At 39.4% G+C, this 60,948-nt stretch overlaps 1 protein-coding gene across 1 annotated transcript; it reads left to right on the top strand.

The window, feature by feature from the left end:
• Positions 1 to 13,968: 13,968 nt before the first annotated feature.
• LOC123785356 (membrane-spanning 4-domains subfamily A member 4A-like) lies at positions 13,969 to 37,546 on the top strand. Its single transcript, XM_045787100.2, has 7 exons — positions 13,969 to 14,170; positions 25,091 to 25,247; positions 26,296 to 26,424; positions 29,709 to 29,765; positions 30,916 to 31,074; positions 34,504 to 34,605; positions 37,263 to 37,546. Exons 2-7 carry the CDS (start codon positions 25,107 to 25,109, stop codon positions 37,380 to 37,382), a joined length of 708 nt encoding a protein of 235 aa, XP_045643056.2. The 5' UTR covers positions 13,969 to 14,170; positions 25,091 to 25,106; the 3' UTR covers positions 37,383 to 37,546.
• The last annotated feature ends 23,402 nt before the right edge of the window (positions 37,547 to 60,948 follow it).

Genomic DNA, 60,948 nt, shown 5'->3' with positions numbered 1-60,948 from the left:
TTGCTCCAAATTCAGATTATCTTCCCTGTCACTTCATTACTCTCTTAATATGATGGCATTTTGTTCCATGAGTGAAGATGTGCCTGAAAACAGGTTTGTCAAAGCTCCTCTCCCCTGCTTCACACAGGATAGATATTCGGCATTTGACAGATGGTCACACCATTGTCCATCCATTGAACATTCATCCAGCAAATATTAATTGAGGGAGTCCTCAGTGCCAGTGGCAGTCTTTGTGAGCAGATCATACCTGTTTGCCCTACCATGCTGCATCTATCCTAGGTTACCATTCTACATCAGCTGCCCTTCACAATTATCGTATTCAGCCACTATTTATGGGGTGCCAGCCACATGTCAGCTGTGCTGGAGACTAGCAACACACGATGAATAAGATACTGTCCTTACCCGTAAGCATTGTGTGGACACCATTGTGGGAGCACACAGGTGAGAGAAGCCAGTTAAACAAGGGGAAGAACAGGCCTTTCCAGGTGACATGTAGATGGTGCTTTCAAAGAAGAGCAGATACTTGTGGCCATATGGATTCTAGGTGGGCAGATCCGTGCAGGCAGAGGTCAGGGCCCTGAAACAAGAAGCAATGTGTTACAATTCTATCAGAGTGAGAAGGGAGAGATCCGACTGGGCGGGAGGCAAGGTCCTGGATGCCCAGAGCATTGAATGCCTCCTGGAGGCACCGAGCTTTGTCCCAGAGGCAATAAGCAGCCATAGGAGACTATAACCAGTGTGGTGACAAAATTGCATTTGTATTTCCAGAGGTCCCTAGTACAGTAGTGTTTGCAAGGGTAAGGAAAGGAAAAGATAGGTCAGAAAATGCAAAATAAAAGGTTAAAGGATGCCATATTAATATTAGACAACAAAAAGTCCTTATGACTAAATCACATAATATGCAAATAATAAAAAATAATTAAAAGATTTGCCTAGAGAAATGAGAAACTAACAAAAACACAATAGTCATGAGAATTTTTAACATGCAAGTTTTGAGAAATATAAGCAAAAAACATTATTTGAGTACTAAAGTGCTTGACTAAACCAATATAAAAGAAACATGCTTTTAAAGCTCACTGTACATTGATGACAATTCACCATAAATTCATCCCAAAGAAAACGTCATTAAATTAAAAAAAAAATCCTGATCACATTCACTAATCACGTTGCAATAAAAGGGGAAATCAATAACACAAACATTTGTTACCACTATAAAAAGATTCAAGCCCAATGAAGCTTTATAGTTTCTCAAACTTTTAGTAACCAGATTTAAAAAATATGAAGTGAATATATTTTGTTCATATTCCAACAAAAGTGTAAAATAATCAGGAATTCACTGAAATGTGAAGGACTTACCTGAGGAAAGATACACATATTTGATAATGAAACATAAAACAAGCCTTGGCTACATTAATGTATTTCTGGATGTCAGTTATTCCCAAATTTATTTCAAATGTAATATACTTGCCAAAAAAAAGTTTCTTGTAGAACTTGACAATGATTTGAAGTTCATATGGAATGAGTTTATCTAGCCAGAAGCATTTTAAAAAGAGAAATGCTGCAGGAAGGATCGTATTACCAGAAATTAAAGTAGAATATATGTTAAAAGATAGAAATTGTGTGTTGCTGGTGCTGAAGTAAACTGAATGGTAAGACAGTGAGAGTAGAAATCCCAGACAGCAGCCTGTCTCTATATGAAGATAGTGTATAAAAAATGTTAGTAAATGTCTATTGAATGTACTCAATAAATTACTTTGAAACCATGGGGAAAAAATACAGCTAGGCCTCAGGAAGCCTGGCCCAGTTCTAGAAACCAGCCCAGCTGCCATATAAAGAAAGCCCTATAGAAATCGCCTACTAGAGGACTGTATCCAAACTTAAAGTTATAGACCTTCCTGGGGCTGGTCGTTTCAGGAACGTGAGCCAGGATGCACTTTTCACTCTTTCTCCATCAGAAGGAAAAGGGTGTCATGGTTTGGGGGATGAATTAGGATGGAGGAGCAAGAGAAGCCTCAAGCACTGGCATCAGGCACGGCTGCTCCCTGTTGACTTCAGACATGTGTGGAAAACAGCGCACCATCTTAGGGTGTCCAGAAATACAAAGACACATGGTCCTGCGGGTACCTGCCCTGTAGTGATGACTGTTGTCATCTCCCTGCCTCTCCTCATCACCCTCCGTCCCTGAATATCTCCTCACAAAACTCTGCTGTTGGCTTAGCCTGTTCCTATACCTCAGGGCCGCTACACCCAGTTCTCTTCTCTTGAATTCTATTTCATTTTTTTTTCTTCCTACACGTGGGACTTCCTAGTCAGTTTCCTTTGGGTAGCTTTTCTCTAAGCTTAGAAAAACACTCATCTTTATTGCCACTTGCCAAGCACCTTCTTATGACATGCTTCAACCCTTAAACAATTCTGCAGTTTAGTGATTGTTAAGTCAACTTTGCATATGTGAAGAACAGTGTATGAGACTCACCTCTAGGGAGTGTTTGATGCGATGGAGGACACCAGGACAGGATTCATGTAAATGCTCGTGTTTTAAACTAGAGTTCACCTGCCTTCACCTTGCTGGCGAGATGTGTCAGCACACTGTTGTAGTTCCTTTTTTTTTTTAAGATTTTTTTTTTTTAATTTTTATTTATTTGACAGAGATAGAGACAGCCAGCGAGAGAGGGAACACAAGCAGGGGGAGTGGGAGAGGAAGAAGCAGGCTCATAGAGGAAGAGCCTGATGTGGGGCTCGATCCCAGAACGCCGGGATCACGCCCTGAGCCGAAGGCAGACGCTTAACCGCTGTGCCACCCAGGCGCCCCACTGTTGTAGTTCCTTTAGTGCCATCTTCCTGTCTGCGGCCTCTTCATTACTAAGTTTAAAATCAGTCTGGTATGGATATGTGTGGAGGGAATAAACTTGAGTGTGGAGCCCGAAAACCTAGGTTCTAATCCTGGATCTTGCACTTACCAGCCATTTTGACCAAGTTCCCTGAGGTTAGGCAGTGCCCTGAATGGCCCTGGGTTGCCCCCTTGTGAACGCGCGATAAACTGAATGCACTGAGAGTCCTGCACGTTCCAGTTCCTTTTCTGTGTTAGAGCAGTGCTAATGTCATGGAGACCCTTGCTGAGGAGTCACTTAAATAAAACACACACACACACACAGTTCTTATAATGTAAAGGTGCTGCAGTGGGCTCTACCTGAGAAACCAATATGCATCTTAGAAATACAGAAATGAGAGCTACAAGGGACTTGGAGATCTCCCTACACTGAAATAGGAGAAAACTGTGACCCCGGGGAAAAAAGTGACTTGTATCATGAGGGTAATGGATTTACAACCAGTTTCCCCAACTCTCCTCAATAACTTGACTCATTTCCTTAACATTGAGTTGACATACTTAATGGAGCCGCAAGAGGGAGACAGTGGGCAAGGAAATGTGCTTGGAAGTCCCACCAAACCCCAGTGTTTTGGGGAGGCTCCAGGGAGGGCCTCTGGGAAGGCAGACCTACAGCTGTAGTGCGTGTACTAGATCTGGATGGATTGGATTGGATCCCATTTCTATCCCATATTACCTGAGGGCTTAGTGGATAAATTAATTCATCCCTCTGAGACTCTGTTTTCTCATCTGCTAAAAGGAGGTACTATTCTTTTTTTTTTTTTTAAGATTTTATTTATTTATTCGACAGAGATAGAGACAGCCAGCGAGAGAGGGAACACAAGCAGGGGGAGTGGGAGAGGAAGAAGCAGGCTCATAGCAGAGGAGCCTGATGTGGGGCTCGATCCCATAACGCAGGGATAACGCCCTGAGCCGAAGGCAGACGCTTAACCACTCTGCCACCCAGGCGCCCCAGGAGGTTCTATTCTATAGAAAGATGTTTGTAAGGATAATTTAGATTGAAGATAAAAAGCATAGCACAAAGTTGAATCTCAAGATGGGTGTTAATGATGCTGACAGGTATAGCGATAATGCTTTCATTTCAAAGTGTGCTTTTTGTGCCCTCCGTCCCATCTCATCCCCTACACTGTGGGTAAGGTGAAAGCAATCATTCGGACTTGGTCTAATTGTTATGTACTCTGGTCTCCTCTTTTCTCCATCTTCACATTCTGGAAAGTCTGAGCACCTGCCAGGTAGAGGAGGGCATGGATTAAGGTAGAAGGAGAGACAGATGAAAATCTCACCTGATCTCCTATTCTGTATGATTTGGGCTGTGGGTGGGACACCAGAGACTTTGCCATGTCCTATTTTCCGTTTTGTGGAAAGTGGACCTTGCCGTAGAAGGTGAGGGTTGGGGAAGGCCCCAGGATGAGTGACCGGGTGGCACCCCCAACACCTGGCTTCCTTCCATCTCAGTGGAGGCCACTGGCCTCTGATGCAGGAAACAGCCTGACCCATACCCGGAGGCTCCTGCATTCCAGGACTTGGGCATCTGGAACACATTTCATGGAAATATGTCAAGGAAAGACCTTGGAATAACTCAGGATCTTTGGGCTGGGAATGTCTTTGGAGGGGATTGAGCCAACCTGGTCATTTCCAGTGAAGCCAACAGATGAGAACAGATGCTCGATGCCAGGGAGTGGATCAGTGGAAGAGCTGGGAGGAACATTAAAAAGGTGTAATGAAATCAGGACTTTGAATGTTTCTGTAATACCCAATTCTCTCATGGCTGGGCCATTACCACTACTGGAGATTTTGGTTTGGTTTTGACTCTATCTCTATTTCACACAGTACAGAACTTCACTGGTTTATTCTGACTCTTCTCCAGCCCTGTCTCCCCCACAGGAATTTTAAATTACACCCCATCCTAGGCCAGCAATTAAATAACCACCTTGTGTTCCTTGAGTACCCCCTAGGGTTCTCACACTCTATCCAAAATAGCTAATAAAGAAATGTGTTTCAGAAGGAATTGAGGTGAATACAATTTAATCTAACTTATTACCTGGTACTATTATTTTTCTGACTAATAATGTTGAACATGGTGAGTGGATTCAAGCAATTTTCTGGAACCTGATCATACAATCCCTAGAGCTCACCAACAATTCCTTGGGCAGAAGAAACGGAAAGAGCAAAGCTCTTGAGGCAAGTATGTGCCTGGTGTTTCTGAGGAGGTGGTGTGTCTGAAGCGGAGAGCCGGGGGCAGGAGAGGACCAGGCAATGCTGTCTGCCCTGCCCAGGGACTGGGTCACAAAAGGGCCTGAGGCCACACTGAGGACTTGAGTTTTTACTCTTAGTGAGGTGGGACACATTGGGAGATTCTGAGCAAAGGAGAGACAGGATCTGACTTGTGTTTTCTCAGGATCACTCTGAAAACAGACCACAGGCGGGCAAGGGAAGAAGTGGGGAGAATGGTGAGAAGCCATGCCCAGGACAGAGGATGGTGGTGCAGATCACTGCGAGGCAACAGCACTGCTGGCTCACAAACCCCCAGAAGTGGGGTAGGCACTTCCCTGTCCTTCAGCCCATCACGTTCAGTCTTGTTGAATCCCCAGTTATCAGCCAGGGTCTCCCCAGGAAACATAATTCCCCTGACAGGATTCATTTGAAGGGACTTTAATGAAGGCCTAAGAAGGGATGGAAGGCAGCAAAGATGAGAAACGGCCGAAGCCTGTGTCCCCTGTAGGGCTAAAGGCATGAGAAGAAGAAAGCGTTTGTTACTGGAGTCGACGAGCAGGAGTGGGGTCTAGGAGCTGCGTTGCTGGCTGACCTTGGAAGAAGTAGCCCAGCAGAGGCTGTGCCCCCACAGGGAGAGCATCGGGGAAGCAGTGCTTTGCTCTTAAACCTCCAAATAACCCACGCGGTTTGCTTTCTTATTCCAAATTTACAGGAGATTTTCCCAGAGGCACAGTTGGTGAGTGGCCAGATTACGTCTAGAGCTCATGTCTGCTGCCCTGAGATCTTTCCACTGTGCCACATGGGCCCCCATCCTGGGGGAAACGATGAAGTGAAACTTGGCTTTGGCTCACAGGGATAATAAACGTGGAAACTGGAAGTACAGGTGGGTGAGAAGACAAAGAGGTGACAGTGAGTCTAAATCCCAACTTTGGATCAAGCAGTTTTCTGGGTCTGCTGGTGTCTCCGTTGCCCTCCCTGATGTTTTACGTAGCTTTTATATATAGAATCACCTTCTAATAGAGGATAAAGGCTGCAGCTATCTTAGAGTGGGGGAGGGGGCACACTTTCCTGACCTTTACCTCCTGGAGTCCCACCAGGTTCTCAGGGTAAAGACCAGAAAAAATGTCCTTGGGCTTCTGTCTTATCTCAGGCAGCATCTGCTCTTTGTTACAGGACACACTGCGACTGAATAAGATGTTGACCTTGCGGCGTGGAGTCCTGCCTGTGTGTGCTGCTGTGTCCCAGACAGCTCAGATGAAGAGTGAGGAGCGTGTTCAGTCGGCCCCAGCATGTATCAAGGCCTGGGCTTTAGGGATCAAGGTGCTCAGGTTTGCAGAAATAGCAGGCACGAGATACACGTGGAAGGTGGCATTGCTGGCAGGGGAAGAGGTGTTCTGATCAGCTGGTCCATACTGACAAGGCGACAGTCAGATGGGAAGAGCTAGAAGCTATGGTTGCAGCTAACCAGATGTGGAATCACTGGGGTTCAGGTCGGCTGGTCATTAGAATATGTCTCTTTCAGTTCCTCTCTTGGAGGATAAAGAAACAAAACCTCACTGGCGTCGCTTTGAGTTTAGCAGCTGAGCAGAAATGAAAATTTGGGCTATTTCCCTGGGAAGTCCTGTAGCTTCTCATCTTTGGCCCCTTTGCTTCTCAGTCTTCACAGCAACAAGCTCTGAGATAGAGTCCAGCAGGTGCCCTGTGTTCTGGTTTTCCCTTGCTACCACTGGCCATCTCTGCTCCCTGTTAGCTCCTGCTTATAGGGTTTTCATACCCTTTTCCTAAAACTCATAGCAAGAGCTCAAATCTTACTGCATCAGGCTTCATTGGCCTATCAAAATGTTTCTATATAGAGTGGATCCTAGAAGTTTCCATCATAAGAAAAAACAAATATTTGTCACTATGTGTGGTGACAGATGTTAACCAGGCATTGTGGTGATCATCAGCAGAAACTGATACAATGTCATATAGAAGTATTAAACGTAGAAATCCAACGTCATAATTCATTGGGAGAGCTCTTGTGCTGGGGGGACAAGTTGCAATCAACTTGTATTTGATAGTACTGAACAGTTTACAAAACACTTTCACATCCTTTGTCTCACTTTATCACAGACCCCAGAGCCCAGGAAGGCAGATAGATTCCTGTGTGCTGGGGCTGTGAAGAACTCTTAGGTTTCGTCCTGTGAGCTTGGCATAGAGGCAGAGATCCTTACGGATGAAGAGTGGGGGCCCTTCAAAGACCCATCTCTCTAGTTTCAAATCTGGACTTAGCCCTTCTGTGCTGTGTGACCCTCGCTTTGTGTCCCAATTTCTCTGAGCTCTCAGCTATAACATGGTGCCAATGATACCTTCCTTGTAGAGTTATTGTGAGAATTAAATGAGATAAGTATAAAGCATCTTGTCCAGCACCCTACTCAGAATACACAGCAGCTAGTCCCAGATTCAGATACCCCCAGAGTCAGCTTCTCTGGTACCGCAATGGCACATGCAGCCCGCAGCCCCAGTCCCCTTGGCCTAAAGAAAAAAAAATTTGTATATAGTTTTAAGTCATCTACTGTTTTATTTATTAAAACAAGTTATAATGAATGGTTGCTGGAAAATAGCATTTGTCTGGATTAATGAATATATTGGAGGAAGCTTGAGATAACTGATCATTTTGGGTTCAGAATTTAGAGGAAATGACACTGTGAGAAATATCGTTATCAAGCCACTGAAGTTGGATTTGGAGAAATGCTAAGATCTTTTACTTAGCTTTTTGTGGAATTTATTTTTTCCTGCTCCACGGTCACAAGGTAAAATCCAGCGTACCAAAAATATGTTTTTGTAACTCTTGATAAAACGGAAGTGTTGGGGGAATTACTTGCCGTAGATTGTTGGTGTTTATTATTTGCTGTGAAACTTGTTCAAAAAAAGTGAGATTAGATTTCCCTGAAATTGTAGGCCTTTAGAATTCACCTTTTGAAAAAAATAAGAAGCAGTGCTTTTGTTTCCTTCTAAAACGTGTGTGTGTGTGTATGTGTGTGTGTGTGTGTGTGTGTGTGTATATTTTTTCGATTTGAGTGGTTTGATTGGTCTGAAAGACATTCTCTAAGAAGTTTAGGTAAAAACCTAATTTACTTAATTGCCAAAATGATTGCAGAGCAGTAAATGAGCAGAGTTGAGTGAGCCGACAGTGGTAAAGAAGAGACGACTGTAATGTGTGTACCTTGCTTTGATGCTGGCATGGGTTAGTTGGGCTACTGTTACTAAACAGACCCTGTCCATATGGGTCTCTAACAGTTATGTATTAGTCATGTATAGGCACAAGTGTCTGAGGTTATTTATTAGGCATTTTCAGAGTGATTTCTCAAGAATAATACTTTACTTTCCTGCATATCTGCTATTTGCAGAACCATTTTGTTCATAATCATAGAGGAAGCCCACACAGAAAAATACGCTACATTTGTGCTTTTAATTTGGAATTATACAAACGCTAGAAAAAAATCTTTTATTAAGAAACAGCAAAGCAACATCCTTCCTAGATTCAACATAATGAAGAGCAGTTCGTAAGTATAGCACCTCAACTTTACATGACCCCCAGTTTCTAATATATTTGTCCTCACATTTTTCCTCTGCTCTAATCTTTAATACCAGATGTCTGAGGCTTTTCCTTTGTCTTTTGCTGAGGCTGGAATTTAATTTCCTCTGATGATATATCTCAACTCCCTCCTAATGCATCACCTACGGCCACTCCCTCCTTTGACCCAATAGCATTCAATAGAAATGTCCCCATGTGGTATCAGATACCATTAAGTGAAATCAGAAAAATAAATAAGATACATTCCCATCTTCAGAGGTATAATAGACTGGCAAGAAAACATAATTTTTAACTGAGGGCTAATCTTGTTGGATTAAACACATCTAATTCTGTTGCCTCATGAAACCTAACAAAAATGACAGTAAGAGGTAGGAAGAAAGTTATAAATCTACAAATCCAAAAAATACAAGAGAAAATGGTGTCACATTTTTTCAAATGTTAGTAAGCAAACGATGAGTAGTAAATAACTTAGCAGCCCACAGAAAGTGTAAATCTGACTGATAGAGCTAGAAGTCTGGAAAAAGGCTGATCCTCGCTGGTAGAAGTCAGTAAGTCTCAAGAATTGGAAGTGCCTCCAGTTGAATGTATCGCTGGATGTAGTGAAGTGCCAGTTCTAACCAAAAAGTTAGTGAATTAGTAAATCAAGTAAATTCGCTAAGAAGAATGAAATAAATCTTAGAAGACCTAGAGGGTAATCATTTCTAACTGAAACAACAGAATACAGGGTTCCAGAAGGAATGTCTCCAGAAAAATTGGGTGAAACTGATGTATTGTCCTATGAGTCCACAGACATTGAGAGATTTGCATTCATCGTGGGGTATTTGGGACTTAATTGCTTGTAGGTATATGAAAAACTAAGCATGTGAAATGTGAGGCAGTTTTAACTCCAGGAAAAGAAATGGTCGAAAGAAGATACAATTATAACATGCATAGTAATTTAGCTATTAATGACTAAAACACCGTATATTGATCCAACTAAAAATTACAATAAAACTCTATTGGGAGAATGAGGGAAAAGAAAATGTTACTGCAGGGAGGGGGATCCAGAGTAAGGGAGGAGGACGTAGGGGTTAGTCCGTTGTCTTCGATAATGGGGAGTTAGTTATAAAAGCCCAAAATTTAAAAAAAGTATTAAATACGTTGTCTTAGGGGCACCTGGGTGGCTCAGTCAGTTAGGCATCTGACTTTGGCCCAGGTCATGATCTCAGGGTCCTGGGATCCAGCCCCCTGTCAGGCTCCAAGCCCAGCGGGGAGCCTGCTTCTCCCTCTCCCTCTGCCTCCCCCATCCTGCTTGTGCTCTCTCTTTCTCTCTCTCTCTCTTTCAAATAAATAAAATCTTTTAAAAGTAAGTAAATAAATACATTGGCTTAGAAATATGGAAGTAAACACAAAATGAAACAACTAGAAATTTAAATGCTTGCCTCTAGAGAAAGGAAATTAGTTGAGACCAGGGTAAGGGGAAACTAATGACCTCCTTCAGGCTAAATCCAATGAACATTTTGTTGTTATTGTCTTGCTTCTCTGAATTCTTTAGTGTTACTGGGACTATTTCTTCCTGTTTTGAAGTATTTCTATGTTAACAGTGTTAAACAGTTTTCGTATATTATCCTCTCAATAATCATATGACATGTTATCTTCATTTTACAGGTGAATAAACTGAAGCTCAGGGAGCTTATTGGTCTCAGCTCACACAAGGAATGGGACTCAAACCTAGCCCTGTCTGATACCGGAGTCTACAGTCAAGATTACTGGTACTGTGACCCTTTCTCTTTTTGTGAAATGCTTGAACAAGTCTCCTGAACAATTTTCTGCGGAGTTGTCTCTTTTTTAGCTAATACTTGTAAGAGTTCTTTATGTGTTCTGGTATATATCCTTTCTTGATTATATATACTTAAAATGCCATCTAAAATTCAGTGGATTTTCAATATTCGCTTTCTATTTTTAGAGGTTCTGTTTGGCATTAAGGAGGGTACATGATGTGATGAGCACTGGGTATTATATGCAACTGATGAATTACTGAACTCTATATCCGAAACGAATGATGTACTATATATTGGCTAATTAAATTTAAATTAAAGAAGAAATAGTAAGTAATTTTAAATAGTAAGTAACCTCTTTTAAATAGTAAGTAATTAAGTTTTGGCTTCTTAAAATCTAGTCTGAAATCTTTGTCACTTATTACACATAATATATTTACCTGTATATTTGGAATTAAATCTACCATCTTAAGATTGGCTTTCCTGGAAGAAATTAAAGTTCTAATTCTCATTAGAGTTTGATAAATCAGTTATACATGCTGTGATTTTTAGAGTTACAAGTAAACACATAGGAAAACACTATATAATTAGACTAATTGAAGGGAGAAATATTATAATAAAAAGTACTCATTGAAAAAGTACTCATATTGAAAATGAAGCAATAAAGGGGGAGACAAGAGAATATAGAGCAGTTGCCAAAAAATAGAAAACATTTTTCGTTTGTTCATTTGTGTAATCTGGTTACTCTATTTTATGGTATTGGTTTCCTTAAGTGCTCTGTTTCCATTCACAGTTTTACTTGGTAATAGCTTTCTTCATGTCAGTGAATATACATTCTGCTCACCACAGCCTACATCTGATGATCGTGAGGGAGAAGCAGGCACGAAGCCAGGTCATATGCGCAGGTAGATCATGACTTAGGTGGGAGAGAGCACCCTGCTTCTCTAGACCAAGGTGCCCTCTGAGTCTCCATCATCAGAAACCTAGCTCTCGAGGGTACATTCAGGACTTTCATTTGAGTACCAATTCCATAGTACCCTTCTTCCTACTTTTTCTTCTTCTCCTGTTATTTTGAATGTTTGAAATTATTCCTGCCTCTGTTCTGCTTTTTACTGATATCTGGTCACATCCTGTGTATTTACCTAAAGCAGAACTGTAATTTTGCTCAGAAAACAGTTCCCAAACCTTGGCTTGGGGCTACACCACATTGGTGTGTGGTGCCTGGGTGAGGGAGAAAAGGACGACTGACCCAGCTGTTCCCAAAGTAATTTTAAAAATGAATTAGCTAAATAACTGCCCCAGGCTCTGCCCCACTCATCTGTTATTTACAGTTTCTGACACTGGACCTGAACTCTCTGTGTTTGCTCTTATCCCTATGGTGGTTTTATTTGCTTACTTTGGGGGTAGAGAGGTTCTATTCATGCTTCTCTGTCAAGTCTTATTTCTGCTCTTCACTGTGTTTCCATAATTTTTCAATATCACTTGCCAGCTACTGCTGTGTCTAACTTTTTTGTCATTCCATACAATCTGGAGTGGGAGAGGAGATTGACATTTGTTCTTAGTCCAGCTTCTTAGCCCCTCCTGTGAAGTTGTGAAACTCTCTGTAGTCTTTGGCATCTGTGATGGCACATTTTCCTAATACCTTCCATAGCTCTCTTTTTATATCCTTCTGGGAACTCCTTCTCCAGCTAATACTGGTTTTATCTTCTCTCAAAGGGTTTGGTCTTCTCTGCCTTCACCCCCAACCCTGGGTGATCTCATCCTTCTGCTTGCAACAGCTGCCTGCTCTCACTCCATGGCTCCTGACAGGTATTCAATTACTAACTGCCAATCCTATTTGAAGGTCTTGACACAATCCAAACTAAACATGCTCAAAATTTTACTATTTGTACCTGTAATTCTGTCCCTGGCCATGTCTGTTGCCTTGGAGAATGGTCCTATCACTCATTCAGCTCCCTAAAACAGAATCTGAGTGTCCTCCTTTTGTGTTCTTGCTCTTTACCGCACACATCCATTCTACCACCAAGTATGACTATTTCTACGTCCTAAGCATCTTTCAAATGCATTCACTTCTTTCCGCCTTCATTAGCTCCAGTGGCGGGTCAAGTAACCCTCATCTGTTCCATGTATAACCGTAGCTTCCATGAGCCTAACTTCGTGACTTTTCTTCTTCCTGTTGTTTCTTTACATGGTGCCCAGGACAATATTTCTGAAAAACTTTTCTTTTTAATTTTGAGAATGATTCTCAGAGGATTCCAAACAGCACAATCTTTTGAATTAGGCAAAAGTGGATTTCAGTCTTACCTACATCAACTCTGTGCACGTGTCTGAACTTCAATTTCAGCTTCTGTGAAAACCAAAGTAGACATACATCTGAAGTATATGGCCTGACACATAGGAAACAGCTAATCAGTTTTAAATATAGATACAATTACATTCATTAACATGAAGACTTTATAAATTCTCATTACTAAAGTAAATTCCAAAGTGCTGAAGCTGATTGATGCAAAGCCCTGAATTGTCTGGCTATTCTTATGGTCTGCTCTGGTTCCCTTCTTCAGTGATTATGAAGCACTCGCAGTTTCTTGAATGCACCCTGATATCTCTTGCCCTTTGTTTCTTCTTCATTTTGTTGATTCTGTGGGAACACCCTCCATCCCCCAACTCTCCTTTCATTGTCCTGACCAGTCATTAGGTCCCCAGTTAGATGCAGCTTCGGGAAGTCTCCTCTGCATATCCAGAGTTGGATTAACTAATCCTTCTGTTAGCCCTCTTAGACTACTCTACTTGGCAGGGAACTGATTATCCCAGATTATGGTGGTACTTGTTTGTATGCCTGGTAGTCTGTAAGCTCCTCAGGGACAGGACCCTGTATCATTTTCCACCATTTTATCTGCAGCACATAGCACACTGATGGCTCAAAGTAATTTTTCTTTAAGAAAATGTTTACTGAATGAGAACTGAACACTACTTGCTTTATCCTCCATATAAAGCATTGATTTCATATTACAAATGAGGAATCTTATGTTCAGAGAAATAATAAGGCTATGAATAAATGGTTGGAATTGGTTTTGTCTTGGTCAAATGACAAGCTGTTTCTATGATACCAGATGCTTCTTTGATTTAGAAACTTGTCTTATTAATTATTGCCATGTAATTGACTTGTTGCCACTTTACAGGCATTCATCCCTAATGTTGGATTTTCATGTAAATGATGTATTTAAAATTTTATATAGAATGGTAACATGCAGTTCTCTAGGGAGATGAGGAGAGCAGGTGAAAATGTGTGAAGTTGTGAAGAGGAGCTTTTCAATTGAGTTTTAAATTCCATTAAATTAGTTTGTGTATACAAAGACCTTAGAACAGAGTGTGACCCACAGTAAATCCTCAACCACTGATTTCCACTGATAAACACAGTAATATACATGCTATTATTTTCCTATAAAAGACTGTATGAGGCAGTCAGTGCTTGTTCAGCAAATTTCAAAACAGACACCCACATCCATATTAGGGACACTAAATCAGTTAGCGCTTCCGACATAAAAAAGGAACCAGCTGTGCATCTCAGAAATACTCAGCACTGCCTTTGGGGTTCAGAAAAACTGCAGGAGAGAAATGCAGATTTGACCTGAGTGAGGTGTGGAGTGGGGGCGAGTGTTGTTATCTGGACTGAAGGCACTTGTCCAGAGTCTCCGGCACTCATAAGTCACACTGCAGACATTGCAGGCCTGAAGAAAGGTAGGGACATGCCTTTCTAGGCTCTGGGGCTGATGGTTTTCTCATCCACTGGTTCTAGGATCCCTGGGAGTGGAATGAGACAGGATCAGGTCACTTCTCACAGCACGAACTGGTATTCTGGGTTGGGGTGGGTCTAGTGCACCTTTAAGTGTATGTTTGAGGGGTGGGTTGGAGAACATTCTTTGCTGCAGAGGATGGGGGTAAGGACAGGCTCCTAGAGGCTGATGCTGGATGAGGCGGCTTCAGGTACGTTTGATCCCTAATCCCTAGGCCCTTAGGAAACCGAAAGCAATATTTTATGCTTTTCACTAGGTATTTCATGTACTATTGAGGCTCCTTCTTCCGTGGTCTTTATTCTCTGTGTCTGACATCAGTTTTGTAATTCAGCAGTCAGAAAAGGCCTGTGATGTGCAGAATTTGGTGGAGATGCTGTCAGATGAAGATGGGGTCCCCAGTCTTACCCAGGCCCTGGGGTACACTGTGGTCTGACCTAGTTCTCCAACCGTTTTGGGGCAGCATTTGTGAGACACAAGCCCTGGACTGAAGATACCAGTGAGGAAGTCCACTGAAGAAAGAGATTTTGTAGATTCTTGGCATCTTTAAGATCAGAAAGCTTGAGGCAACTGTGCCTGATGCCCTTTTTCCTCAGATGAGGTCAGTGAAACCAAGAGAAGGGGAAATAACTTACCCAGAGTTAGACTAGTTAGTAAGAGAACCAGGACTAGAAACCAGATGTCTCAATTCCTAGTCCAGACCTTTTCCCTGCCCGAGTCCCAGTTTCTACTTTCCCATCATCATCCCCAACCAACCATCTAAGTTCAGGCCTCCTTTTGGGCCTCTAGTCTATTGCCTCCTTTCGGGCCTCTATTCTATTTTATAAGATTGACAAAGAAGGAGATGCGGCCACTCAGACCACCATTGCCATGCTCCCTCGTTGGCAGTTGGGACCCAGGAGGGAACTGGTGATAAAACATTAGGAAACAAGAGATGGGTGGCGGTGCTCACCCACAAGGAGATTTGGCATCAGTAGAAGAAAAATGGGGTGTTTTCTAGGTTTCTCCACATCTGTAGCAGGAGCAACAATGATAGAAAGACACTGTAGTTGTCAACAGCCCAACACATGTCACAAATAATATGGTAAGACTACAGTTCAGAGTCTTCCCCAATCTGGAGGAAATATTCCTCATACCTATCCAAACTTCTTTGTTGTTTTGGCTTCCTTTGTATTTGAAAATAGAAAAGTCGAGGCCTGGAGGGTAAACACATATTTATCCTTGTGGAATTTATCTTCCCTAGGCAATTAGCACATGGATTTCTGTGGTAGGAAGGTAGAAGGCAGTTAGGTAAATTTATAGTTAGAGTTCTTTAGAAGGACCAGAGCATCAGCCCCAAGTTACCAGGACCAGATGTATGTTGCCACAGAATTATGGAAAGACTGTTAGAGTTATTTGAAAGTGTTATTTTAATATAGTGTCTGCTTGGGGGAAGCTCACAGTCTTATTAAATATAGAAGGAGAACCACCAGGGATGTTTGACAAGATAAGGCCTACATCTCCTAACTCCTTAGTCTGAAGATAAGTCTGAGAGGTGAATGCAGAAATTTATTTGCATTAAAAAAGAAGTACGCTAAAGTACACCTTTAGTTGGACTAAGAATTACCAGTAGTTACTTTTACAATACTTTTGGCCTCTATGATGTAAGAAGGAAATAACAAATTTTTTTCTTTCTTTTCTAGTTTTATTTAAAAAATTGGCATACATCATCATATAAGTTTAAGGAATACATCATGATGATTTGATTGATATATTGTGAAATGATGACCACAGTCAGTTCATAATGTCCATCTTCTCTTATAGATACAACAAAAAGAAAAGAGGGAAAAAATTTCTCCTTGTGATGAAAATTCTTAGTATTTACTCTCTTAACAACTTTCCTATACCTTATATAGCCATGTTCACTGTAGTCATCGCATTGTGCATTGCGTCCCAAGTACTTATTGGTCTTATACTGGAAGTTTGCATCTTTTTACCACCTTCCTCCATTTCTCCCCACCCTGATCCTTCACCTCTGGTAACCACAATTCTGATCTCTTTCTATGAGTTTGGGTTTTTTTTTTTTTTTAAATAAGATTCCACATGTAAGTGAGATTATATATTTGCCTTGTCTCACATATTTCACTTAGCATAATGTCTCCAAGGTCCATCTATATTGTTGCATATTGTAGGATTTCCTTGGGTTTTTTTTATGGCTGAGGAATAATATAGTGTGTGTGTGTGTGTGTGTGTGTGTGTGTGTGTGTAATGCTGCCATGAACATGGGGGTACAGATATCTTTTCGAATTAGTGTTTTCATTTCCTTTGGACATACTCTCAAAAGTGAAATTGCTGGATCATATGGTCATTCTATTTTTTATTTTTGGGGATCCTCGACACTTTTCCACAGTGATTGATTTGCATATGTTGAACAATTCTTGGTCTCAGGAATAAATGATCCACTTGATCACAGTGAACAATCCATTCAATGTGCTACTGAATTCAGTTTCCTAGTATTTTACTGAGAATTTTTGCATGCATCAGGGATATTGGCCTCTAGTATCTTTATTAGTAGTGTTCTTCTCTGGGTTTGGTATCAGACTAATGCTGGCCTCATAAAATGAGGTTTGAAGTTTCCCCCTTTTTAATTCTTTGAAAGAGTTTGAAAAAGATTGGTGTTCTTTAAGTGTTTGGTAAAATTTACCAATGAATCCATTTGGTGCTGGGCTTTTCTTTGTTGGAAGATATTTTTTATTACTGATCTTATCTCCTTACTAGTGATTGGTCTATTCAGATTTTCTATTTCTTCCTGATTCAATCTTGGTAAATTGTAGGTTTCTAAGAATTTTTTCTTCTAGGTTGTCCAGTTTGTTGGTGTATAGTTGTTCATAGTAGCCTCTTATGATCCTTTGAATCAGTGGTATCAGTTGTAATGTCGCCTTTTTAATTCATAATTTTATTGATTTGGGTTCTTTCCCTTTTTTCCTTGGTTAGCCTAATTAAGGGTTTGTCAGTTTTGTTAGTGTTTTCAAAAAACCTACTCTTAGTTTGGTTAATCTCTTCTATTGTTTTTTAGTTCTCTATGTCATTTATTTCTGCTCTAATCTTTATTATTTCCTTTCTTCTGATAATTGGGACTCAGTTTATTCTTCCTTTTCTAGTCCTTAAGGTATAGAGTTAGCTTTTTTATTTGGGATCTTTCTTGCTTCTTAATGTAAGCATTTATTGCTGTGAACTTCCCTCAGAATTGCTTTTGCTGCATCTCACAAATTTGGTATGCTGTGTTCCCATTTTTGTTTGTCTCAAGAAATTTTTAATTTCCCCTTTAATTTTTTTGATCCTTTGGTTGTTCAGGAGTGTTGTTTAATTTCTACATGTTCATAAATTTTCCTATTTTCCTCTTGTTATTGATTTCTACCTTCATGCCACTGATGTCAGAGAAGATACATGGTATGATTTTAATTTTCTTGAATTTTCTAAGACTTGTTTGTAGCCAAACCTATGGTATATCCTAGAATGTGCCCTTGAGAAGAATGTGTGTTTTGCTGTTGCTCTAGTGTCTTTTCTCATCTACAGAACAGGTCTGGGGAACACTCTGACCAGGGCACTCGGTGAGATGCACATCTACCTGAATTGGATCCTTAAACAAGTTTTGAGTCTTTGTTCATAAAGGATATTCATCTATAGTTTTCTTTTTTGTGATGTCTTTTCTTGATTTGGATATCAAGGTAATACTGGCCTTGAACAATGAATTGGGAAGTGTCCTTCCTCTAGCAGTTTTTCCTGAGAGTTTTTGAAGAGGGGTTATTGAATCTTTTTAAAATGCTTAATAGAATTCACCAATGAAACCATATGGGCATGGGCTTTTCTTTGTTGGAAATTTTTAATTTCCTAATTTAAATTCTTGTTATAGATCTATACAGCTTTTGTGTTTCTTCTTCCATCAGTTTCATTAGTGTCTCCACAAGAATTTAACTGTCTCATCTAAGTTATCTCATTTATTGGCATATATTCACAGTAGTCTCATAATTTTTTTTTCTGTAAGGTTAGTAATCATGTTGCCTTTTTCATTTCTGATTTTAGTAATTTCTTCTTACAATTCTTCTTGTTCAATCTAGCTAGTGGTTTTCCAGTTTTGTTGATCTTTTCAAAGAATACCCCATTCCAAGTATTCATTGTTGTTTGGCTGTTTGTCATTGCTGTTTTGTTGTTGTTGTTGTTGTGTAGTGACTGCCAGATCTTTTCTGTGAAGTCTATATTCTTTGTAATCTGTGCACATTAGAATTTCTGTTTGATTAGTTTAATGGTCGGCTAATGATTTAACAGATCTCTTTAAGAGCCCCCTCCTCCCAATAAGTTTCCTACCCTTTTGTCTCAGGTCATGTATGTGTGCATGCATTGGGCAACTCTAATACTCCAATAGCTTCTAACTCTGTGTTTCTTTTCTCTTTAGCCTTTCCCTCTTGCTTGCACAGAGCCCCAAGGTAAGCCATAGTTAAGGAATTAGGGACCCCTCAGGTCTTTCCTGGGCACACATACAATGTATGGCCTTCTAGATTCCCAGGGATATATTAAGAATTTTTCAAGATCCTTGCAAAAATCTCATTCCTGTTTTTTTCTTCCAGCTTTTTCTTTACTCCAACTGTATCATCGCCTCAGGAAGCTGTGAATTAAACAATTTCTGATGATCACTTTTTTTTTAAGATTTTATTTATTTATTTGACAGAGATAGAGACAGCCAGCGAGAGAGGGAACACAAGCAGGGGGAGTGGGAGAGGAAGAAGCAGGCTCATAGCAGAGGAGCCTGATGTGGGGCTCAATCCCATAATGCCGGGATCACGCCCTGAGCCGAAGGCAGACGCTTAACCGCTGTGCCACCCAGGCGCCCCCCTCTGATGATCACTTTTGACAAACACCTTGGGGTTTGGGCTTCCATCACTGAATGAGCCTTGAGTCATATCAAGTAAAGACAAGATCTATGAGTAGAGCTTTTCCAGATGTTTTCCAAACAGGTCAAACAGTGACAATTCTCTGGGGATGGAGCTTTTTAAGGATTTCCAATTTTATTCTCACCCCTTCACAGGGTGTTATGTGGCTGGTTTCTGTAGCTTCTATGGTTCTAAGGCTTCTAGTTTTCAAGGCTACCACAGAGTTGGGAGAGGGTAATAGGAACAGGACAAGTTAAAACATGACAAAGCTCAAAAAAAAAAAAAAAATAGAGAGAATTGATGAAACCAAGAGTTCATTCTTTGAAAAGAGCAACAAAATTGACAAACTTTTAGCTAGATTATCTAAGACAAAAAGATGACTCAAATAACTAAATTATAAGTGAAAAGGAGCACAACTACTGATTTTATAGAAATAATAAAAGGATTATAAAAGAGTACTATGAACAACTGGTTCCCCAAAACTTGGATAACCTAAATTAAAAGGACAAATTCCTAGAAGTACACAGCCTACCTAGACTTACTCATGAAGAAATAGAAAGTCTGAAGAAGCCTATAACTAGAAAAGAGATTGAATGAATAATTGAAAACCTCCCAACAAAGAAAAACCAAGGACCAGATAGCTTCACTGGTGAAATCCACTAAACATTTAAAGAACAATTAACACCCATCTTTATCAACTTTTCCAAAACATTCAAGAGGAGGGAACATGCCTTAAGTCATTCCATGAGGTCAGCATTACCTCGATACCAAAGGCAGATAAAGACATGACAAGAAAACTACAGAACACTATCCCTTATAATTATCAATACCAATATCCTCAACAAAGAACTAAAAACCAAATTCGACAGCATATTAAAAGGATTATATACCATGACCAGGTGGGACTTATACCTAGAATGCAAGGATAGTCCAACATATAAAAATGGATTAGTCAATATGCCACATTAACAGAATGACATAGTCACACACGATCATCTCAATTGATGCAGAAAAAGCATCTGACAAAATACAAATCCTTTCCTGATAAAAGCATTCAGAAAACTAGAAATAAAAGGAAGTTTCCTTAACATAATAAAGGCCATATGTAAAAAAATTTATGGTCAACATTGTACTCAATGGTAAAAGAATGAAACCTTTTCCTCTAAGATCAGGAATAAGCAAGGATGCCTGCTTTTGCCAGTTTTATTCAGCATAGAAACGCAAGTCCCTGTCAGAGCAATTAGGCAAGATAAAGAAATAAAAGGCATCATCAGCATTGTAAAGGATGAAGTAAAATCATCTCTGTTCACAGATGACATGCTTTTATATATAGAAAACCCTAAAGATTACACACACACACACACGTTATAACTAATAAATGAATTCAGGAAAAGTTGCAGGACACAGAATCAGCACACAAAAATAACCTGCATTTCTCTACACTAACAATGAACATTCTGAGAAGGAAATTAAGAAAATAATTCAATTTATAATAGCACTGAAATAAGAAAAGATTTAAGCTTAAACTTAACCAAGGAGATGAGACTTTCAACACTGAAGATGGGTATTAAGGAGGGCACGTATTGCATGGTGCACTGAGTGTTATACGCAAGTAATGAATCATGGAACTTTACATCAAAAACTAGGGATGTACTGTATGGTGACTAACATAATATAATAAAAATTATTATTAAAAAAAAGAAAGCTGCAAAATATTCCTGAAGGAAATTGAAGATAACACAAATAAATGGAAAGACACTCCGTGTTCATGGACTGGAAGACACTATTGCTAAGATGTAAGTATTGAAAAGAATCGATGAAATACTCAAAGAAAATGTGGTTTATACATATATTGGAATACTATTCGGCCTTAAAAAGAAAAGAAGTTTTAGCACTTGGATACACATGAGTGAAATCAAGATATTTTGTCAAGTGAAATAAACAAGTCACCGAAGAACAGTATTGCATGATTCCATTTATATGAGTTTCCTACAGTAATTCAGTTCATGAGGACAGAAAGTAGAATAATGTTTGCCAGGGGAGGTGGAATTGGGGAGTTTCGATAGAGTTTCAGCTGAGAAAGTAGGAAAAGTTTTGGCGATGGAGAGTGGTAATGCTTGCACAACAATGTGATTGGACTTAAAGCTACTATTACACTTAAAACTAGTTTAAATGGTAAATTATATCTTGTGAATATTTTACCACAAAGAAAAAAATGACAAAGTTCAATATGCTCACCAAAATTCAACAATTGTCATTGAATAAATACTTTTTAGATTGTTGCAAGATCTTGGTTAATGTCTAGAGTTCTGAGAAAGTTGATTTTCACCATTTTCCCAGTGTGATCTCAATGCTTTTAAAGAAGAGTGGATTTTCAGATGCCCTCAAATGGCAATTCTGGAGGTGATTACCCCTTTACCATATTTTTGCTTTCTGTTTGTTTTTCTTATTTTTCTGTTTATCTTATCTCCTTCCTTGCCTTTTTGGCTGATGGATTACATTTTTTTATCATTCATTTTCTCATAACATTTTTCCTCCTTTATTGAAAAAAGTTACACAACCCACTTCTTATCTTTATTTGTAGCTTTGATTTTTTCACTCTTACTTGAAATCTAAAGTTACTATCTTCACCCATCTCCCAAAGAGCACAAGGACATTAGAAGACCAGTTCTTATCATCCCAATCCCAAATTTTGCTTTTTGGGGAGTCCAGTGTTTTCTATTTTGTCCTTATGTTTCACCTAATGAATCAGGTATTGTTGATCTTATTTTGTACAAACAACATGTGTACGTGCATGTTTACCAGTTTCTTTGCTAACCACTGTTTCTCATTTTTGAAGCACATCATTCAGAAGTTCTACTTAGTGAATATTCTATTTAGTGGTGTTTACCAGTGCTGGTAAACTCTATCAAGTGTTTACTTATCTGAAAATGTCTTCATGTCACTCTTGATCTTGAAGCACAGTTTTGGTGCATATAACAAAATTCTAGTTCATCATTGTTTCCTCTCAGGATTTTGAAAAATATTTTTCTGTGATTTCTGGCTTACATCATTATCAGTCTAATTGCTGTCTAATTGCTGTCACTTTGCATGGGATCTGACTTTTTGTTTTTACTACTCTTTTTTTTTTTTTAAGATTTTATTTATTTATTTGACAGAGATAGAGACAGCCAGCGAGAGAGGGAACACAAGCAGGGGGAGTGGGAGAGGAAGAAGCAGGCTCATGGCGGAGGAGCCTGATGTGGGGCTCGATCCCAAAACGCCGGGATCACGCCCTGAGCCGAAGGCAGACGCTTAACCGCTGTGCCACCCAGGCGCCCCTGTTTTTACTACTCTTAAGATCATATTTGGTCTTTGCTGTCTTGTAAATTCACCAAGATGTGTTTGAATATAAATTTTTGAAATAAAACTGCTTGGTGTATGTTATATGACCTGTGTCTGTGGGTTTATGTCTCATCAGTTAAGTATATATCCTTCCAAATATTTTCAATTTCGCCTATCCTCCATTTGTTGTCTTCTCTTTATAGTACTCTATACACATCTTGAACTTTTAATTCTGTGCTTATAATCTTTTCACATCCTCTCCATTTCCCTTTCTAGGTGACTTCTAGGTCATTTTTCCAGATTTATCTTCCAGTTCATGGATTCTCTTTTCAGTGTTCAGTGCAATCTAACACATTAACCAAGTATTTTTTTAATGTCGACGTTGTTTTCTTTACATTCGAAATTTGTCACATCACTTTGGCACTTTACCTGTGCTTTCTCATTTTTGTGATTCTGTTTTTATTTGAACAATTCATATTTATTACATATTCTGTATTTGATTATCATAATATCTGAAGCACTTTGTGTTTCTCATAACTGAATCTCTTGGTTTTTGTGCATTTGGTGATCTTTGATTATGATGATATACTCAGATGATTCTAATCTGTAGGATTTCTTGGAGATTTATGGGAAGAATTCTTGCTTCCTTCTTTGCAGACTCTAGTGTAAGAATTATTCAGAGATAGATGGCTTCCTACAAAAGTGGCTTTTTGATGTTTTTCTGTTATTCCCACCTTTTACGTCTCAGAACTATACTTGTCCAGGGAAGCTGCAGCTGTCAGGTGGTGTGTTTGTTCTCTGGATTATAAACAAGAGCATGTGTTTTATACCTCAGTGAGCCTCTTGCCTTTGGTAAGTGTACTCTGAAATCTGTGGCATAGTGTCTTGCTTCTTTGATACTCTTTCTGCATCTCCCCAAAATTCATCCTCAGTGCAGTCTTCATTGTTTTTGACAATTACTTCATCTGAATTATGGTAATTTTAGTTGTGTCCCAGTTTCAGAATGGAATTCTAATTTTCTTTTTCTGTATTGCTTTTGGAAGTATTCTAGAATAGAAGAAGAAACATTGACTTTTTGGTTATATCCTCTTATTCCTGATCCCGATCCTCTTATTCCTTATTCCTTATTCTCTTATTCCTTATTCCTTATTCTCCTTCATATTATGTATTCCTTATGAATTACTAATTATTTTTTTGTCATCTTATTTTTAAAGTTTTTGCTTTACTTATTATTTTATGATTTACTATTTTGTACTTTTCATTTTACTGCTTTCCAGAACTTTGAATATATGTGTTACTAAAATTAAATTAATGTTTTAAATGATTAATCTTTATTTTCATTTGGATTGTTTTCTCCTATCTATCTCTGAAATGGATTCATTTTTTTCTTATTTTGGCCAGTTTTTTGCTAGATAACTAATAATGTAGTTCCCTTTGCCTACCAGGTATAAATATACGTTAATAATCCTTTCCTGAGAAAATGAATTCTTTCCCACTACATAGAAAATGTGTGTTACTAGAACATTCTTTGATCTTGTGCTACCAATGAAAGAGCATGCATCTCCAAACTTGAGACTTTGATGGAGCCTCAGTGAAGTATGAATGGTATCAGAATTGATTGTGGCTTTACAAAGTCTTAAGTTTAACTTCCCTCAAAATTTATGGATGTGAGCCATGCAACATCTGAATATGGATTCAAATGAGTAGATACAGTGTTCCGGTGCTTTAAACTTACTTCCACATAACCTGACTGGGGTTACTATATTGACGAGAGAAAGTGGCATAAGAGTATTATGTTTGTGCTTTGAGTCTCAGAAAAATAATTTTATGTGTCCTTGCCATGCATTGGCAAGTCCGGATTTAAAACATTTAAATGGGGCAAGGGACTTAAATTCTCAGTGCCAGGGTTATGACTTGGGATCATAAATTCCATCCACAAAGTCTGGAATTTATAGGGTAAAAGCCAAGATTAAATAAATCGTACTTATTAAGATGAACCTGGAGGAGGTTTCCGGCTCTGAGAATATAACTGTGCTCCAACTAGAGAAGGGAGACCATAAAACACTTTACGATCAATGGGAACACAGATGATTCTGTGTAGTTTATTCCTATTATAAAAGTTATCTTTCAAAGGGGAAATGGTGGGACGCCTGGGTGGCTCAGTCGGTTAAGCGTAAGCTCAGGTCATGATCCCAGGGTCTTGGGATTGAATCCAGCATGGGGCTCCTTACTCAGCGGGGAACCTGCTTCTCCCTCTGCCTCTACCCCTGCTTGTGCTTGCTCTCTCTGACCAATAAATAAATAAAATCATTTAAAAAAACCCCACAGGGGAAATGGCTATAATCAGATAAAATGTGAATATAGACTTCATATATGTGAGGGGCCCAGCATATTCACCTCAATTCTATCTAGATTCCCTTCTCTTCAGTACTTTCTAGCATCTTAATGACACATGGCATTTCTCTCTCTGTTTCCTTCCTTAAGGTGCTTCTTGTTCCACTTTCCTGGCTGGCCTTTGCAATAACTACATTTTGCAAAGATGTTCTAATAGCTGCTATAATAAAGCAAGGGAATGTAGACCACAGTTCGTTCTGTCATTAACAGGACCTCATCCTAAGTTACATTTCTTATTGTAGCTCCTTTTCTGCTGCCATGGCAACCACTCAAGGACTAGAAGGGACCACAGGGGCTGGCCCTGGTGTGTCCCAGCCAGAGAAGTCTGCTGTTCTACACCCACATCTGTGGAAAGGGATGCCAGAGAAGTTCTTGAAGGGGGAACCTAAAGTGCTCGGGGTAAGTCTGTGGCAGATCTGGGAGTAACAGATCGTGTTGTAAACTCACAGCTGATCAGTTTTAATGACAAATACTCTGTCCCATTAACCTCATAATACATCAGCCAGCCCTAGAGATGTTGGCATTTGATGCTCAGGCCCTATCAGTCAAAAATGGTACAATATTCTATTACATCATGCTTCTAATCTCATTGTATTTAAAATATAATGACTTCAGATCTATTCTAGGTTTGTGGGTCATCCATGATAACTTTAACTTCAGCAGGGAAGAGCAACAAAAGAAAAGGCCACCACGTGTACACTAGCTGGTGTCCACTCAACAAATCTTTCTGGTAGCTGATTGCCCCACATTGTTACCGTGTCTGGGAAATTTTCTTAGCGAGCTCCTCAGAGGATGAAAATTCTTTCATTCTCTGTGCATTTCTGTCTGGAGTCTTAGGTGGGTGTGCCCAAAAGAAATGGACAGTTTAAAGAAAGATTAGTTCAGGTGGAAGGAGAGTGAACACAGGGGTTGATCTCTAGCCCAAGCTTTAAACCAATGGGACAAAATCATTATGACACTTTGTATCCTTTTTATGCCATGGGATGATTATACTCCAGTGCTTCTATTTTTAGACCCCTGTACTCCTGTCCTCAGGCCCTAGACACCAAGAAAAGATCATATTGCTCTTTTCTTTTTCTTCTCCTATACACATGCTCCTTCCTTCACATTATTTTTCCTTGCTTCCTAATTTCTGAGTCACTCCTATCTGAGTGTGCACAAAGGAGAGCAAGAGCTGCGGTAGGAGTAACGTCACAGGGGTCAGTAAAGCACCTTTGGGTAGGTCCTGGTACATTGTTTTTACCTTGAAAATGACTGGGACAATTGGGATAGATATCCCAAGAGACAATTTTAGTAAGTTAATATACCCATAGTTCTTTATATGAAAGAAAAATGACAGGAGAATATCAAGACCATCTGACTATTTCAAAAGATGGAGAAGAGGGTAACTTACTAGTTGGAAAGGAGGTGGTAGATAATCAGTTTTTACATTCTTCATCATTTCCAGGTTGTGCAGATCCTGATTGCCCTGATGATCTTCAGTCTGGGAATAATAAACATTAATGTCACATTTCCACTTAACGAACTTCATTATTTGTCAGAGTATGAGTTGTACAAAATTGCGGGATCACTGTTGGTGAGTAGCACACCTTCTGATCTAGTTGGAGACAACGTAACATATTTGCTAATATCCTGAGCTTAAGAATGATATCCTTACCCTATTTTGTAGTTCTATAACTTTGAGGAAAACACCTAATCTCCTTTTGACTCCCATTTTCTCACATTTAAAGTAGGAGTAATAGTATAAGACTCACAGAAACCTGTGGAGATTAAATATTTAGTATGTATCACAATATATTACAGCAGCATGTAGTAAAAGACCCAAACCATAATGGATTAAACACTGAAAGCATTTTGTTTCATAACAAGAAACCCAGTGGCTAGTCATTTCCAGTGTTGGTTAGTTCAGGAGTGCAAGGACCTCACTGAGGGATGACTGGCATATCATGTCAGACTTGATACATCTCATTGTTTATAAATGCTTTGTGTGCATAAATCTTTTATATTCCCAAACCAACTCTGGGCAAAGGTAATGGATTTGCCATTCTTGGCTTGGACTAATTGAGATTCACTTCTCAATCAGGCTGGAAAGTGTTCACTGAAGCTCATGAACAGAATGGAAGAGGAGACATGACTGGTATGCAGGCAATTTATAATCAGCTATCAAATCTTAGCAAATGGAGCTGCTATTAGATAAATTTTGTTTCATAAATTTAACAACAATAACTATGAAAATTAAAAAGTTAAAAAATTTTCCCTTAACATAAAATGTAAGAGAGTTTCTCTGCAAATTAAAAGTGTAAAAAGAACATTAAGTATCAAGTGACAAGAGGAAAATAAGTTTATAAACTGGTTTTATGTTAGAACCAGAAAACACTCTTCAAGTATTGTAGGGCTCCCATTCATCTACAAATTTGAGAATGAGAGAGTTGAGAGTTTTATCATAGAGTTGGCTTTTTGTTCCCCCTTGCCTGTTTACAGAAGTCGTCCAAGATTTGAAGAGCAGCATATGCTGTGTTACTCCTGGGCATTTGTACCATGCTTTACACGTCTGATGATACTAATGTCAATAATGGCTTTTATTCAATACTTACCATAATCTGGGTACTCTTCTAAGTGCTTTGTATATTCAATTCCATTTGTGCAACCATCACAGACTTATGAGGAAGGATTTACCATTGCCCTCATTTTGTGGATGAAGAAACTGGGACTTGGAGAAATTAAGTGATTTGCCCAAAATCATGCTATTATTTGTTACAGGAATCAGGGCTCAAACAGGGTTTTCTGATTTCAGTCTTGCAGACATCAGCCACTGGCATTTTCTGCTTCCCCTTTAATTTCCTTTTCAGGACCACTTTGGAAACCAGTTCTTATAATTTATGTCCTCTACACATGTTCTATAGATTTCCAGGAACTGTGTGAGCTGTGTTTGTCAATTGAGCTGTCACTCAGACCATCGTAGGAATCCCACTAGATGAGTCTTTGCTTCACTGGTGGAACATTTTTGCTGCTACCTTCCATTATTCTTTCAGCCTTATTTCCAAACCTGTGAAGTGCTTTCCTTTACTCTGTTATACAGTACAACAACCAATACCAAGAGCCAATCACAAGCTTCTCTTATTTTTGACAATTTAGTCTCCAGTACAGCTATAAATCTTTTTCCAGAATGCTATAAAATTATTCCTTCATGAGTCTATCTGTTCAAGTTTTCTTTTGTGGACTTTTGGAACATTGTAAAGTTTTACTCAGACACATTATTCCTAGTTCTTGGTAAGATTTTTCCTCTCAGAAACTTAATATGTTTTTTGCTATGATAAATGAAGTTCTCTCATTAAATCCTGTCTTTAAACACACAAATACAGGGACACCTGGGTGGCTTAATTAGTTAGGCGTCTGACTCTTGATTTCAGCTCAGGTCATGATATCATAGTCGTGACACTGAGCCCTGCATCAGGCTCTGCATTCAGTGCGGAGTCTGCTAGAGATTCTCTCTTTCCCTCTCCTTCTGCCCCTCCCCCCACTCATACACACTCTCTCTCTTTCTCTCTCAAATAATTAAACAAATATTCACAAAGACACACAAATACATATGTATTTGTATGTAATTGCTGTATATAATGTTCTTCCCGTGTGCCTTACCTAATTTTCTTAGAGTTTATAGTAGCCTTTAGTTGATATTCTTAGAGATCTGCAGCATAACACATTCATATTTAAATAGCAGTAAATGCAACCATTTTCCTCAAATATTTTCTTACATAGTTATTTTGGTTAATATACTAAGAAAAGTAATATGTGCTCATCTACATTTTTATCTTGATTTTGACTTTAATAGAGATGGCCCTAGTGTTTCCTCAATAAATATGGTAAAGACTTTCAGACCAAGACAAATGTTCCATCATGTATGGAAAATGGAAATCTTCATATTTTATTAATAATGTTTAAGTCATAATGTTGAATTCTGTTAAATGTCTTAACGTAAACATGAATAACAGTTAGATGTGAATTTTCTCCTTAAATCTGTATTTATAAATTATAATAATATTCAATGTTAAAGAACCTGGACATTTGAAAGAATATCCCACATAGTCATGATTCATTTCATATATTATGATGGATGATTCTCCCTGGTATTTTTTTCTAGAGATGACTTAATGTTTACCATCTCCATGTCTTGGTATTTATAAATGTTTTGAAGAAATTTACCAAGCTATTTCATTAGACCAGTCTTTGTTTGATATTAAGATACAATTTTTGAAACTCCTGAAATCAAATTGGAAAGCAAACCCAGAAATTCTAATAGTCAAATAGTTTAAGGCAGGAGGCATCCAATCAACTTGATTCCAGCTGTTTTAGCTAAATGGAAAATAATTACCCAACTGATGGAGGCAGATAGAATAGTATATTATTAAAATTTTTTAAAAATAATCAGCATCTAATATGGAATTTTAAAACTTTCTTTGCTACTATTTTGTTTATAACTTTTAATAGTCATTTTAAGTAAAAATGATATTTAGTTTCTTTTCTTTTCTAAAATCATATTAAATTTTGATATCATATTAGGGTTTCTTCATATCAGGAATTTAGAAGCTTTCTTTATATTTCAAGGCCCTCAAATGTCTAAATACCATTGCAGTTTGACTTTTTTTGAAAGGCTTGAAAAATTCTCCCGTGAATCCATCTGGTAGAATTTCTCTGTTGTTTCTGGAAAAAGAGGAGAGTTATTTATAATCTTTTGTGTTTCTCCCAATATAATTGGTCTGTTTAAAAAATTTATCACAGTCAGGGGTAAGTTTTAGTAAGTTTTGACTTCAAATATTTGTTTAAAGTTTTTTACCTGAATTTTTTTCCTCTTGTTACTAGTTTATTGTTTCAGGGTCCTTGTCAATTGCAGCAGGGGTTAAAACTACAAAAGGTCTGGTGAGTAATGTTTCCTTTTTTTTTTTTTATCTGTTTGCTTATTTTTGTCCCAAAAGAAGAAGAACTAACCAAGTATTTATTCTACAAGAGTACAAGATGGGTTTTGTTTGTTTTTTAAAAGTCAGGAGAGATGTTTTATATAGTTGCATTGGTCTTTCAGAAATTATAATAAAAAATTGGCTGATCATGAAATTACTGATATGACAAATGAATAGTTTGGAAAGGCAGTTGTTGAGAGAATCTTTATGAAAATACAGAGAATTCCTGAAAAGGAATGTCAAATGGGACTAGACAAACAGATCTTGCAACTTGAGATCCAGTCCACAGCAGTGACACCAAGTGTTGGTGTGGCATAGTTTTTGTTGACTTATTGGTTAAAGTGTATTCCAACTGTTTATGGAAAGGATTTTCATTTGGCTTGCAATGAAAGAAATTCACAATAAGGCTATTAAATAAGGAAAAGCAAATTTAACACACAACTCTCATGCCGATATGTCTTTCACAAAGTCAATAAAAGGCAAAAGCCCAGATCTCAACATATGTTTTTGCTGGCTAAAGACCATATATGAGTTTTCTTTGCTCAAAGGATAAAGATCAGACTACGGAGCGTGATCTCTATGGGTTTTCCAAATCTGACCTCAGTATGTCTCCCTAGCATCTGGTCCAGCCATCACCATTAAAATCCCCCTCATGCTACAGCCACACTAAACCTCTCATGCTTTCTTGGAGAATTTTAGTTCTTATAATTAGCCTCCAAGGGAAGAGAATGCAGGAAAAGGAATACAGAGCAGAGGTCATACACAAAAAACATGGGAGCCACATTTAGAAAATAATGTGCAGCCAGGCACCTGACACAGAGCACATCAGGAGATGGGCATGGACAGAACTGTCCAGCTAACATGGAAAAAAGAGTTTATCTCATGTGTGTGGGTCGTCTGAAGGATTCAAGCTTGGAAACAACAGGATCATGTTTGTGTTTGGGCAGGAGACAAGCTGGAAGTGCTGTGAGGGGAGAGACACGTGAGGAGACAGCACAGCAGTCAAGATAGGACTGGGCTGTGAGGACAAGAAGCGAGGGGTGTGGAGGGCTTGTTGGTGACACCCCTGAGGATACCACTGGATTGCTGAATTGATTTTCCTTCCTTCCTAGATCAGAAGTAGCCTAGGATTAAACATCTGCAGTTCTGTCTTAGCTGCATTTGGGATCTTGCTCGGTGCAAGCCACATGAATGGTTTTCGATTCAATCTCGCTCACTGCAGGGATTTTGGGAACTCAGAGAACTGCTTCATGTCCCTATCTATTTTAATGGTGAGTGCTTCCTCTTTTCTTGGGGTACTGTGATGGAAGCAAGTCACAGGAGCTCTGGATCTGGCAAAAGTAGCACTCCATAGTCCCTAACTGATGAATGAATCACTTTGGGAAATTGCAAATGACTGAAGAAAAGGGAAATCTTTCATTTAGGAGCCAGGCCCATGTCTCATCTTTCTCTTTGTTCCTCCATATGTGATGAGAGAAAGTGGGAAGGAAGCTCAGAGTTATAGAACACCTATTCTCACTAGTTAGTATGCTAAACATATTGCGTATTTTTTTTTCTGTTTAATTTCAAAACACCAATTCTGTTATCCACTCTAAAAAGGGAGCCCAGATGTCAATCCCTCTGTGTTCCCAGAGCTCTCTGATGGAGTTTTCTGGTTTTCTAATAATAAAATAAAATTATCTTGAACATTATCCAACAGGTGGCAAATCACCCATTACCCCTCCCCACACCTCTGGATGTTCTTGCAAGATTAAGCACTTTGGGCCTCAACATCCACCTCCTGGCAAATTCTCAGTTTCCATTCTGTATTTCTCTACTTCTCGGTACCACTTGCCCTCATTTAGATGTTATCCTAATGGCTTTAATTCTCCAAATTGCCACTTACACAAAATACTGTAGGTTGTGAAGCTGTGGGCCTCTGGGTAAGTGCAGGGAGGGAGCGTTCTTGAGGCACAGCCCTGGCTAAAATGCAACTGCATCTTTATACTAAAAAGTCTTTAAAAAAAAAAAAAAAAAGTCTGTTAGCCATTCTCGGCACTGCTGAGTTTCTTGTCGTCTCCCCTCCGTGCAAGCTTTCTTCCGACCTTTCTCCATGCTGCTTAGTTAGTTCTTTGTCTCACTGTCTCTTGTCTTCACCAAAACGTGGAAACTCAGCATTCTTCTGGACTCATTATGCCTCTTCTTCATTCCACGCTAATCCTTGGTAAGTCCTGAGTGTTGTATAGTCACACCAAAATAACCCCTTGACTGTCTCTGCTAAACTGATTCATACTCTCCTTGAGGTTTCTAACAGGGTTTATTGTAGGCAAGTTTATTTCTTGCCATTTACTCAAAATAAGAGAGTTTCTTCAGAGACCTTAGATTTTTCCCCCCAAGATCATGCATTTAGGAACTGGCAGAAGCAAGATGAGACTCTGTGTTTTCCTGCTTCCAATGTCCTGTTCGTATTTATATTTAATATTGTTCTATGTTGTTATCCTGAAGAAGAAACCTACTTTCAGATTCTGCAGTTCTGTCCGTTTTCAGTCTGTCAGGATACAGTGCTAAGGACCAAACCTGGAGTGGACCGGCTTCATGGGGCTAGCTGCCTGGGCATAGGACCTGCTCAGGCACACAGGGCTTACCAGTTAGAAGAGCCCTACACCTGCTTTACTACTCTTCTGTTGCTGTCTTAAAGTTCTTGATGATTTTTTAACAAGAGGCCTTCTAAATAAGGTAGCTGGTTCCATCTTCATCTCAATCACCTTCTCCCAGAGCCCATCACAAATTCCTATTGTGTGAACACTTTTTTTTTGCCTTTCCTATAGCAGGACAAATCCATAAGGGCATCATGGGATCTGAAGTATCAGGTCTCCTCCTGCCTGTGCACCTGTATGGTCAGTCTGCAGGTCTGTGAAACCATACTTTACTCCTGGTCCTAGCATTGGTACTCTAGGAGACATAAGAAGGAGACCAGGGCCCTACCTTTAGGAGCTCCTTGGAGGAAAGTATAGAAATATTGGAAAGCAGCTACAGGTTGATGAAGGCCTAAGAGTTTACTTTCAAATATGATTATAAAAAGAGGTTAGAAAAGGTGAGCTCTTTGCAGGAAAGAGGACAGCACACACTACCTGGAATGATTAGGCAGAACAGTATGAAATTGCCAATGATCAACTCTGCTTGATCTAGAAAGACAGTGGTTTTATATGGCTCAAATTCATATATTATGTATATATATATTTGCTGTTTTCTGTTGGAAATCCATCCTGACCACTGTTTTTTGTAAATGGAGTTTTATTGGGACATAGCCATACCCATTTGGTTACATATTATCTATGGCTGTTTTGGTACCCTAATAGCAGAATTGAGTATTTGTGACAGAGACCTTACGGCCTGTAAAACTAAAATATGTGCTAGCTGGCCTCTTACAGAAAGTTTGTCAATTCCTGGTCTACCCCATTAGATCCTTGAGGTTAGGGAAATTGTCTGTTCTATTTACTGCTCCATCTTCTGTGCCTACAACTATCCTGAAACATAGAGGCTACAATATGTTGAAGAGAAGAGTAAATAGATTTTAAAAAAATGATGAATGCCAGTTATCTCAAGGCCCAGTTGAGTCTGTGTCACTTTGTGTCCTGGGCTCTTGATCAATTGGCACTTCCACAAGGATAGGGAGAGAAAAAGAGAGAATATTTAGACCATGGACCCCAGGCATCCAATTCCGATTTTTAGGAGTAAGAGTACTGCTCAGTGTTTCTCAAATCTGACCATATATTTTGGTTAAAGATTAAACCTAAACTCAGTTCTCTGGGGAGATGGATTAAAGACTGATTAACTTGATTTTTATTGTTATGTTAGTTTCTTATTGCTGCTGTAACAAAGTTATTGCCAACTTAGTGACTCTGGACAACATAAACGTATTATCTCACAATTCTGGAGGTCAGAAGTATGAAAATGGTTCTCATTGGGTTAAAATCAAAGTGTTGGCTGAGCTACATTCCTTTCTGGAGGCTGTGAGGGAGAGTCCGTTTCCTGGCCTTTGCCGGCTTTGAGAGGCTGCCCACAGTCCTTGGCTTGTGGTCCCATCCTCTGTGTTCAAAGCAAACAGTGCAACATCTTCAAATCTCTCTTGGACTTTGACTCTTCTGCCTCCCTCTTCTACTTAGAAGGCTTCTTTAATTATTTTGGGCCCACCCAGATAATCCAGAATAATCTTTCCATCTCAAGGTCATTTAATAAATGGCCTTAATTTAATATGCAAATTTAATTCTCCTTTGCTATGTAACTCGACATATCCCTGGGTTCCAGAGGGTAAGATGTGGACCTCTTTGGTCTATTAATATTCTGCCCACGATTATTACTCTGCCTATAACTACCAAGATAAGAGATCATACTATCGTGTCAACTAGATGGAATTTCTGCTGTTTGAAAAACCTAAGTTAACTTTATGATCCCTTACCCCCTTTAAAGAGTTTTCACATTCTGTATCTACAATTGCACTGGAAGATAGAGGGTGGGGAAAAGTGATTATTTTATTAATGAAAAAAATGAAAGGGTGTGCGACATTCAGCAGGCCAACACTGGCCAAGGGTGTATGGCTGCAGTGAGGAGCCGGTTCTTCTGACAGCAGGCCAGTCCTTGTAGCCTTGTAATCAGATGGTCAGTGTTTTCATCTTGCCATCTCTATTTCTCACGTTTCCTGGTTATACGTTTGTTCCTAGGGTCTGGAAGCTATGGTGATTCTGCTAGGTGTGCTTGAGTTCTGCATTGCTGTGTCCCTCTCTGCCTTTGGATGCAAAGTAACCTGTTGCCATCCTGAGGGGGTGAGTACTGGGCTTGCCTCGACGACATCTGTATTAGTTCTCGGTGACCATGTAATATATTCCAGAAACTTAGAGGTTTAAACAACACACATTTATGACTTGTCAGTTTCCATGGGTGAAGAGTCTAGGCACAACTCAGCTAGTTCCTCTGCTCGGGATCTGACAAGGCTGTAATCAAGAAGCTGGCTGGGGCTGTGGTCTCAGCTGAGGCCTTGGATCTCTTCCAGCTCATGGAGCAGAATTGATTTCCTTTCAGCTGTGCAACTCACAACAACGGACTTCTGCTTTTGAGGCCAGCGAGAGAGTGGAAACCTCCCATGCTCTAGGTTTCTTTTAAACAGCTCCCATGTTTAGGCCAAGTCTACCCAGAATTATGTCCTTTTTTAGATGGAGGTATACAGCTTAGTGATTTGACAATTCTATCCAGTGCCCAGTGCTCACCGTGGTAAGTGTCACCTGTCACCATGCAAGGTTATTACAATATAATGACTATATTCCCCACGTTGTACTTTTCATCTTCACGACTGATTGATTTTATAACTGGAAGTTTGTACCTCTTAAGCCCCTTCATCTATTTTGCCCATCCCCCACCCACCTCCCCTCTGGCAACCACCATTTTGTTCTCTGTGTTTAAGAATCTGTTTTGTTTGTTTTATTTTTTAGATTCCACATGTGAGGGAAATCATATGGTATTTGTCCGTCTCTGCCTTACTTCCCTTAGCATAATTCCCTCTAAGCCCATCTATATTGTCATGGTTGACAGGATCTCATTCTTTTTTATGGCTGAGTAGTATATATCCATCTTGTTCATCCATTCATTTATCAATGGATCCTACATTACTTCCATATCTTGACTATTGTAAATAATGCTGCAGTAAACATAGGGGCACATATATCTTTTCAAATTAGTGTTTTCATTTTGTTTGGGTAAGTACTCAGTAGTGGAATTACTGGATCATTGGTATTTCTATTTTTAATTTGTTGACGGACCACCATACTGTTTTCCACAGTGACTGCACCGATCTACATTCCCACCGACGGTGCAGGAGGCTCCACATCCCCACCAATGCTGGCCATTCTGACAGGTCTGTGAGGTGGCACCTCAGTGGTTTTGATTCGCATTTCCCTGATGACTAGTGATGTTAATAAGCACCTTTTCCTGTTGGCCATCTGTATGTCTTCCTTGGAAAACTGTTTACAGAATACTGTTCTTTTTGATAAACTCAAAGTCAACTGCTCAGTAACCGACTCACAGGAGCGCTATCCCGTCATCTACACAGGCCCCACCCATACTCAAGCAGGGGGAGTCACGTAGCGGCAGAGTCTCTGGGTGTCATCTTAGCATCTTGCCTACCACAATGAATAAAGACAAACTAATTTTCTCCATCCTTACTCCCCCTAGTCCTCTCTTAGTCCAGATCAGAGACTACTTCACAATGGAGAGGTCCCCCGAGAGTGCCAGATTTTGCTCCATTATCCTATCATAGCAGCCTTCCCTGGGCTACTGAAGAAAGTCAGTGTTTCAAACTTCTTTACCAATGTGTGCATACCTGCCCATCTCTTACCCTGAGACCTGCAGCAGAGCCTCCTGGCCACTGAAAGAACATCACATAGAGAGAGGGGATTGGCAAATGGGAAGAGAGAAGAGACCAAGAGGCACTGGGAAGAACAGGACAAGGATATCTTCCAAGAATTGAATTAAAATGCCAAGAGTCGCTCATAGTTTTATTATCCAAAGGCAAATCCTAAAATAGTAATAGTTCGATGAGATTATTTTTTCTCTTGCTCTTCTCCACCATTTTGTGTCTCTTTACTTTCTTTTGGGGCTTCTGTGCTACACCACATCTCCTGCCCCACAGAAGAGAGGTGGACTAACTCTGTCCATGGCCTTTGGCATTGTAAGACCCTAGAGGTTAGAGTCTTCAGCAATTCCTAATGACTTTGTAATTTCATTAAGTGAAGCTTTTTATTTTCATTGACCACAGCATTGGCACATGGGAGCAAATTCTGTAGTAACCTTCTTATCATAATGTCTAGGCCTGTGTTCCCTTCTGCTCCTGGAGTTACAGAGCTGGGAAAAGCTGCTCCCAGAAATCCCTTGGTGTAAATCCAGAAGAGCAACGTCTTTGAGGCATTAATGCTGAAGTTTCATGTCTTCCTGTTCCTATCCTCCCCCCACCCCCCACACACATACATACTCCATTTCACACTGAGTTTGTGGAAGAAAGACCAGCATTTTCATTAGTTTGCTGATGGTTCCTGCCTTTCTGGATCACTGTGGTTTTTTAAATGATTGAGTCATGGCCAGCAAATCATGATTTGGGTATGTTGTTGCCATCAGAATAAAGAACCGGATTTGAAAGAGGAGCTCTAAATTTTCTGTAACACCTTGGTTTCCAACGTGCTGTGCACCATCATCTATATGTAAGATCAGTCCACTTACAGGGTCACAGAAACAGCCAAAAGCTATCACTGCGTGTTTTTCCAAGGTCCAGTCTGATCTCCACAATGCCAGAGAAACCCCACCAAGTCAATCTGAAGACCAAATTCAGAGAAGAAAGAGTAGACTCTGATAGTGATGCCATTGTGTTGACAGGAAGGGGAAGCCCTGTGATTTTTCGGTTGAGTTACCTATGGCGTTCTGATTGACTTCGCAGGTTGTGTTGATTATGCCATCAAATCCTCACGGGGCAGAAACTGCATCTCCTGTGCCATTTTCAGAGGGTTTGATGCCACCAACAGACCAACAGCAAAATGTTCCAGAAAATCCATCCTGAAAGTTGTGCAAGAACCCCATTTGGGAAAGTACGAGGATCCAGCTGTGATATATATATCTATAATTCAAAATCGTGTCTTCATTTTACCCCCAGAACTCAACAGCTCATTTTACTGGCTCTTTATCAACAATAGCAGGAATTAAATAAATGAATCATGCACTGAATGAGTCAGTGGTGCTTGAAAGTGTTTATCCATTGGGGCGCCTATGTGGTTCAGTCGGTTAAGCATCTGACTCTTGATTTCAGCTCAAGTCATGATCTCAACATCACATGAGATCAAGTCCCATGTCAGGCTCCTTGCTGAACGCGGAGCCTACTCCAGAGTTACTCTTTCCTTCTCTCTCTGCCCCTCCCTGCTTGTGCTCTTTCTCTCTTTAAAAAACAAACAAACGAAAACCCAAAAAGTTTTTAACCATCTTCAGAACTTTATATAAGGACATTAAGTTGATAAATTAGATTCAGCAGAAGAAGGTCAAAAAGACATTGCTGAAATGAGGGCTCCTTAAGGACTATGTTTGTCTGCTTCCCTGGCCATTGCTCCTCCTACTTGTTTGATTTTCTTCTCCTGCCTTTGGGAATGCAAGGTGTTTTTACCTTCAGAACATTGATATGCATAGCTTTCCCCTCTCCTTCCTTTTCCTGTTTTTCTCCTACCATAGAAAATACCTTCTAATGCACAGTCAGTCCTTGTATGCACACAAACCGTTATTTGAATGTAAGTACACATAGAGTAAAAATCATTTCATGCATCAGCTTTAATTTATATTTTTGATCTCTCTTCCCGTTTCTCTTTCTCCCTCCTTCCTTACCTTCTCTCTCTCCCCCCACTTTTTCTCCTTCTCTTCCCTCCGCATTCTCTCTCTCCTATAGGGCAGGATTATATCTTAATCAAGTATGTATCCAGTACCATATATGTGATTGTGCAATACATGGTATTTCCTGAATGCTCATTAAATACATTTGATTTATTACAGAGCAACAATAAATTCAATTAAATAGAAACAATAAGTTCATGCACTGCCTACTTCCTAGTCAGATGTGATATGGTGGAAAGGAACTAAGTGATGATATCAGGAAATGTAGTGTGGTGGTAAACAATGGGGGCTTGTAAATCAGACAATCCTGGGTTTTCATCTTGAAAATTCCATCTCTCCCAGTTGCCATGCATACCACAAAATGTCTCTGTGCTTCCTATTTCTCTTCAGTAAAATAGTAATAATATCCCATGGCTCGTAGACTTGTGATAATATAGGTAGAGCAACTACCACTCTGGCTGGCACGACTGAGCCATAAAAGCTTTAATACACACATACATGAATACTTATGTGCATGTATATGTATTTGTGGGTATATCCCTGCAGTCTCATTTTATTAAACACATATTTATAAAGTGCCTGTGATGGGCAGGCATCCAGAGAGTGATGTGCTTCCTCTCATGTAGGTTGAACGTAGGGGGCAGAGCATAGCTGAACATGTAAACAAGCAGTCAAAAGATTTTCATGTGTTGTTAGAAGCTATGATGATGAAGCAAGTTAGCAGGCTAACAATGGCTGGGGAGAGGGTGGACATTAGAAAAAGTAACCAGGACAGTTCTTTCTGAGAAAGTAACATTTTCATGATAGAAATACTATCGTTGCATTTTTAAAAATTATGTTCAATTAGCCAACATATAGTACATCAGTAGTTTTTGATGTAGTGTTCAACGATTCATGAGTTGCATGTAACACCCAGTGCTCATCACCACACATGCCCTCCTTAATACCCATCACCCGGTTACCCCATCCCCCCACCCACTTCCCTTCTGTAACCCTCAGTTTGGTTCCTGGAGTCCAGAGTCTCTCATAGTTTGTCTCCTTCTCTGATTGTTTCCCATTCAGTTTTCCCTCCCTCCCCCTGTGGTCCTCCATGCTATTCCTTATGTTCATGTTCATTTTTTTTTCTCCTTTTAACTTTTCCTTTTTAAACTTTTTCCAACTTTTTTGAGGTATAATGGACAAATAATAATTATATATATTTAAGGTGTACAATGTGATGTTTTGATATATGTATATATTGTGAAATGATTACCACATACCCATCACCTCACAAAGTCAACTTTTATATTTTGGTGCTTAGAGCACTTCAGATCAACTCTCTTAGCAAATTTCAGGTATACATTTTATTAAGTATAGTCAGCATGCTGTACATTAGATCGCCAGAACTTAACTAATCCTGCGTAACAAACTTTGTACCCTGTGACCAACATTTCCCCATTTCCCCACTCCCCAGCTTCTGACAGCTCTCATTTACTCTCCTTTTATGGGTTTGAATTTTTTAAATTCCACATGTAAGTGAGACATACAACATTTGTCTTTCTGTGTCTGGCTTACTTCACTTAGCATAACATCCTCCAGGCTCAACCTGTTGTCATGAATGGCAGGATTTCCTTCTAACTCTGAAATTACACACACACACACACACACACACACACACACACACACACACACACACATTTCTTCGTTCATTCATCCACTGGTGGCCACTTAGCCTTTTCCATATCTTGGCTGTTGTGACTAATGTTGCAGTGGACATGGGAGTACAGATACCCCTTTGAGATTGTGATTTCATTTTCTTTGACTCTATACCCAAGAAGCAGGATTGCTAGATCATACAGTAGTTAATTTTTAATTTTTTGAGAAACCAACATACTCTTCCATAATGGTGAACCAATTTACATTCCCAACAAGAGTGCATGAAGGTTCCCTTTTCTTCACATCCTCATCAACATTTGTTATGTCTTTTTGATAGTAGCCATTCTAACAGGTGTGAGTGATATTGCATTGTGGTTTTGATGTGCATATCTCTGATGATTAGTGATGTTGAGCATCTTTCCTCATTCTTGTTGGCCATTTGTATGTCTTCTTTGCAGAAATGTCTATTCAAGTCCTTTGCACCTTTTCTAATAAGGTTATTTGGGTTTGGGTTGTTGTTTTGTTTCCTGTTTGGGGTATTTTTGCTATTGAGTTGTTTGAGTTCCTTATATGTTTGGAAATCAGTTATCCAATGTATATATCAGATGTATTGTTTGCAGATATTTCTCCCATTTCATAGGTTGTCTTATCATTTTGTTATCTCCTTTGCTATGTGGAAGCTTCTTAGTTTAGGTGCAGAAAAAGAATTTGACGATGATAAAAGCTGTCAACAAATTAGGTTTAGAAGAGGGGCGTCTGGCTGGCGCAGTCAGTAGAACATGTGAATCTTGATCTGGGGGTTGTGAGTTTGAGTCCCATCTTGGGTACAGAGATTACTTAAATAAATAAAAAATAAATAAGTAAACCTAAAAAAAAAATTAGGCTTAGAAGAAATGTACCTCAGCATAATAAAGACCATATTTGACAAGCCCACAGCTAATAATGAAAAGCAGAAAATTTTCAAGACAAGCATGCTACTCTTGCAATTTCTATTCAACATAGAACTGGAAATCCTAGCCAGAGCAATTAGGCAAGAAACAGAAATAAAAGACATAAAATGGAAAAGAAGAAATAAATGGTCTGTTTTTAGATGCTATGATCTTATATATAGAAAACTCTAAATACTCCACCAAGAAATTTCTAGAACTAGGGGCGCCTGGGTGGCACAGCGGTTAAGCGTCTGCCTTCGGCTCAGGGCGTGATCCCGGCGTTCTGGGATCGAGCCCCACATCAGGCTCCTCCGCTGTGAGCCTGCTTCTTCCTCTCCCACTCCCCCTGCTTGTATTCCCTCTCTCGCTGGCTGTCTCTATCTCTGTCAAATAAATAAAAAAAAAAAAAGAAATTTCTAGAACTAATAAATTTATTGAAGTTACAGAATAAAATATCAAAATACAGAAAAGAGCTGTGTTTCTATACACTACCAATAACAATGAAAAGGAAATTTAGAAAGCAATCACATATACAGTAGCACTGAAAAGATTAATATGCTTAGGAATAAATTTAACCAAGGCACTGACAGATTTGTACATTGAAGGCATGCCTGGGTGGCTCAGTTGGTTAAGTGTCCATCTCTTGATTTCAGCTCAGGTCATGATCTCAAGGTCATGAGATCCAGCCCTGTATTACCTTCTCTCTCTCCCCCCTCTCTCTGCCCCTCCACTTCACTATTCACACACACACACGCACACACACACACACACACACACACACACACACACTCACTGTCTTGCTCTCAAAAAATGTTTGTACACTGAAAACTCTTAAGATATTGATGAAAGAAATTGAAGAAGACACAAATACATGGAATGATACCCTATGTTTGTGGATTGGAAGACAATATTGTCAGACTGTCTATACTGCTCAAAATGATTTACAGAATCAATGAAATGCCATCAAAATTTCAATGGCATTTTTCATGGCTATAGAAAAAACAATTCAAAAATTGGAACCAGAAATGATCCCAAACAGCCAAAGCAATACTGAGCAAGAAGAGCAAAGCTAGAGGCATTATATCTTCTGATTTCAAAATACCTTGCAAGACTACAGTAACTGAAAGAGTATACTATTGGCAAAAAGACACACAGAAAAATGGAACAGAATAGAGAGCCCATAAATAAAGCCATGCTTTTATGGCCAACTGATCTTTGACAAGGATGCCTAGAACACATGAAGAAGAAAGGGCATTCATGAAAATGTAAGGCCTCATTCCCTCTACACCAACCTGTTTGCCTTCTCCATATCTGCAGATTGACAATAGTTAGAAAAAGGCAATTAAGACATTCCCTTTTCTGGTTGAAGATTGAACAGTGATCTAGCAAGACCTATCAAGGTGGAACCTCAAAACTTTGCCTTTATATTAATATAGATATTCTATTTGTATTACTGGGCATCAATGTGGATACCAGTAACCTGGCTTATTACTGGCAGATGTGTATACCTATAAAGCAACTAGCTTTCAGATAAAATTCAATGAAGAAAAATAGGAAGACATGGAAATAAGATGGGTCTTTGATGCCATAGTTGAGAAGCTATATACTAAGGCTTGTTTTAACTATGATTTTTAATGAATAATTTCTATGATTTAAAACATTACAGTTGAGTTCCTTATTGGGTTTTTGTCATTTTTCTTCTGTGAGTTATTTATGTTCTTTGCCGATTTCCTTTTTATTTATTATGTTTATGTATTTTCATATTAGTGATATTAACCCATCATCTATATTTCTTCTCTAATGCAATTATGTTTTCTTAGTGAGCTATTTTTTTTCTTACATTTCTTTTTGTTGTCTCTTGCCCTAAAGTTATTTTTGAATTTAATGTAGAGTTTTTAAAAATCATTTTATTTATGAATTCTCACAGTTTCAATTTCTCATTTCAACTTTACAATATATTCATTAATATTTTCTTTCTAGACTTGTCTCTGGCATTTATTTTTATTACTATTGTTGAATATTAGAAAACACTGACATTAAATGTTGGTATTTTACTATGCAATAGAAACATATTTGTCTCTTCTTCTACTAGCTACAATCTTCTAATTATTTTATACGTGTTGATATTTTAAATGACCGCTCCCTCCCTCACTTATTGTTTTTTTCTCCAATATTTCATTTACATTTTATATTTTTTGATACATTTTTTGATATTTTTGATATTTATTCCCTTTTGTTCTGATAATCATGACCTGAATTTCCTCTAAGGAACCACCATTTCCGTACCCCCAATTTATCCACAAAGGTGGACCTGACTCTACCCTCCATTTCTCCTAGATCTGGGCAATGGCAGAATCACATCAACCCGACTAACGTAGCTGGTTCTGAAGTAGCTTAGGGACCTAAGAAAATCTAGTTGTACAAATGATACATTTCCAAGCAATGCTAATTCCAGTATTTTTGCTTCACCAACCAGGAAAGAGAATCTTCCTCTTTTTTCTTTCCTGTTGTGCTTAGAGCTGTACGGATAGAAATCTAATGCTCTAAACAGTCGTCATGCTACTGTATGAATCCTATCAGAGACAAATGTTTACAGAAGAAAGCCAATCTGAGAGGTTCCAAGTGAAAGATCAGTCCCTAACAATGTCCTTTGAATCTCTGGAGTCAAGGTATCCCTGGAACTGAGCCAGCATCTGGAGTCAAGCCAATTCCTGAAGTTTTAGACATATAAAGGAATTGAAATAGGTCTATTCAAGTAGTGCAGTAACTGGACAAAATCTCTATGGTTTCCTCTTTAATTCACATAAAAGCCAAAGCTCTTACTAAGTCCTACAAGACCCTACATCATTTGATTCTTTGCTATTTCTTGGATTTTATAAATACCTATGCTGGGATGTTGCTTTGGGTTTATATTAAATGGCCAGAGAATGTCTTCCTTTGGCAAGAATTTTTGCATCCATAAACCTTTCTATGTTTTTATTTATATAAGCAATATAAGAGTAGTGCATTTTTACTTGTAAAATGTTCATACAAACATTCCAGGCTATTAGAGCAAGATGTTATGATTCTAACTTTTAGAGAAGACTGCCTGCTTGGATTTCATATCATATCATTTTAAACTTTTCAGTAATATATGTCTGTTTTTATTGATTGGTTTTTCTCCTGGTTATTGGTTATTGTCTTATTTCCGCTTCTTGGCATGTGTAATAATTTTGGATTGGATGCTAGATGTAGTCATTTTTATGTGGTTGACTGCTCAAATTTTCTCTTTTCAGAATACTACACTATATTTCTGACAGGCAGTTAAACTTGTAGATCAGGTTGATTCTTTTGAGACCTTTTTTTCTAATCTGGACTTTTACTGTATTAAAACGCTGTAATTTGGTAAAGTTCTAAAACTTATAAGGAAAAGAAAGTATGATTTGTGGTATTTTTTCTTTCCCTTCTAATTATAATACTAATACACTGCAGAAAAACTAGAAAATCTAGGAATATATGAGGCAAAATCCACCAGTAATCTTGTCATTAAAGATAAGCATTGTTAACTTGTTAATATATTTACATATATACATATATGTACATAAATATTTAAAAATAGATTTGGGTTATGTGGCATTTCTAGGCCTACATTTTAATGTTTGTAAAAGCCTTTATAGGGAGGCTTTAGAATCATTATTATTCTGGACTAGTTTAGATTTATCATTAAGGCTTAACTCTTCTAGAGGTCCTTATATCCTAAGAGCTCCTAGAGGCTCTGCACTCCCCTTATAGAAACTTGAATGTCTCCCAGTTCTGTGTGACTTCTGGTATCATTTAGCTTGCAACTATCTGTTTAGTCTGATTGGACTTTTGGAATTTCAACTTGTAAATGTCAGCTTAGTATTTGACAACAAATTCGTGGAGACTTTCTTACAGACTTGGGGAACTCTTCTTTCTTCATAGCTAGCTCCTTTCTGGTTCTGAACTCACTAATTCAATTTTAGCTGCTTCACCTCCCTTAACCTCTGATTGCTGTCTTCTCAATGGAATAAGATCAGTAGGGATCCATCTCCCTGACCATGGTCTATAAAGTTTCTTCATGCAGAACCAGACCAGTTGTTATATTCACATTTGTTTCCATTTTCTCCATGTTGTAAGCCCTGCAGTGACTACTGTCCAATGTCTGAAAGTAGTTATTTAGAATTGTTTCTAGTTTTATAATTGTACAGAGTGGTCTACAGAGTAAGTCTGGTTCCATGATGACAGGAAGAATTGGTCTTTTCCTTCAATTTTAAAAGGATCCCAATAAATAATATGTTTGTATTTTTTGTTTCCTTTTCCAACATGTAAAATTCATCTAAGGCTATCTAAAGACGTCATTTAATTAAGTTAATACTTGCCTGATCATTTAAAATCTTCAACCATAAACTTCAAGTAGAACAATTTTCATATACTCATTTTCTTAAGTCACCCTCTTTAGATTCCCTGAGAACCAACTCATAGAAGACACTTGCACATTTCAAGTTATTTTATATGTAAGTTCTGATATTTTCCAATGCCTTTATATAGTAATATCTGGAAAGTTTTGACTCATGTTCAAACATTTTTGTTTTCACACAATAAAAATAGTGGTAACACAATGAGACAAAGCTATACAAATTTCAGGGCAAGTATTTGTATTTTTAAAGCAATCGAAATATGTTCCTTGGTTTGATTTTTTAAATAGCTGTATGATAAACACAGAAAAGATACATAAAGTCACTTTCTTTTGATTTCTTGGTAGATAAGGAAAAATATGACTTCTAAAATTGAGATATGATTTAAACAAAGCCGACAACATGTTTGGCTTCCTTTTGGAACCTCTTCAAGGTCAATGATTTGTTTTTTTACTGATTGACATTCGTTAGGGTTGCTACAGCCTACGTGATTCTCAGGAACTTAGCTAACTCTGATTAACTTGTAGGGCTAAAATTTAGACATTTTTTTTTCACGTCCAATAAGTGCAGACATCAGGCGGAGGAAGTCCCGAAAGTCCCTGTGGTTGCTCCCTGGTTGTTCCTATTTTTATTGTCAGTTTTAGCAAAGTGTGGAATTTTCCCCCATTGAAAAAGTCAGACACCTTGTTCCGATTCTTCTCTATTAATACATACAGCTTCACCAGAATCACCCACCTCTTGATGGACTCCTTCAGCTTGGCCAAGTGGGGCTGACTGTCGGGAGGAAGAGAGTCATGGGCTAGCTGGGGGTCAGGCACCTCATGGTGCTTTGCAGCCCAGCTGTCATCCAGGCTGTTTTCTTTTGCCTGGCTACCAGACCAGAGTCTGTGGTCCGTATTGATTACCTTTGAAAACTGATTTCCTTCAGTTGTTTTTTTCTTTTTTTCTTTTTTTTTATTATATTATGTTAGTCATCATACAGTACATCCCTGGTTTCTGATGTAAAGTTCGATGATTCATTAATTGCGTGTAATACCCAGTGCACCATGCAATACGTGCCCTCCTTACTACCCATCTACTTAGTATTCCTTCCCTCCCAAATTTGATTAAATATGACAGAGATCAATGAAAAATTTTCTACTTTACCTCTAGCTTTGAACCACAGAAGCTGTGTCCACACCAAGGTCCCCAAATGACCTAAGTTGCATATTACATATATACATACATACATACATACATACATACATACATACATATGTATGTGTATAATATATATGTAATATATACATATACATAAATTTTAAGGATACAGTGAGAGAATGTGTGTGTGTGTGTGTGTGTGTGTGTGTGTGTGTGTATTCTTAAGTTATGAAGCCCTGGCAAGGTCTGGGTGTAAGATCAGAGTCCTCTTTTTGTTGATAAAAACTGTCTTTACCAAATGAAAATTATATCTCGACTACAAAATTTAGTTATTTAGTACTTGGTTAAATTATCTCAATATCATTCTAATCAAATTTATTTTGTAACTAGGGATGTGCTTGTGATACAAATGTGACACAAATTTGCCTATAAATCCATTACGTGTATACAATCCAAAGATTCACCTTTCAATGGAATACAACAAAGTTTTATACGAAACTTGTTTTAGGGGCACCTGGCTGCCTGAGCTGGAAGAGCATGCCACTCTTGATCTCGGAGTTGCAAGTTCGAGCCCCGGTGGAGTGTAGAGATCACTTCAATAAGTTAAAAAACTGAAAAAAATTGTGTTAGTTGGCCTAGTGAACGCAGGTTTCATATTTCAAGTATTTTTTTTATTTCTCTATCTGGAAGACATCTGGTCCAAAAAGAAAATTCATTCAAATATTATCTGCAAATATTATGTCTTGCCTGCAAATATTATTTCTTGCCTGCAAATATTATTTCTTCTTTATTCTTAGTTAGATTGCCTAAATCAGTCTTGTTTCACCAGTTTGGCTATTTAAAAGGACTCACCGGACTCCACAGAGTATTCTCACTTAAGGCTTTTACCTAAAGACAAAAGGTACGCTGCAGCAAGAGAAAGTACAGGCAAGCGTTGGAGACATTCCACAGTACATGCTCCTCATTGACCCAGCCAGATGCATGAACCATGCTACGCTGGCTTTAACTGCCCAGATTTGTGCAAGAATCTCTCAATGTCTCATTAAGTTATCAAGCCAGCCTCATGAAACCGGTTAGGTTAGTTGCAAACTATGAGTAAAGAAGCTGATAGAGGGGGTCACGAAGGCCATTTGGGATTCTAAACAGCAGATCATAAATTCCAAAGTTCTTGTCTCAACCAGGAGTCAAAATCCAGACATTCAGACATCCCCAGGGATAGAGATAGAGCTTTTCTAGTACACCTGCAAATTAACTCCATCTCTACAATGTCTTTATTCAACAAATATTTATTGAGCATCTACTATCTGCCAAGCATGTAGCAATGAACTAACCAGGCTGTCTGTGACCTCACAGAGCTGACGTTCTAGCTATTTCCAGAGTTACTCTTCGAAAGGCAGTTCTAACGTATTCAGCGCGGAATTCTCAGTTAAAAGTGACGATAAAGACCTGGCATCGATTCTAATTAGCTTATAATTATAATTATCATTAGCTTCCCTTTACCATACTAAAACCCCTCAGACCCACAAACTCAAGAGAGATAATACACAATTTAATTCCTGTTTTGGGGTTATGCATTACCCAGCAATATGACACAAAAATAGTGATGAGAAGGCTATTAAACAGCAAAGCTCAACTGAGTAATCTGAAAGATCAAATTGGCTTTATTGAACAAGTCATGAGTTGGACAGCACACATTCTAGCAAATAGAAAGGAGCTATGTTGTGCTGCAGGAAGGGAAAGGCTTCTGAAGACAAAGAGGGGGCAGAAAAAGGAAATCAGTAGCAAACAATGCATTGTTTTGGTCAAGGCCATCCTCCTAAGGGGGATGGAAGGGGTCTATCAGTAAATTTCCTAGTGCTGACCAGGAAATTCCATGTTGATTGGTTAGAGATTCCATTCTGGGGGGGTTGAAACTGCATTAAGTGTTAAGTCTTGGTTTGCTGACATGGAGCTTTAACATAATGACTCCATTAGGGGCCTGTGGTTTCCTTTTTTTTTTTTTTTTAAGTTTTATTTACTTATTTGAGAGAGAGAGAATACGAGCCAGGGGAGGGGAAGATGAACAAGCAAACTCCCTGCCAAGCACAGGGGAGCCTGACATGGGGCTCTAAGTAGAGCTCGATCTCAAGACCCTCAGATAATGACTTGAGCCCAAGGTAGATGCTTAACTGACTGAGCCACCCAGGTGCCTCTGTGGTTTTCTGCTTTAACAGGCAAACGCAAAAGAGTACATGCTGTATGATTCTATTTATTGAGATACCAAAACCAGGACAAACGAATCACGGGTATTAGATGTCAATAGGGCGGTTACCCATGGGGGTGTAATGGCTGGAAGGGAGCTCAAGGGCTGCGTGCCTCTGGGTGCTGGTACTTTTCTAACTTTTGATCTAGGAGAGGGTAACAAGCTGTGTTCCCTTTGTGTTTCCCTTTACGCTTTTTATCAAGACTTAAGCACTTTTGATGTTCCTCCAACTTAAACATCAACATTAAATCCCTGTCTCCAGCTCTTGGAAACTTGGGCTAAGACCATTGAAAGTTAATTTTCAAAATAGGTGTTCCTCATCCTCATGCAGGTAGATTACATATGAAGTGGTTTACCTGTATGTAACATACACATAAATTGGTCTATGCATTAATCATTTTCTCCAGGCTGTCTGTGCAGGAACAAAGAATTACACCAGCATTTAAATTTTCTTTCTTTTTTTTTTTTTTATAATGATTTTTTATTATATTATGTTAGTCACCATACAGTACATCCCCGGTTTCCGATGTAAGGCTCGATGATTCATTAGTTGTGTATAACACCCAGTGCACCATGCAATATGTGCCCTCCTTACTACCCATCACCTGTCTATCCCATTCCCCCACCCCCCTCCCCTCTGTAGCCCTCAGTTTGTTTCTCATAGTCCATAGTCTCTCATGTTTCATTCCCCCTTCTGATTACCCCCCTTTCTTTATCCCTTTCTTCCCCTACTGATCATTCTAGTTCTTATGTTCCATAGATGAGAGAAATCATATGATAGTTGTCTTTCTCTGCCTGACTTATTTCACTAAGCATTATCTCCTCCAGTGCCGTCCATGTTGTAGCAAATGTTGAGAACTCGTTCTTTCTGATTGCTGAGTAATATTCCATTGTATATATGGACCACAACTTCTTAATCCAGTCATCTGTTGAAGGGCATCTCGGCTCCTTCCACGATTTAGCTATTGTGGACATTGCTGCTATGAACATTGGGGTGCATATGGCCCTTCTCTTCACTACGTCTGTATCTTTGGGGTAAACACCCAGTAGTGCAATGGCTGGATCATAGGGTAGCTCAATTTTTAACTTTTTAAGGGACCTCCACACGGTTTTCCAGAGTGGCTGTACCAACTTGCATTCCCACCAACAATGTAGGAGGGATCCCCTTTCTCCACATCCTCTCCAACAATTGTTGTTTCTTGCCTTGTCTATTTTTGCCATTCTAACTGGCGTAAGGTGGTATCTCAGTGTGGTTTTGATTTGAATTTCCTTGATGGCTAATGATTTTGAACATTTTTTCATGTGTCTGTTAGCCATTTGTATGTCTTCATTGGAAAAGTGTCTGTTCATATCTTCTGCCCATTTTTTGATTTGTTTATTTGTTTCTCATGTATTGAGTTTGAGAAGTTCTTTGTAGATCTTGGATACCAGTCCTTTATCTGTAGTGTCATTTGCAAATATCTTCTCCCATTCCGTGGGCTGCCTTTTACTTTTTCTGACTGTTTCCTTGGCTGTGCAGAAATTTTTAATCTTGATGAAGTCTCATAAATTCATTTTATCTTTTGTTTCTCTTGCCTTTGGGGATGTATCATGAAAAAGGTTGCTTTGGCTGATGTCGTAGAGGTTGCTGCCTATGTTCTCCTCTAGAATTCTGATGGATTCCTGTCTCACATCGAGGTCTTTCATCCATTTGGAGTTTATTTTTGTGTATGGTGTGAGATAGTGGTCAAGTTTCATTCTTTTGTACGTAGCTGTCCAATTTTCCCAGCACCATTTATTGAAGAGACTGTCTTTTTCCCACCGGATGTTTTTTCCTGCTTTATCAAATATTAGTTGCCCAAAGAGCTGAGGGTCCATTTCTGGGCTCTCTATTCTGTTCCATTGGTCTATGTGTCTGTTTTTGTGCCAGTACCATGCTGTCTTTGTGATCACAGCTTTGTAGTACAGCTCGAAATCCGGCATTGTGATGCCCCCAGCTTTGTTTTTCCTTTTCAACAGTTCCTTGGAGATTCGGGGTCTTTTCTGGTTCCATACAAATTTAAGGACTATTTGTTCCAGTTCTTTGAAAAACGTTCTCGGTATTTTGATCGGGATAGCATTGAAAGTGTAGATTGCTCTGGGCAGCATGGACATTTTAACTATGTTAATTCTTCCGATCCATGAGCATGGAATATCTTTCCATCTTTTTATGTCTTCCTCAATGTCTTTTAAGAGTGATTTATAGTTTCTAGAATAAAGGTCCTTTACGTCTCTGGTTAAGTTAATTCCAAGGTAACGTATGGTTTTTGGTGCTATTGTAAATGGGATGGATTCCCTAATTTCTCTTTCTTCGTTCTCGTTATTCGTGTACAGAAATGCAACTGATTTCTGAGCATTGATTTTGTATCCCGCCACGTTACTGAATTGCTCTATAACTTCTAATAGTTTGGGAGTGGCTTCTTTTGGGTTTTCCATATAGAGTATCATGTCATCTGCGAAGAGAGACATTTTGACTTCTTCTTTGCCGATTTGAATACCTTTGATCCCTTTTTGTTGTCTGATTGCTGTTGCAAGGACTTCTAGTACTATGTTGAATAATAGTGGCGAGAGTGGGCATCCTTGTCGTGTTCCTGATCTTAAGGGAAAGGCTTCCAGCTTTTCCCCATTGAGAATAATATTTGCAGTAGGCTTTTCATAGATGGCTTTTATGAGATTGAGAAATGTACCTTCTATTCCTACACTCTGAAGGGTTTTAATCAGGAAAGGATGCTGTATTTTGTCAAATGCTTTTTCGGCATCGATTGAGAGGATCATATGGTTCTTGAGTCTTTTCTTGTTGATATGATGTATCACGCTGATTGATTTGCGAATATTGAACCACGCTTGCATCCCAGGTATGAATCCCACTTGATCGTGGTGGATAATCCTTTTAATGAACTGTTGGATTCTATTAGCAAGTATCTTGTTGAGGATTTTGGCGTCCATATTCATTAGGGAGATCGGTCTGTAATTCTCCTTTTTGAGGGGGTCTTTGCCTGGTTTGGGGATCAAGGTAATATTGGCCTCATAGAATGAGTTTGGTAGCTTTCCTTCTGTTTCTATTTTTTGAAATAGCTTTAGGAGAATAGGTATTATTTCTTCTTTGAATGTTTGGTAGAATTCCCCAGGAAAACCGTCCGGGCCTGGAGTTTTGTTATTTGGAAGGTTGTTTATCACTGACTCAATTTCTTCATAATTAATTGGCCTGTTTAAGAAATCAATTTCTTCCGGTTTCAATCTTGGTAGTTTATAGGTTTCCAGGAAGGATTCCATCTCTTCCAGATTGCTTAGTTTATTGGCATATAGCTGTTGATAAAAATTTCTAATAATCCTTCCAATTTCAATGGTGTTCGTCGTGACCTCTCCTTTTTCATTCATAATTTTAATAATCTGGGTCCTTTCTCTTTTCTTTTGGATAAGTCTTGCCAGTGGTCTGTCAATTTTATTGATTCTCTCCAAGAACCAGCTTCTAGTCCTGTTGATCTGCTCTACTGTACTTCTGGTTTCTGCTTGATTGATTTCAGCTTTAATTTTGGTTAACTGCTTCCTTGTGCGTGGATTAGGCCTGTCCCTCTGTTGCTGTTCCAGCTTCTTGAGGTGAGAATATAAAAACTGCATTTTAGATTTTTCTATTCTTTTGAGTGAGGCTTGGATGGCTATGTATTTCCCCCTTAGGACTGCCTTTGCAGTATCCCATAGGTTTTGGACTGTTGTTTTTTCATTCTCATTGGTCTCCATAAATTGTTTAATTTGATTTTTGATTTCCTGGTTTATCGAGTCATTCCTGAGCAGGATGGTTCTTAGTGATCCAAGTGTTTGAGTTTCTTCCAAATTTTTCCTTGTGGTTGAGTTCCAATTTCAGAGCGTTGTAGTCTGAGAATATGCAGGGGATAATTTCAGTCTTTTGGTATCGGCTGAGACCTGTTTTGTGTCCCAGAACATGGTCTATTCTTGAAAATGTTCCATGGGCATTAGAATAGAATGAGTATTCTTTGGTTCTGGGGTGTAGTGTTCTATATATATCTAAGAGGTCCAACTCGTCCAGTATGGCATTCAAAGCCTTTGATTCTTTGCTTAGTTTTTGCCAGGGTGTTCTGTCTATTTCTGAGAGTGGAGTGTTGAGGTCCCCTACTATTAATGTATTTTTATCTATATGTCTCTTTATTCTGGTTAAGAGTTGGCTTGTGTATCTTGCTGCTCCCCTGTTGGGGGCATATATATTTATAATTGTCATATCCACTTGTTGAATACTTCCTTTAAGAATAATATAGTGCCCTTCTGCATCTCTAACTATAGTCTGTAGTTTAAAATCCAGTTTATCTGATATGAGAATTGCTACCCCAGCTTTCTTTTGAGGTCCATTTGCGTGAAAGGTGGTACTCCATCCCCTTACTCTCAGTCTGAGTGCATCTTTGGGTTCGAAATGAGTCTCTTGTAGACAGCAAATGGATGGGTCATTTCTTTTTATCCAATCTGCAACCCTGTGGCGTTTAAAGCAAGAATTCAAACCATTAATGTTAAGGCTGAGTACTGAGAGATATGCTTTTAATTCTGCCATGTTGTCAGTAAAGTCTTTGTTTGTATTGGCTGTGACTTTCTGTTTTGTATCACTCTTGGGGCCTTTTTACTTTTATAGAACCCCCCGTAATACCTCCTGTAGGGCTGGTTTCGTGGTTACGAAATTGGCTAGTGACTGCCGATTCTGAAATGTCTTTATTTCTCCATCAATTCTGAATGACAGCCTTGCTGGATAAAGGATCCTTGGCTGCATGTTTTTCTCTGAAAGAGCTTTAAAAATGCTCCCCCAACCCTTTCTCTCATTCCAGGTCTGTGTAGACAGGTCTGACGTAATTCTGATGCCTTTGCCTTGGTACGTGAGAAATTTCTTTGCCCTGGCCGCTTTCAATACTGTATCCTTGGATCTCATATTTGCGAGTTGCACTATGACGTGACGTGGTGTAGGTCTGTCATGGTTGAGCTTGGGAGGGGTCCTCTCTGCCTCTTGGACACGAATTTTTGTTTCCCTTGCTAGATTAGGGAAGTTTTCAGCTACAATTTGTTCAAATATCTCTTCTAGACCTCTGTTTTTCTCCACCCCCTCGGGGATGCCGATGATTCTAACATTGGATCGTTTCGTTGAGTCAGTAATCTCCCGTAGCCAACATTCATGGGCGTGGATTTTTTTAAGACCATCTTCTATTTTTATTTTTTCCTCTATTAACCCATCCTCCAATTCACTAACCCTTTCCTCCGCTTCGGTGACCCTGGCCGTCAGAGCCTCTAGTTTTGCCTGCATTTGGCTCATAGAATTTTTAATTTCTGTCAAATTCGCTCTCATTTCCGCCCTTGGGGATTCTATATTCTCAGTAACATTTTCCTGAATACTTTTTTCAAGTCTACTCATTATCTTGACCATTGTTACTCTGAATTCCATTTCTGATAATTTGGTTACATCCATATCCGTTACTTCTGTGGCAGAGGCCACTGACTCACTGTCTTTTCTTTGCTGGGGGGGGGGGGCTTCTCCTTCTTGTCATTCTGATGAGGGGAGGTTGCGGGGTTGTCCAGAGCCCAAAATTATTGACTGGGTCCCAGGCCGTGCCCCTTGTTTTATAGGGATCTTAGAGATGTGGGCTTCTTCTTTAAAGATTTTATTTATTTACTTATCTGAGAGAGGGAGACAGACAGTCAGCAAGAACGGAACAGAAGCAGGGGAGTGGGAGAGGAAGAAGCAGGCTCCCAGCGGAGGAGCCCGATGAGGGACTCCTTTCCGGAACGCTGGGATCACGCCCTAAGCCGAAGACAGGCGCTCAATGACGGCGCCACCCAGGTGCCTGGGTTGTGGGCTTCTTGATTTTTCAGCCTGCCTTCTGGGGGAGGGGCCTGCCGCGCCGATACTCAGGCAACCCTGTTTGGGTAGAGTCTCCGTGTCCCCTGCGAGGGAGGATGGGGATGGGCACTCTCTGGGCCGGTATTTCCAGGCTTTTGTTCTCTGGCGGCTTTCCCTGGCGGTTTGCTGTGCCTCTTCTGAGAGTCAGAGAAGCAGCGGCCGAGTTTCAGCCTCTGTCACAGAACAGAGGGATTGCGGCCCGTTCTCTACTAATGTTCTGGCCACTTTAACTCTGTTACTGTTGGTGCTGCTCAACCCTGCAGCGTCCCGGGATGTGCGCACCAACTCAGCGTCCCTGCCCTCACTTCCAGGGCCGGCGCGTCTCTGTCCTTTGTGTTTCTAATGCCGCCAGCCACCGGCCGCCCCGCGTGCTCCCGGGTCTCCCGGTCTCAGTCTATGCCCGGTGAGCACACCTCGATTCCGGAGTTTCGGGAGAAGCCTGGTGGCGCGCGCACCCGGTTCAGGGTCTCAGTCTGCTGTTTCGCGGGTGCCGACTGCGAGTCCACCCGCTCAGCATTTAAATTTTCATTCCTAGTTTAAAAGCAAAGGAAAAAGTCAAACAAATCCAAAAATCATCAGTGCAGATCTTTACATAAGGGCTTTGGGGATTCAACATTACACATCTTTTCTTAAGTTTCTGGTTTCCAAGGAAATGGCACTTGAATCTACTTCTAGCCCAGGCTTGCTGGTAACCGCTTTATACACAGCTCTGCTTGGCTTTAAGCCAATCAAAACACCACATCTAAAGTTTACCTAAATTCCACTTTTCCTAGATGCTAAAATAATCCCATTTCTTCCTCTAGTTAGGTATCTTCTAGTTCTTATGGTGCGCGCCATCACTTGTGGCAACGAGTCAATAAACCCAGTCCATTGGACAACATACTTGTCCCTGGCACGGTTCATTAGATTATCTGTCTACATTTATAGATACTATTTTATATTACTGACTGTGCAGGAACACACAGACTGTAATTTAGAGAAATATGTATTTGGTCACTCAGATAACCAAAACCTATTTCTCATATATATTCAGTCTTCATTCACAGTTCCTGATTCACTTTTCCCAAAACCCTTGGAACTTCCTGAGTGATAAGATCAATGGGAGCATCTTTTGTTATAATGTTTGGTGTCTTGTCCTCAGTTCCTAAAATCCCTTCAGAGACATAGAGGTGGAATGGGAGTCTTGTGATTTATAACAAGCCACTTTCCACTGACTGGGTTTATATTAATGAGGTGACACAACCACAGGATTAGAAGGTTGGAACTTTTCGTCTGCCCCCCTGAGCTCCAGGAAGAGGAGAGGAGCTGGAGGTTGAATCAATCACTAATGGCCAATCAATCACGTCTGAGTAATAAGAACTCCATAAAAATAAAAAAAAAAAAACCCGAAAGGGTTAGGATAGCATCCTGGTTGGTGAACACGTGGTTGTTTGGGGAAAGTGGCATGCTCAGAGAGGACATGAAAGCCCCGTGCCCTTTCCCCTCACCTTGCCCTATGCATTTTTTCCAACTCCCTGCTCCTGAGTCAGGTCCTTTAGTGATAAACCAGTCATCTAGTAAGAATAGTTGTCCCTTGAGCAATGCAGGCTTGAACGGTGTGGGTCCACTTATACATGGAATTTTTTTTTAATTTTTATTTTTTATTTATTTGAGAAAGAGAGAATGCAAGCGGGGGTTGGGGGCAAGGAGAGAGGGACAAGCAGACTCCATGCTGAGCATGGAGCCTGATGTGGGGGGTCAATCCCACGATCCTGAGATCATGACCTGAGCTGAAACCAAGAGTTGGATGCTCAACCAACTGAGCCCCCCGGGTGCCCCATATATGGATTTTTTAACAATACATACTGTAAATGTATTTTCTCTTCCTTATGATTTTCTTAATAACATTTTCTTTTCTCTACTTATTTATTGTAAGAATACAGTATGTAATACTCATACAAAATATATGTTAATCCACCGTTTTCATTATTGATAAGGCTTCCTGTCAACAGTAAGCAATTATTAGTTAAGTTCTTGCAGAGGCAAAAGTTATACATCAGTTTTCAACTGTTCAGGAGTCAGGGGCCCAACCCCCACATTATGAAGAGTCACCTTCTAAAATGCTTCTGAGTTTAATGAATCAAACCCAAGGGGTTGATCGAATCCCCAAATCTATAGGGAGTGGGCCAGAAGCACAAGTAACAACCTGGAATTGCGACTGCATCTGAAGTTGCATGTTGTGGAAGGGATTGGTTTTGTGGGACTGAGCCCTTAATCTGTGAAATCTAATGCTGTATCCAAGTAGATAGTGTCAGAATTGAGTTGAATTGAAGGATACCTCCTGGTGTGCAAGAATTGCTTGGTGGTGTGGGAAACCCCCCCCAACACACACACATGTTGGAATGGGGTCAGAACCACTTTACAGATACACACATACATACATCGAGTGCTGAATCATTTGAAAGCAAGTGCTTGACAACATGATACTTGGTCATGATGTACCCAGATGTACCTAAGTACCCAGAACCTATCTCCTAAGAATAACATTCTCCTATATAACTTACTAGCATAATTATATCCCCAAATTTATTAATATAATAATCCAGCATGTAGTTCCACAGAAAATCTGAGATCAAGCTCTAAATGCTGTATCTTTCTTGGGAAGACATAACTGTAGCAAGCTCTCTTAAATAAATTAATCCTAATTATGTTTCAATGTTTATTATTTCATGAGAAAATTAGCCTAGATCTTGTGTTCATTTGACATAGCACAGTTTAAACAATCTGTATGTTTCAGGTAAAGCAATGTTTGCCCCAACTGGGAAATTAAATGCAAATATTGACTTATTCAGAGAGCCATAAACCTTGGCATGACCGTAAAACTACAATCTCTTTATCAGTTGGTCCACATTAACAATTTGAAGAGAGATATTTCAAAACACTTTCAGATATAAGCCATAAAACAAAATACCAATAATAAATGTGGGACACAAATACCTCATTCTTTTTTATGGCTGAGTAATATTCCATTATATATATATATACCATTCCTTCTTTTCCATCTTTATCCATTCATCTGTCAATGGACACTTGGCTGCTTCCATATTATGGCTGTTGTGAATAATGCTGCAAAAAAACCCATTCAGGTGCATATATCTTTCCAAATTAGTGTTTTGGTTTCTTTGGTGAATATGCAGTGGTGGAATTCCTGGATCATATTTTAATATTTTTAGGAACCTCTATCTTGTTTTCCACAGTTTGCATTCCCACCAACTATAAGTGAGGGTTCCCTTTTCTCCACGTTCTCACCAACATTTGTTTCTTGTGTTTTTTACATTAGCCAATCTGACAGGTGTGAGGTGATAGCTCATTGGGATTCTGACTTACATTTCCCTGATGATTACTGATATTGAGCATTTTTTCATGCATCTGTTGAGCCTCTGTATATCTTCTTTAGCGAAATGTACATTCGTGTGTTCAGACCAGTTCTTAATTAGATTATTTATTGATTGATTTTTGGTGTTGAGTTGTAGAAGTTCTTTATATGTGTTAGATACTAACCCTTTATTGGATATATCAATTGCAAATACCTTCTCCCATTCAGTAGATTGTCTTTTTGTATGTTGACGATTTCTTTTCCTGTGCAGAAGCTTTTTATTTTGATGTAGTTCCAATAGTTTATTTTTGCTTTTGTTTCCTTTACGTCTGAGGACCTATTGAGAAAAATATCACCATAGCTGATGTCAGAGAAATTACTACCTATGCTGTCTTCTAGGATTTTTATGACTTCCGTTCTCACGCTTAGGCCTTTAATCCATTTTGAGTTTGGTTTTGTGTATAGTGTAAGAAAGTGGTCCAGTTTCATTCTTCTGCATGTTGCTGTCCAGTTTTCCCAACACCATTTGTTGAAGAAGCTTTTTCCCATTACATATTCTTACCTCCTTTGTTGAAGATTAATTGACCATATAAGCACGGGTTTATTTCTGGGCTATGGATTCTGTTCTGTTGATGTATGTGTCTGCTTTTGTGCCCGTACCGTACTGTTTTGACTAATACTTTATAATTTATCCTGAAAGCTGGAATTCTGACACTTCCACCTTTGTTCTTCTTCAAGATTGCTTTGGCTATTCAGGGTCTTTTGTGGTTCCATACGCATTTTAGAATTATTTGTTCTAGTTTTGTGAAACATGTTGTTGGTATTTTCATAGGGATTGCATTAAATCTGTAGATTGCTTTGAGTAGTATGGACATTTTCACAATAATTGTTCTCTCAACCCAGGAGCATGGAATATCTTTCCATTAGTTTGTGTCATCTTCAGTTCTTTCACTAGTGTTTTATAGTTTTCAGAATACAGGTTTTTCACCTCCCTGCTTAAGTTTGTTCCTAGGTATGTTATTATTTTTTGGTCCAATTGTAAACAACGAGACTGTTTTCTTAATTTCTCTTTCTGCTACTTCATTATTAGTATACGGAAATGCAATAGATTTCTGTGTATATGGGACACAAATAGAAAGCCATTGACCTGAGGCTGTTCCTTAACTATAAAACGTACAAGGTTTTATCCCTTTGGAAATACCCTGATGCCCACAGAGATCAGAGTCAGGGGTCTGTTTCTTCAAATCAGAAAGATCCTACACACTTCAGTCCACTTAATTCTCAGTTGGAAGACAGTTTTCCGCTTTTCGCTGCCCACTGCAGGCTTCTTCTCCATTTTGGGAAGAAACTTCTCACTTATGTAGGAGCATCTTGGTCTCTGCCATGAATTATCTTGTGCTGGGCTCTGGCACTTCCTTCTCCAAAGCTCTTAAAGGGTCCGGTTGTGTTTTCAGACTTCCTATTGCCCAACAGCAATTTATCCACAGACTGTGAGCAAGACTAAAATTCTTGCAAGACACTATTTGTCTTTTTCTTTCTCAGTCCAAGCATTTTAGGACTTTCTTAGCTTTTTCCTTAAGATAAACTATTAACTGGGGAGTGAGGAAATGGTGGGGGAAGTACAGGAATATATAAATGGAGGAAGGAAAAGGAGATTTTGCCTACTAGTTTATAGCTTTTGTTTTCCAGAAGTCCAAAGAATCAGATACCACTGAAGAAGTTATGATAAGTGCGTCAGAAAGAGAAGAGTTCCTTCTGTTTAGGAACAAGAGGGGATATGGAATGGAAGGAGTAATCATGACAATTAAGAGAATAACAGATGTCTCTGGTGACTTGAAGAAGATTCCTGTGGTTCTGAGAAGAGAGGGGGCAGGGGATCAGTGACAAAAGCTAAGAAGCAGATGGAACCTGGCTAAAACAATGAAGACCCAGGTGATTGTTTTGGGTCCAAAGAGTTTGGGCTTTCTACTTTTCAAGTGGATCCTTGGAACAATGACCTGCTTTGAGAAATGAACACCAAAATTACTCCCCAATCTAACTCTCTATCACTCTATAAACACCTGCTTTGCAGGTTCTGCCACAGGTAGAAGGGAGACTTTCCACCTCTCAGCAGACAGAATAAGATCTTATCACAAGAAATTAACTTGAGCGACACCAGCAAGATGGTGAAATAGGAAGCCCCAAGCTCCCATTCTCACATGGAGACACCAATTAACAATATATGGACCAAATTGCCTTGGGAGCCCTCTGGAAACCAGTTAAGAAGTCACAGCACCCTAGGCAAACACAAAGGAAGAAGAGATGTATCTAAGTGGATGGGAAAAATGTTTGATACTTTATCCGCTCTGGCAGAGTGTGATATGATTGGGAGAAAACTCCCAACTCCAGCTTTTTCCTCAGGAGGGAAAGAGGAGTGGAGGCACAGAGCATGTGTCCAGCCTTCTGGCTTCTTGAGGGGGCACCAGAGGGATCGGTATCTGTCTCACGGATTTGGAGTGCTGAGGGAAACTGGCACAGTTTGGATGTGAGACTGGGGGTTGCTCAGAACAAAGCAAGCACTGTGGCTTGTCACAGCTCCAGTGTGACCATGGTACCTCACATGGATGCAGGGGAAGAAAGAGCATGGGCTTCAGAGAAGAAGCAGGCAGACCTCTTTAACTGGGAGGTTTACACACACATGCCCAGAGCAGACACATCCCCAGAAAAGGTTGGAAGGGTCCCCAGAATCTCTAGCCATGCTGATGGCAAAGGCTTTCCCCGTTATGAAGCCAGTGTGAAAGACTGGAGGAGGTGGCTATTTTTCCCCAAATGCCCAAATCCCAACAAAAGATCCCAAGACAGAGAGAGAAACAGGAAAGCATGGCCCAACCAAACCAAAATAAATCTTTAGAAACTGACCCTAAGGAAAAGGAGAGCTATGAATTAGCTTATCTCGAAAAGATTCCACACTCATGTTTATGACTGCATTATTCACAACAGCCAGGGAAACAACCCAAATACCCATCAGCAGATGAATGAATAAACCAAAAGTGGCATATGCAGACAATGGAATACTATTCAGCCTTCCACAAGAAGGGGATCCTATCACTTGCTACAATGTGGATGAAACTGGAGAACATTATGCTAT

The sequence above is a fragment of the Ursus americanus genome, chromosome 24 (genome assembly GCF_024610735.1).
Source record: "Ursus americanus isolate L20-20 chromosome 24, mUrsAme1.1.p, whole genome shotgun sequence".
In the NCBI taxonomy this organism is placed as follows: domain Eukaryota; kingdom Metazoa; phylum Chordata; class Mammalia; order Carnivora; family Ursidae; genus Ursus; species Ursus americanus.
This window is presented reverse-complemented; position numbering and strand designations above follow the sequence as displayed.

Bases quoted from the DNA above. Each gene is read 5' to 3' on its own strand.
- LOC123785356 (XM_045787100.2), top strand. From the start codon at position 25,107: ATGGCAACCACTCAAGGACTAGAAGGGACCACAGGGGCTGGCCCTGGT. The intron at 25,248-26,295 runs GTAAGTCTGTGG...CATCATTTCCAG, and splicing joins GGGAACCTAAAGTGCTCGGG to GTTGTGCAGATCCTGATTGC. The intron at 26,425-29,708 runs GTGAGTAGCACA...TCTTGTTACTAG, and splicing joins AAATTGCGGGATCACTGTTG to TTTATTGTTTCAGGGTCCTT.